The sequence below is a fragment of the Martes martes genome (genome assembly GCF_963455335.1).
Source record: "Martes martes genome assembly, chromosome: 1".
NCBI lineage: Eukaryota > Metazoa > Chordata > Mammalia > Carnivora > Mustelidae > Martes > Martes martes.
Genome location: NC_137888.1, coordinates 116,167,659 through 116,239,476, shown reverse-complemented (window position 1 = coordinate 116,239,476; position 71,818 = coordinate 116,167,659). Strand labels below are relative to the sequence as shown.

General features: G+C 40.8%; 2 protein-coding genes across 7 annotated transcripts; one reads left to right on the top strand and one right to left on the bottom strand.

Moving 5' to 3' along the window:
* Window positions 1-16,105: 16,105 nt before the first annotated feature.
* Window positions 16,106-30,911, bottom strand: WDR53 (WD repeat domain 53). 6 transcript variants are annotated; one of them, XM_080820519.1, is made up of 4 exons: window positions 30,866-30,895; window positions 23,537-24,032; window positions 16,570-16,744; window positions 16,107-16,449 (listed from the first exon to the last, which is right to left on the bottom strand). In XM_080820519.1, exons 2-4 carry the CDS (start codon window positions 24,014-24,016, stop codon window positions 16,151-16,153), a joined length of 954 nt encoding a protein of 317 aa, XP_080676645.1. In that variant the 5' UTR covers window positions 24,017-24,032; window positions 30,866-30,895; the 3' UTR covers window positions 16,107-16,150. The 6 variants fall into 6 exon arrangements, with proteins under 6 accessions (XP_080676643.1, XP_080676644.1, XP_080676647.1 ...); XM_080820520.1 differs by having other exon boundaries at window positions 16,124-16,449; window positions 23,537-23,818; window positions 30,866-30,905; XM_080820517.1 differs by having other exon boundaries at window positions 16,106-16,744; window positions 30,866-30,911.
* Window positions 30,912-31,198: 287 nt separating this feature from the next.
* On the top strand, window positions 31,199-46,713 carry FBXO45 (F-box protein 45). The gene is made up of 3 exons (XM_080820507.1): window positions 31,199-31,645; window positions 38,728-39,084; window positions 43,521-46,713. Exons 1-3 carry the CDS (start codon window positions 31,331-31,333, stop codon window positions 43,704-43,706), a joined length of 858 nt encoding a protein of 285 aa, XP_080676633.1. The 5' UTR covers window positions 31,199-31,330; the 3' UTR covers window positions 43,707-46,713.
* The last annotated feature ends 25,105 nt before the right edge of the window (window positions 46,714-71,818 follow it).

Sequence of the window (71,818 nt, the reverse complement as noted above, 5' to 3'; positions counted from 1 at the left end):
AGGTCATGATCCCAGGGTCCTGGGATGGAGCCCTGCATTGGGCTCTGTGCTTGGCAGAGAACCTGCTTCCCCTTCTCTCTCTGCCTGCCTCTCTGCCTGCTTGTGATCTCTCTCTGTCAAATAAAATCTTAAAAAAAAAAAAGAAAGAAACAGCTAAAAAAGACACACACACGGTTTGCCTACTTCAAGTCTACTGAATTTTTAAAAATTAATAAAGACATTTTATTTTTACTTTTTAAAGATTTATTTATTTATTTTAGAGAGAGAGTGGGGCGGGGAGGGGCAGAGAGCGAATAGAGTCCTGAAGCAGACTCCTTGCTGAATGTGGAGCCTGACATAGGGTTCTATACCATGACCCTGAGATCATGACCAGAGCCAGAATTGAGTCAGCTGTTTAACCAACTGAGCCACTCACCCACGTGCCCCAATTAATAAGACATTTTAAAAATTGAAGTAAATTTACATATACACAGAAAGCTGAATATCATGAGCTTGATGACTATGATGTGATATAATAAGAAATTTATATTGTTTTTTGTCCCAGTTCTGGGCACAGAGCTAATAAAACTCTTGGTTAACTTAAGTGATAAGAATCATATGAACATCTGTTATGTTTTTTGTCTCCAGCTCCCAAAACAGGTGAAAAACAGCTCCAGAGTGATAAAAGCGAAAGGAGTGCCTTCTGTTATTTATAAAAAGCCCCTTTCAACCACACCTGAGTTTATGGTAATAAGGGAATTTTTAAGCAAGCCCCCAAGGATAAGGGCTGGTTGCAAGTGAACCACCAGTGATTATAGAGTTGGAATTTTCAGCCCCACCCCTCAACCCCAGGGAAAAGGGCTGGAGTTTAAGTTAATCACTAATGGCCAACACTTTAGTCAGTCATGCCTGCTATAATGAAACCTCCAAAAAAAAAAAAAAAAAATCCTAACCAAAAGGGTTTGGAGAGCCTCTGGGTTGGTGAACAAGAACACATCCATAGGTTAGGAGAGTGAGTGGTGTACCCCAAACTCCACAGAGACAGAAGCTCCTATGCTCAGGACCCTTCTGGACCTCCCCTTATGTATCTCTCATCTGGCTCTTCGTTTATGTTCTTTAGTATATCCTTTGTAATAAATCAGTAATAATACTAAACTATTTCCCTGGGTTCTATGAGCCATTCTAACTAATTATCCAGTTTGAAGAGAGGGTAATGGGAACCTGACAACTTGGGACTTACGAGTGGTTTTTGAAGTGGGGACAGTCTTGAGGGACTAAGTCCTTACCTTGCAGGGTCTGTGCTAACTCTTGGGAGTTAATTTTAGAATTGCATTAAATTGTAGGACACCTCTCCAGGGTCTTCCAAGAACTGGAGAACTGCTTGATGTGGAAAATCCCACACATTTGGGGTCAGAAGTATTGAGTATAGAGAGGAAATGGTGCTTTTCCTTTCAGATTTATCACAGAGTGAACACCCTCATGTAACTTTGGCCCAAATCAAGACATAAAATATGGCCAACATTCCAGAATTGGCATGGTCTTCAGGGGCCCTCCCAATTATTGCTCTCCCTCTCTTCCCAAAACATAACTACTAATGTGGTTTTGGAATGTCGGTGAGGTTTGGTGGGGTGAGGTCGGGAGCCGATAACCAAGAAAGAATTCTCAAGACATCTTTGGTGCAAAATGGTGGATTTCTTAAAGCACAGGGACAGGATCCCTGGGCAGAAAGAGCTGCTGCATTGGGGTTATGAGGGATGACTGATTATATACTTGCAATTGGGGGAGGTAAGGGAGGTTTTCAAAAGAACTTTCATGTGCTAGAGAAGACCTACAAGAGGGCGCCTGGGTGGCTCAGTGGGTTGAGCCGCTGCCTTTGGCTCAGGTCATGATCTCAGGGTCCTGAGATCGAGTCCGGCATTGGGCTCTCTGCTCAGCAGGGAGCCTGCTTCCCTCTCTCTCTCTCTGCCTGCCTCTCTGTCTACTGTGATCTCTCTCTGTCAAATAAATAAATAAATAAATAAATAAATAAATAACTGACCTACAAGATACTGAAGATACTGGAGGCCTTGCCATTGTCAAGTTAAGGTTATTTTCCCCTCTAGTAAAGCATTGACATTAAGATAGTTGGGAGCTTCCTGATGGAACCTCACACACAGGAGTGGGGGTGGGGGTGGGGGGCGGTTTGCAGGGTGTCGGCTTATACTTTGTCCTCAGCTGGCCTTTTGCTCCCTAATCAACTACTATGTCTCAGTATATGTTAGTTTTGCCTATTTTTAACCTTTTTGTAAATGGAATCATGCAGTGTGTATTTTAATAGCTTTATTGAGATATAATTTGTATATCATATAATTGACCCATTTTAAATGTGCAATTCAAGAGTTTTTAGCATATTCACAGAGCTGTGCAACCATCACCATAATCAATGCTGAACATTGACATCACTACAAAAAGAAACCCTGTACCCATCAGCAGTCACTCCCCATTCCTTCCTAACCCCTCTATCCTCTGCCCCAGCACTAGGAACCATTTATCTACTTTTTGTCTCTATAGATTTTCTTGTTCTGGACATTTAATATAAGTAGGATCATACAATATACAGTTTTTTGGGACTGCCTCTTTTTCTTAGCATAATGTTTCCAAGATTCATCCACATTATAGCACATATCTGTATGTCGTTCCTTTTTATTGCTGAATAATATCCCATTATGCCATGCAGTGGACTGAATTATATCCCCCAGAATTCATATGTTGAAACCCATTGTGACTGTATTTGGAAATAGGGACTTTAAAGAGGTAATTAAGGTTATATGAGGTTGTAAGGGTAGAGACCTAATCCAATACGACTAGTGTACTTATAAGAAAACAAGATCAATGAATCTGAAGACAGGGCAATAAAGACTCTTTAAACTGAAGTACAGAGAAGTAAGGCTCAAAAATAATTAACAAAGCCTCAGTAGACTGTGAGACAATATCAAGAATTCTTATATATGTATATATTAGAATTCTGGAAAGAGAGGGAGGAGGTAGAAAAAAATACTTGATAAAAGAAATGTGTCCAAATACTACACATATAATTCCAAGAAGTTCAGAGTCGTCAAGCAGTGTATATATACGCTGCTGCTTGGGCTTCTTCTTCATATACATATATATATATATGGAAAAGCATGGCACAGATGACTAGTTGATAACACTGTATTGCATAACTGAAATTTGCTAAGAGGGTAGAAATTAAGTGTTAAATTAAGAAATTAATTAACTGGGAAAAAAAAGAAATATGTGTGGTAATGGATGTGATAATTAACTAGATGGGCAGAATCCTTTTACAATGTGTCTATCAAATCATCACATTGAGCACTTTAAATATCATATAATTTTGCCAATAAAGCTGGAAAGAAAAAGACATACTAAAGCACATCAAAATCAAACGGTTGAAAGATAGTGATGAAGAGAACATCTTAAAAGCACCAAAGGAAAAAAAAGATGCATTAAATACAGAGGAATAAAAATAAACGTTACTGATGATTTCCCATCAGAAACAATACAAGTACAATTAAACAAAACAAAAACACAGGGGAAAAAACTACCAACCTACAGTTCTCTATCCAAAAAAAATATCCTGCAAAATTGAAGGTGAAATAAAAAGAGTGCCCGGGTGGCTCAGTGGGTTAAAGCCTCTGCCTTCGGCTTGGGTCGTGATCTCAGGGTCCTGGGATCGAGCCCTGCGTTGGGCTCTCTGCTCAGCGGGGAGCCTGCTTCCCTTCCTCTCTCACTGCCTGCCTCTCTGCCTGTCAAATAAATAAATAAAATCTTAAAAAAAAAAAAAGACATTCATAAATAAGAAAGGTAAGATTGGAGTAGGGTGGGCCTTTAATCCAATATGACTAGTATTGTCTTAGTTCTTTCAGGCTGCTATAAAAAAAATATCAGAGGCCTGGTAGCTTATAAACACGGGAATTGGGACACCTGGGTGGCTCAGTCAGTTAAATATCTGCCTTCAGCTCAGGTCAGGATCCTGGGTCCCAGGATAGAGCCCTGCATTGGGCTCCTTTCTCAGTGGGGAGCCTGCTTCTCCCTCTATGTGTGCTCCCTCCATCTCTCATTCTCTCTCAAATAAATGAAATCTTTAAAAAAAAAAAAAAGGTAAATAAACACAGGAATTTATTTTTATTTCGTTAGTTAGTTTAAGATTTATTTATTTATTTATTTGACAGACAGAGATCACAAGTAGGCAGAGAGGCAGGCAGAGAGAGAGGGGGGAAGCCGACTTCCTGCTGAGCAGAGAGCCAGGATGTGGGGCTCAATCCCAGGACCCTGGGATCATGACCGGAGCCGAAGGCAGAGGCTTTAACCCACTGAGCCACACAGGCACCCCAGGAATTTATTTTTCACAGTTCTGGAGGCTGGAAAATCCAAGATCAAGGCACCAGCATGGTTGCCTTCTGGTGAGGGCCCTTTTCCTATCTCCTTGTTGTATCTTCACATGATGAAAGAGGCTAGGGATCTCTCTCGAGTCTCTTTTGTAAGGCACTAATCCTTTTCACTAGGCCTCCACCCTCATGACCTCAGCACATTACAAAGGCCCCACCTCTAAAAAACTTTGGGGTTAGCTTTCAACATATACATTTTAGGGGGGGTCACGCTCAGACCATAAGTGTCTTTATTAGAAGAGACAAGACCCAGAGAGACACACATACGGGTAGACGGTTGTGTCATGAGAAAGAGAGATTGTAATCCGAGAGGCTATCAACCATGGAATGCCAAGGTTTGCTGAACTAGGAAGATGTAAAGGATTCTCCCCTACAAGCTTGAGACTGATGATACCTGGTTTGCAGACTTCTAGTCTCCAGAAAATTCTGAAGACATATTCTTTTATGTCTTCAGCCACCCAGCTTATAGTACTTTGTTACAGCAGTGCTAAGAAACTAATATGCCATGTGTCCCTAGAGAAATGAAAATGTATATCCACAATATATTTGTATATGAATATTCATAGCAGCTGTATTTATAATAGCTTGAACTAGAAACAAGCTAAATTTCCATCAATAGGTGGATCAATTGACAAAATGTGGTATATTCATACAATATTACTCAGCATTAAAATTGAATATACCATGGATAAATACAACAAAATATACAAATTTCAAAGACATTATGCTAAGGACAAGAGGCTATGCTGTATGATTCTGTTGGAGTTTGAAAATAGGCAAAACTTACCTATTATGAGAGATACTGGTTCTGTGATAATTATTCGGACAAAAGGTTGTCTTCTATTTGAAATCTTTAATACTTCAAGGTCATGAAACCATTTTTCTTCTCTTTTTAAAAAATTTATTAGAAAGGGGGGCGCCTGGGTGGCTCAGTGGGTTACAGCTTCTGCCTTCGGCTCAGGTCATGATCCCAGGGGCCTGGGATCGAGCCCCGCATCGGGCTCTCTGCTCAGCAGGGAGCCTGCTTCCCTTCCTGCCTCTCTGCCTACCTGTGATCTCTCTCTGTCAAATAAATAAATAAAATCTTTAAAAAAAATTTATTAGAAAGGTTTATTACTTTTTAAATTTATTAAAAAGGTTTATTACTTTACTTATCACATTTAGATCTAAAGCACACCTAGAAATAATTTTTGGATTAGTGTAAAGAATCAATATTAACTTCTTCTCCATATGGATATACAATCGACCAAATCCCATTTATTGCAAAGACTGTCCTTTTCTCACTGGTCTGCAGTACATGTTTGTCACTAATCGAGTTTGCATGTTTATAAATATCTGTTTCTATTCTTTATTCTGCCCCATTGGTCTATGTATCTATTCTTGTGCCCATACCACACTCGTAGTTACTGTAGCTTTATAATAAGTGTATCATATAGTGTGAGTCCTCCACCTCTGTTCTTCAAGTTTAACTGTGCTATTATAGGCCATCTGCATTTTTTTTTAAAGATTCTATTTATTCATTTGACAGAGACAGAGAGAGCACAAGTAGGCAGAGCAGCAGGCAGAAGGAGAGGGAGAAGCAGGCTCTTAGAGGAGCAGGGAGCCCGATGTGGGACTCGATCCCAGGACCCCGGGATCATGACCCGAGCCAAAGGCAGCCACTTAACCAACTGAGCCACCCAGGTGCCCCCATCTGCATTTTTTAAAAGATTTATTTATTTATAAATTAATAGAGAGGGAGAGAGAATCCTCAAGCAGGCTCCACACTCAGCGGGGAACCTGACAGGGAGCTCCATACCAGGACTGGAGTCCTGGTAATCATGACCTGAGTCAAAATCAAGAGCTGGCTGCTTGAACAACTGAGCCACCAAGGCATCCCTAGACCATTTGCATTTTCATATAAAATTTACAACAAGCTGCCTAATTTTTATAACAGTACTAGCTGGGATTGACTAGAATTACACTGACATCTTTATAATACTTTATCTTCTAATTCATGAATATGATAAAACCCTCTTTTAGATTTTGTCTCAATCATGTTTTACACTTTTTATCTGTAGAGTTTTTGTATGTTTTTTGCTTTATTAGTATTTGACGTTTCCTGTTGCTATCATAAATGGTATTTTTAATTTTTCCTTTATTGTTGTTGTTATATAGGAATACTACCATTTTTTATATATTTATCTTTTTATTCAGCAACCTTACTAAACCATTTTTAATTTTTGCAATTCGTCTCTAGATTCTTTTGATTTTCTGAATACATAATCATGTCTGTAAATAACTGTCTACTTCTTTTTCTTATGGCTTCTATTTTTTTTTTCCTTGCCATATTGTACTATCTAGGACCTCCAGTAGAATGTCAAATACAAATAATGGTGGAGATATCCTTCTCATCTCTTGTTTCCAGTATCAGAGAGAAATGTGTCAATATTTGTCATGTGTCTAAATAATTCATGTATCAAAGAATAAATCACAATGAAAAATTAAAATGTTATATTGAAAAAACTAGAATGTTATATTAGAGCACTAATGAAAGCGTGGCACATAAAACTAGAAGGATGTAGGTAAAGCCATACTTAGAAGAAATTGTATGGCCTTAAATGCATATATGCCAAAGGGAGGGGGAGCTAAAAAATCAATGAGCTAAGTGTCCAACTCAAAGTGTTAGAAAATGGACAATTAAACCTGAAGATAGCAGAATGAAGGAAATAATAATAATTGGAGCAGCAATTAAACAGAAAACAAATAATAGTATTATCAAAGGCAAATATTGCTTCTTTGAAAAGGCTATTAAAATTTTGAAAACTCCTGACAAGGGACACCTGCGTGGCTCAGTTGGTTGAGCACATGCTGACTCTTGATCTCAGCTCAGGTCTTGATCTCAGGGTCATGAATTCAAGCCCTGCAGGTTTCATGCTGGGCATGGAGCCTACTTAAAAAACAGAAAAAAGACAAAAAGAAAAAAAAAACCCTTATGACAAGACTAATAAAAGAGGATATTATAACAAATTCATGACAGTAATTTGAAAATACATGAAATCCAGTTTGCTGTATGTATCAATAGTTTGTTCCTTCTTTTTTTAAATTTTTGTTGTTGTTGTTAGTTTTTTGTTTGTTTGTTTGTTCCTTTTTATTCTGAGTAGTATTCCACAGTATGGATATATCAGATTGTTTAACCATTTACCTCTTTAAGGAATCTAGGCTAATTCCAGTTTGGGGCTATCCATGAATAAAGCTGCTATAAACTTTCATGTACAGGTTTTTATGTGAACATATGTTTAAATGCCCAGGAGAGCAATTGCTGGGTCACATGGCTTGGGCTTATTTTTTGGTAGGAAAATGCCAAACTGTTTTCCAGGGTAGCTGTACCATTTTACATTCCCACCAGCGACAAATGAGAGATCTAATTTCTCCCACATTCTTACCAGCAGTTGGTGTTGTCACTGTTTTTTATTTTAGCCATCTGACAGGTGTGCAAATCAATTGAAAAATATATTTCATTCTAATTATTTATTATTTTTAAATGATTTTACTTTTATGTAATCTCTACATCCAATTTGGGGCTTGAATTCACAACCCTGAGATAGAGAGTCTCATGTTCCACCCACTGAGCCAGCAAGGTGTCCCCACACTATTTAGTATTTTTGAAGGGTGAGTTGATCTGCAACATACCTCTAATTGGTACTAAATTGGATTTTTGAGGAACAGGACTCAGGCATCTAGATATTTTCTATTTATTTTTTTATATATTTCTTTTTTTTTTTTAAGATTTTTATTTATTTATTTGATAGAGAGAGAGACAGCGAGAGAGGGAACACAACAAGCAGGGGGAGGGAGAGAGGGAGACGTGGGCTTTCCAGCAGAGCAGGGAACCTGATGTGGGGCTCCATCCCAGGATCCTGGGATCATGACCCAAGCCGAAGGCAGATGCTTAACGACCGCACCACCCAGGCGCCCCTCTAGGTATTTTTAAAATCTTCATTGGTGGATCTGATTTGCAGCTAAGATTATGAGGACATCCTAGTCTCAGAGGACAAGAGCTTTGAAGGAAAAGTCATCCTTTGAAGAAACAGCCATATCCAATGATGGGAATGTCATAGACAATGAAAATATATGGTAGGATAGTAGAGTTGAATGACATTTCCAAAACACAAACAAGGATTCTATAACCCTGGAAAATATTTTTGGAAAATATCTATTTAAACTTATGAAAACTCAAAAAATTGATTTCATTTAATTTTTTTCCTCCCCCATCTTCAAAATGGAGGTCTACTTAATTTTAGAGAGGTCTCCTTAGACAAAAATAATTTAAAATTTTGGTATTTAAATAATAAATGGTTACTTAGAGCATGAAGAATTCATTATTAGCAAGAAAGAAAAAAGAAAGTTGATAAGAAGATGTATAATTGTCCAACTCACTTAGAAAAAAATAGAAAAAAGTCCAGGTCGGGGCTAATCAAGTTATTTGACTAATCAGAGGCTATCAAAATCTGTGAAAACAAAGGAAGTTATGAATTATGTCTCTAGGGGGCGCTAAATCTCTACAGAGCAATGCAGGAAAGGAAAATGTTAAAAATTCTAAGAACCAAAAAACGTAATGCTTCGTGAATAACACGAATTAGAAAATTAGAGTATATTATTAAGAAAGGAGCAAGGCTAAGAGTAAGCGATTTAAGGGAAACAAAGAGAAAGAAATGTCTACCTCGTCTCCACTCTGGTTTAAGGAGTCCAGTAATCCTCCAAAATCACCCTGCCTCTCCAGTGCAGCCAGACTCCTGACTAATAACAGCTCTGTGCCATTTGGAGAGCTGATGGTAATGACACCAGAATGGCAAGGACCAGTCCGGGCAGATAAGGGAGGTCTAAGTAGTCAAACCTGCCCAGCTTCTTGTGCTCCCTACCTGGATTTAGGGCCCTAGGATCCACCCAGTCACTGAAACAAAAAACTTGGGCTTCATTCTTGACTCTAATACCTCCTACAGATAATGTGACTAGTTTTCCCATCTGGCTATTTTGGATTTTATTCTGAACAATCTATGCTTCTCCAAAATATCCTCTTCCACAGCAAACTACTGGTACCACACTTGCAATTTCCCCAGATTCCGCAGCAACATCAATTCATCCTAGTCAACCGTGGATGGAGATGCTAAAGGCCACTCTGGAAGATTTTCAGGACTCTTATCTACAAGTCCATGCATTCAAGCTTGAGTACTGTATGTTTTTAAAATAGAAAAAAAAATTAGGCTTCTAGGATTGATTAGTAATTACTTATTATGCTGAAATTATTTTTAGTATAATGTTGCTTAAATATGTCCAAATACATCATTAGTATCAACTTCTTTTAACTCTTATGTGACTATAAAATGAAAAGAAACATACATATTAAATACAAACCAAATTACAACTAATAAAATTAAATTGTCAACATTAATTTATTGTGATGGCTGATGCTGTTTTGCTGAAACTAAATTACCTCTCACATGAATTTGGCACTAATTGCTTTAGAGGAGGTTCTTTGCATTTGGCAAGTTGATACTACCTTGGGCAAAGCAATGACTCAGTTATAAGACATTTCTCTAATTGAATTACATGCATCACTTGGTTCATGCATTCTCACTTTACAAATTTTAGATTTACAGAATTTTGTAAAAAACAAAAAAACTACACCTGCCATTTATTTTAAAACATTTTTTCTTCCTCCTCCCTTTTTTCTTCCTTCCTTTCCTTTTTCTCTCTTCCTTCCTTTTTCTTTCCTTCCTCCCTCCATTTCTTTCTCCATCCTTCCTTCCTTCCTTCCCTCTCTCTCTTTTGTAATCTCTACACCCCATGTAGGGCTCGAACTCACAGCCCCAAGATCAACAGTTACATGTTCTTTCAACTGAGCCAGTCAGGTGCCCCTAAAACATTTTTAGATTTTATTAGTTTTTTTCAGCCAAAGATACTCTATGACATGATAAATTCTTCCTGTTAATTTCTGCTACTGCTATTATTGGAGAACCGATAATGGAACATTGGATGGGGGTGGTTATTGACACTTGTGTTTAGTGAACTCTACTGGCTCTGGAGGACTGGTGTCTGCTGAATAAAGTGTTTCTGTCGAACACATGCCCAGTTTAAACTCTTGTTTGTATTGATATTTCTAACGTCACAACTTAAAAATTAGAAAAAAAGAATGGAAAAAACATTAATGTAAATTGTGAAACCTAAGGGGTAAAAAATCCTAATTTTAAGTGAAAAAGTAGTAGTAATAAAGCAAGACACACAGTCATGGTGTGAGACCGCTTACACTTTCTATAAACAAGGGCATTGGGTGGTAATGGGCTTGAAAAGAGCCCTGAGACACTTGTCTTGAAAATACACTTGTATAGGGACACCTGGATGGCTCAGTTGGTTGGGCGGCTGCCTTTGGCTCGGGTCATGATCCCGGGGTCCTGGGATCGAGTCCCACATCGGGCTCCTTGCTCGGCAGGGAGCCTGCTTCTCCCTCTGCCTCTGCCTGCCTCTCTGTCTGCCTGTGCTCACTCTCTCTGACAAATAAATAAATAAATAATCTTTAAAAAAAAATACACTTGTATAGCATGCAGCCTTTCTTAAAAAAAAATCAATTTTGAATGTAATTTACATACAATAAAATTCAGTAATTATAAAAGTATGATTTGCTGAGTTTTGACAAATATTTACAGTCCTATGACCACCACCACGATCAAGATAAAGAGCATAAGACATTACCCTTATTACCACCAAAAGTTCTCTTGCACTTTTCTGCAATCAATCCTATCCCCTACCTCTGACCTCTGGTAACCTCTACTTTCTCCTTTGCCTTTCATGCAGCATTTTGTGTCCAGCTCCCATCATGCATCATGTTTTTGAAATTCATCCACGTTGTTGCAAGTATCAGTTTGTTGCTCTTACTGCTCAGCAGTGTTCTGCTGCATGCACAAACCACAATTTGTTCCAAGAGTCACCCAGTGATGGCTATTCGGTTTGTTTTCAACTGGCTATTATAAGTCAAGTAGCTATAAACCTTTCGGTAGAGATCTTTGTGTGGACACAAGTTTTTATTTCTCTTGGGTAAATATCTAGGAATGGAACTGCTGAGTCATATAGTAAGTATATGTTTGACTTTGTAAAAACTGCCAAACTTTTTTCCTAAGTGGCTGTTCCATTTTTCACTCTTAACAACAATGTAGGAAGAGTTCCAATTGGTTTGTATCTTCACCAACATTGTCTGTCTTTAAATTTTTGCCCTTTTAACAGATGTGTCTAGACATAACATTGTGGTATTAATTTGGTTTATCACTGGTAACTTTTCTCCATTTGTTTTTTTCTATATTCATTTAAAAATATTTTATTTATTTATTTGAGAGAGAGAGAGAAAGAGCATGAAAGGGGAGAAGGTCAGAGGGAGAAGCAGATTCCCCATGGAGCTGGGAGCCCGATGCGGACTCTATGCCGGGACTCCGGGATCGTGACCTGAGCCGAAGGCAGTCACTTAACCAACTGAGCCACCCAGGTGCTCTTATTCTCCATTTGTAATCCACTTTGGAGAGGTGTCTGTTCAAATATTTTCCTTATTTTTTTAGTTGATTGTTTTCTTGAGTTGTTAAAGTTTCTTTTATCATCTGTATGTAAATCCTTTAGCAGGTTTATGTTCTATAAATATTTTCTCCCAGTCCATAGCTTGCCTTTTCATTTTTTTAAAGATTTTATTTATTTGAGAGAGAAAGAGCAGAGTGGATGAGAGAAAGCATGAACAGAGGTGAGGGGAAGAGGGAGAGGGATACGCAGACTCCCTGCTGGGCAGGATCCTGATTCAGGGCTTGATCCCAGGACTCTGGGATCATGACCTGAGCTGAAGGCAGATGCTTAACCAACTGAGCCACCCAGATGCCCCAGCTGTTCTGAATGTTTATGGCTTCCCTCATTAAGACTCAAGTGAAGGGGCATTTCTGCTCTAGTAAACTAGGGAATTCTGCTCCCTATGCCCATAATAGTAAACTTCTCTTTTGCTTAGGCAGTCTGAGTGGGTATGTTATCAGCAACCAAAAGAAGTTTAGGGCTGATGTTTCAACCCTGGTTTAAGTACTTCTTACCTTGCTCCCATTAATTTATTCAGACTCAATAGCCAAAAAGATGCTGTACTTGGGTAAGTTTTCAAAAGATCCCTCTAAAACCTCCAGAGATTAGCCATGAGCATTAGTTCTTCCTGACATTTTAATATTAGAATCATTGGATAAGTATAATATTATAATGTTGGTATTTTCATTCCATTTAACAGGGACATGAAAGAACCTTAGAGGATTTCTAATTCAAGCTGTTCACTTTCATGGAAACTAAAGCCCAAACCGGAAAAAGCCTTGCCCAGTGTTGGAAGTAGAACCTTGTTTCTGTCAACACTCAGGCCAAGGTCCTTTGCCAGTGATTTTTTTTTTTTTTTTTTTAAGTAATCTCTGGGGGCACCTGGGTGGCTCAGTTGGTTAAGCCTCTGCCTTCCACTCAGGTCATAATCTCAGGGTCCTAGGATCGAGCCCCGCGTCAGGCTCTCTGCTCAGCAGGGAGCCTGCTTCCTCCTCTCTCTGCCTGCCTCTCTGCCTACTTCTGATCTCTGTCTGTCAAATAAATGAATGAAATCTTTTTTTTTTTTTAAGATTTTATTTATTATTTATTTGACAGACAGAGATCACAAGTAGGCAGAGAGGCAGGCAGAGAGACAGGAGGAAGCAGGCTCCCTGCTGAGCAGAGAGCCTGATGCCATGCGGGGCTTGATCCCAGGACCCTGGGATCATGACCTGAGCCGAAGGCAGAGGCTTTAACCCACTGAGCCACCCAGGCGTCCCAAATGAATGAAATCTTAAAAAAAAAAAAAAAAAGTAATCTCTGTTCCCAATGTGCAGATCAAACTCACAACCCCCAGATCAAGAGTTGCAAGCTCCACTAACTGTGCCAGCTGCCCCTACCAATGAATTTTTTTTTAGAGCCAAGATGGTATTGTCCTTTCTTTAAATTCCAAGTGAGATCACTCAACAATATTTATTGATTGCCCACTTAATTGGTCAGGACTCTTAGTTGCAAGTTAAAAAAAAAAAAGTCTCCAGGAATACATTTGTTTCAGGTACTGTTGTTTCAAGGCTCCAAATCACCGTATCTTTCTTCACCTCTAGGAAAGACTTTCCGTAGGTGGGGTACCTGTAGACTCACATCTTATCAGCTTAGCTACCCCAGCAGTACATGCTGGATTATCCTTGGACTTCTCTTATGTGAGCAAAAAAACTCCTTTTTATTCCCTTAAGCCAATTTGAATTTGGTTTCTGTCACTGAAAAGTATTCAGACTAAAATCACACTTACCAGAAAATTCTCTGCAAACAAGGATAATGATAACCAGATTCTCTTTAAAACATGGAATGTAAGAGTAGTTAGTATAAGGGCACCTGGGTGTCTCAGTTGGTTCTGACTCTTGATTTCGGCTCTGGTCATGATCTCAGGATCTCAGATCCAGCCCCATGCTGGGTTCAACAGTGGGTATGGAGCCTGCTTAAGAATCTCCTTGCCTTGGGGCGCCTGGGTGGTTCAGTGGGTTAAAGCCTCTGCCTTCGGCTCAGGTCATGATCCCGGGGTCCTGGGATCGAGCCCCGCATCAGGCTCTCTGCTCAGCAGGGAGCCTGCTTCCCTTCCCCTCTCTCTCTGCCTGCCTCTCTGCCTGCTTGTGATCTGGGTCTGTCAAATAAATAAATAAAATCTTAAAAAAAAAAAGAAAAAAAAGAAAAGAATCTCTCTTGCGGGGGTGCCTGGGTGGCTCTGTGGGTTAAGCCCCTGCCTTCGGCTCAGGTCATGATCCCAGGGTCCTGGGACTGAGCCCCAAGTCGGGCTCTCTGCTCAGCAGGGAGCCTGTTCCTCTTCGCTCTCTGCTTGCCTCTCTGCCTATCTGTGATCTCTGTCTATCAAATAAATAAATTTAAAAATCTTGAAAAGGAAAAAAAAAGAATCTCCCTTGCCCCACCCCACCCCCTGCTTGCCCTGAAGCTCTTCAAAAAAAAAAAAAAAAAAGAAAGAAAGAAAAAAGAGTAGGCAAGATAAGCAGAAAGAACATGTAAAGAAGACAGCCACCCAGGCCTGATATACTATCTTGGTTTCTATTCTTTTTTTTTTTTTTTAAGATTTTATTTATTTGAGAGAACGGGAGAAAGAGAGAGCACGAGTATGCATGCAGGGAGAGGGATAGTGGGCGAGGGAGAATTCGAAGCAGACTCTGCGCTAAGCCCAGAGTCTGATGCCAGGCTATGTCCCACAAACCAAGATCACGACCTGAGCTGAAACCAAGAGTCGGATGCTCAATGAACTGAGCCACCCAGGCGCCCCATATTCTTTACCTCTTTTATCTCTTCTCTACTTTTTATCTTTTTAAAAGATTTTTTTAGAATGATTTTCCTTTCCTATATCCATTTACTTGAGAGAGTGAGACAGAGAGCATGAAAGGGGAGAGGGTCAGAGGGAGAAGCAGACTGCCCACCAAGCAGGGAGCCCGACATGGGACTTGATCCCAGGACTCCAGGATCATGACCTGAGCCAAAGGCAGTTGCCCAACCAACTGAGCCACACAGGCACCCTACTTTTTTTTTTTTTTTTTTTAAAGATTTTATTTATTTATTTGGCAGACAGAGATCACAAGTAGACAGAGAGGCAGGCGGGGGTGGGGTGGGGGTGGGAAGCAGGCTCCCCGCTGAGCAGAGAGCCCGATGTGGGACTCGATCCCAGGACCCTGGGATCATGACCTGAGCCGAAGGCAGAGGCTTAACCCACTGAGCCACCCAGGCGCCCCGGCACCCTACTTTTTATCTTCTTAGAATTCTTATTCATGGAGTGCCTAGGTGGTTGAGTGGGTTAAAGCCTCTGCCTTCGGCTCAGGTCATGATCCCAGGGTCCTGGGATCCAGCCCTGCATCGGGCTCTCTGCTCAGCGGGGAGCCTGCTTCCCCTTCTCTCTCTGCCTGCCTCTCTGCCTGCTTGTGATCTCTCTCTCTCTTTGTTAAATAAATAAATAAAATCTAAAAAAAAAAAAAAAAAGAATTTCTTATTCGTAACTTCAGCCTACTCTTGGTTCTATCAGCATCACAGCTTGGATTACTGCATAATATCCTAAACTGATTTGATTCTGAAGTCCTTTTCTTAGAAACAACACCAAGTAATTGTCAGCAAAGCCTTCTGGGCTTTACACGGAACAAGCAAGAACAGGTTTCCTCTTCCACCTTGGTAAGGCTCCTCATGACATCCTAGGATCTGAAATAACCAGTTATAACTAATGTGGTGACTACACTTGGAATAGATCACATGTGGGCTTCCCTGAGGCAGGAGGCTTGACAAGACAACCAAGATCCTTTCTAGGTAAGTAATCATGCCTGCAATTTTCCTGGTTCTTTGTTACTTAATATCTTTAAGTCTCAATTACTATGGCAATAAAATGAGAGAAATCATCCACATCATGGATTTGGAAGAAGAAATGAAACATGTAAAATGGCTGGTATAATATGGCCATTACACAGTGAATATTCTCCTTCCTCACATTTTAATATGTCACTTACTATATAAAGTATTACCCAATTATCTTTCATTCAGATGCCTTATAATTTATATGATGGAACAGTACTATTCCACATATGACAAACATTAAGAATGACAAAAATGAACCATCACGATTTTTTTTTAAACTACAAAAAATTGCTGCAGTTTTTCAAATGATTTTATTGGATTTAAAATTCCTTTAAGGGATATACAGATATACAACTAGTTTGATCAGCTACTAATATATTTTGGTACCCCTTTATTCTTGTACTTAAGAGCCAGTTCACTTTTTCTCCATGTTCAATACTTAGCTTTGGTAAAATTTTGCCATGTTCTTCTTCATCTGCTGGAGCATGAGTGTTTCCACCCTGCTTCGTATAAGATGCTCTCTTAGTTTTCTTCCTGTGAGTAGGTTTCGTAGGACTCTTCTGTTTTTTTTCAACTTCACTGCTTACATCCCACAACATTATCTTCCCATCATTCCCTCCTGTAAGCAGCAAATAGGATTCTGGCAGAAAGCAGACCTGGGATACTCCCAAAGAATGGCCCTTAAATCCCAATTCTTGTTCACACTTAACTCCCATCACCCTAAAGATTCGAACCTTACCATCTTCTGCACCACAGCTAAAAATATTACCACATGATGCCACAGACACGGAGTGGGCTAAAGCAGGGTTTAAAAGCTGACCAGGCGATTGTGGGCTTTCCATCTCTTCTGTTTCATCTTCCTGCAAATTTGTAATCCAAAGTGGCCGTGCTTTCTGAAGGTTCCACAGCATTACCTTTAAATAAGAGGGAGTTATGCAAACAGAGGTTTAGCCGTTTTGCTCACTTACCATGCTTATTCTACTTCTAATAAAGTCATCAAAGTAGTCTCATAATTACTACAACACAGGTCCAGCAATATTAAATTTTTAAAAGTTCACATAGCACTATAATATGCCAGGGGAATGCTACCCTGGTGCCAAAACCAGGATGCCAGTGGGCAGTAAGGTAGAATTTAGAAAACAAGATCCTAAATAACTTGTGATTAACAACCCCATTAAAGTGCAATTCACATTCTTAAGCAATTGCCAGTTTAAGTCATTGTACCCTTATCTCTGCAAGTAAAATGGAAGAGTATGAAATGTACTTAATTTTTAAAAATACTTTATTTATTTGACAGAGAGAGAAAGCACAAGCAGGGGGAGCGGCAGAGGGAGAGGGAGAAGTAGACTCCCCTCTGAGCAGGGAAAATGATGTGGGGCTTGATCCTGGGCCGTGGGATGACTTGAGCTGAAGCAGACGCTTAACCGACTGTGCCATCTAGGCACCCTGAAGTCATTAATAAATAATGAGATTTATTAATTTTAGCCTATGCCAGTTGCAAGTCAAAAAGCCTGTCAGTTAAATACATGAAATCTGGAACGCTTTCTCTTTCCTTTCACACTACCTAAATTACCCATTTTAGGGGCTATTAATTTTAGCCTATGCCAGTGGCAAGTCAAAAAGCCTGTCAGTTAAATACATGAAATCTGAAACGCTTTCTCTTTCCTTTCACACTACCTAAATTACCCACTTTAGGGGCTTACCTCAAGTCCCTATCCCTCTAGGATGGCTTTTCTAACTATTCCAGCTTACTTCTCTCTTTCCCATATTTAATTTTTATGCTATTAACCAACACATACTACTAGCTTGTCAGTTTCTTGAGATTTAATTCTCCTTTTTTAAAAATTTTAAGTAGACTTCATGCCCAGTATGGGGCAGGAACCCATTACCCCAAGATCAAGAGTCACATATTCCACTGCTAAGCCAGCCAGGAGCCCTGAGATTTAATTCATCTTTGCTAATATCTAGCACAATGCCTGGAAAAGAGCAGAAGTTCCATACCTGTCTTTTGGTTAATCTGACATCCTGATATATGCAGGTTTTTTGTTGTTTCATACTATGATTTTGGACCTACTAAATTGATTTAAATGAAAGGCTAACTAAAACACATATAAAGCAAAACAAAGAGCTTTGTGAATTGATTTTACTCTATAATCTAGTGATTCATTTTATTCCCACAGCAACTAATCTGAAAAGGAAAATATTCTTCATATTTCAGAGAACAGACAGCCTTATTTTATCATCTAATATCTTTTAAAAATATTTTATTTGTCTTTACTTGAAAGAAAAAGTGCACGTGCAAGTGGGGAGAGGGAAAAAGGGAGAAAGAGAAAAAAAGAGAGAATCTCAAGCAGACTCCCCACCGAGTGCAGAGCCCAACGTTGGGTTCCATCCTACGACCCTGAGGTCATGACCTGAGCCGAAACCAAGACTCAGATGCTTAATAACTGTCTGAGCCACCCAGGTGCCCCATATTTTACCAACTAGTATTAGCCCATAATTATGGGCCACAATTTAAATGGACACTAGAATAAGCATGACCATGTTCAGTCAAAAGCATAGATCTGAACTGACAAGATTACTATTCCTGGGATGCCTGGGTGGCTCAATCAGTTAAGTGACTGCCTTGGTTCAGGTCATGATCCCAGTGTCCTGGGATTAAGTCCCAAGTCAGGCTCCCTACTCAGCGGGGCGTCTGCTTCTTCCTCTGCCTCTGCAGCTCCCCCTACTTGTGTTCTCTCTCTTTCTGACAAATAAATACTTTTTTTTTATAAAGATTTTTATTTATTTATTTGACAGAGAGAGATCACAAGTAGGCAGAGAGGCAGGCAGAGAGAGAGAGGAAGAGAGAGGAGGAAGCAGGCTTCCTGCTGAGCAGAGAGCCCGATGTGGGGCTCGATCCCAGGACCCTGAGATCATGACCTGAGCCGAAAGCAGAGGCTTTAACCCACTGAGCCACCCAGGCGCCCCAAATAAATACTTTTTAAAAAAGAAAAGATTACTACTGCTGATGACACTAACAATTTGGTTTTCTTTTGACGGTAACTTCCCTCAACTTAGCCTTCCAAAAGAAGTGACATCCAGTAACACTTATATTGTTTCTATCAAGGAAAGCACTGAACCCTTCTGGATTAGATTTATAACATTATACTAAATAGCCAGCAGTTGCTATTTGACTGAAGACAAAATACTAAAAAAATCAAAGTAAATTAAAGTAAAATAAAGAAATATCAGAAACTATAACAAAGATGAACAAGTACTAAAATGTAAGGTGGAGGGGTGCCTGGGTGGCTCAGTCGTTAAGCGTCTGCCTCTGGCTCAGGTCATGAACCCAGGGTCCTGGGATTGAGCTCTGCACTGGGCTTCCTGCTTGGTGGGTGGCCTGCTTATGTCCCCTTTTCTTGCTGGGTCTCTCTCTGTCAAATAAATAAATAAAATCTTTAAAAATGTAATGTGAAACAATCTCTATAAAAAAGTCTAAACACAAGGAAGACAGACATTTCAGAATCTGCTAGCTTAAATGTCTTGGCAGGTATCCCCAAGTCTTTCTTGCACAGTCCTGCGTGATGCCTGGATTACATTTTCTGTCCTTGTAAGACATCTAAGCAAGAACTATACCCAGCGTGTTTTCAGCAGCTTACACATTTTTTTGTATTTACTGAAATCATCTAATTGTAGTAACAGTCATCTCAGATTCTACCAATCCAAGAATCATTTCCAAATACTGAAGATTCCAGACTGTTCCTGCCTGGACATTCTCTATACCACCACTTTACTCTTCCTAACTGCTGAAGATTCTAAGGTGTTTCACAATTTCTCAACCACTGATTCCAGCGGTGTCACCCTAAAAAAGGAAAGCAAGAGATACTGAAAGAAAAGAATTCAAAAGTTTGGGGTTTATGATCCTACAAAATGTCAGAGGAGAAAGTGGACAACTGGCAAATGTTCAGAAGTGAAAGCAATCACATCAATATGACTCCACTCATGAATTGCTCCTCCTACAAAAACATTTCTTTCCACATGGAAGAATTACCTTCAAGGAAAAAAAGCCTCTTTTACCAGCCTGATCCTTAAGTGCTGGTACTAGTGATCTTTCAAACTTCAGAAAGAACACTAACCTTTGAATCACTTATTTTCAGATGTGGAAAGGAAGGGCAAAAAAATCAATGTTTATGCCACAGAAATATATGATGGTCTTAAATTTCCAAAGGTCTTTACAAGAGAAAACTATATTTGAGTGGTGGCTTCCCATGTATTTATTTAACGTTATTCTTATATTTTACACATTTTATATTTTATAGCTATTTAATAAATATTAAGCAGTCTCAAAATTTTTTAAATTTTTTTAAAAGATTTTATTTATTTATTTGACAGAGAGAGATCACAAGTAGTCAGAGAGGCAGGCAGAGAGAGAGGAGGAAGCAGGCTCCCCGTTGAGCAGAGAGTCCGATGCGGGACTCGATCCCAGGACCCTGAGATCATGACCTGAGCCGAAGGCAAAGGCTTAAACCCACTGAGCCACCCAGGTGCCCCTCAAAAAAAATTTTTTTTTAAGATTTTATTTATTTAATTGACAGGGAGAAAGACAGCGAGAGAGGGAATACAAGCAGGGGAGTGCGAGAGGGAGAAGCAGGCTCCCTACCCCCGAGCAGGGAGCCAGACTCAGGGCTCAATCCCAGCACCCTGGAATCACGACCTGAGCCAAAGGCAGCCGCCTAACTGACTGACCCACCCAGGCGCCCCTCAAATGTCTTAATAAACCACTTTAAGGTCCCTGCCCTCTAAGTGTGCTTGCCTAATTATTTAAACCTATCTAGATTGAAAGATATAATTTTTATAATTTCTATAGTAACAAAGATAGTTACAATGAATGCATCTACTATGCGTGGCAATAATTCAATTCCTTCCTTGAGATAAAATATTTGTTCAGGGGCGCCTGGGTGGCTCAGTGGGTTGAAGCCTCTGCCTTTGGCTCGGGCCATGGTCTTGGGGTCCTGGGATCAAGCCTCACATCGGGCTTTCTGCTCAGCAGGGAGCCTGCTTCCTCCTCTCTCCCTGCCTGCCTCTCTGACTACTTGTAATCGCTGCCTGTCAAATAAATAAATAAAATCTTAAAAAAAAAAAAATTTGTTCAGAGAGAAAGCGCTCCCAAAATTAACCTGGTTAAGAATTCCCTTCCGGGGCGCCTGGGTGGCTCAGTGGGTTAAAGCCTCTGCTTTCAGCTCGGGTCATGATCCCAGGGTCCTGGGATAGATCCCGGCATCGGGATCTCTGCTCAGCGGGGAGCTTGCTTCCCTTCCTCTCTCTCTCTGCCTGCCTCTCTGCCTGCTTGTGATCTCTGTCTGTCAAATAAATAAATAAAATCTTAAAAAAAAATTCCCTTCCACTACTGTATCTATATTTTTTTCTTTTTTAAAAAGATTTATTTGTTTATTTGACAGATCACAAGTAGGCAGAGAGGAAGGCAGAGAGAGAGAGGGGTAAACAGGCTCCCTGCTGAGCAGAGAGCCTGATGTGGGGCTCGATCCCAGGACTCTGGGATCATGACCTGAGCTGAAGGCAGAGGCTTTAACCCACTGAGCCACCCAGGTGGCCCTGTATCTACATTCGTGGACCCTTCCATAAGCTGGCAATTCTTAAAGTTTAGAATAATACTGGATAGCCAGGTTTTAAGAAGTAAACTGTGGAATATATTACAGTTTCAACTTCAGTTAAGGAAAGTAATTTCCTAAAAGCATAGTTGAGCTGTCTTACCACTGTTGGTATAGCACAACCCAATGCAGAAATTAATCTACAGTGACATTTTAGTAAGTCTTGGGAGTCAAATCAAAAAAGCAATCTAAATCTCCTTCTCACAAAATACTTACATCCTATACTGTCCTCTAGCAGCTGCCTGCCACTATAACTTCTCTCCTAGAACTGGAGGCAAAATGATAAATTCTGGATGCCCATTTCTTATCTAATCTGAAAAGTATATAGGTTATTTTTGCACACTGAATTGTTTACTGCCATGCCTAGTAAGTTAATGAACCGGTGACTGACAACTGGTATTAAGCTGAAGAATGAAAGAATGAGGGGCTCCTGGATGGCCCAGTGGGTTAAAGCCTGCCTTTGGCTCAGGTCAGGATCCCAGGGTCCTGGGATCACGTTTTAGGTAAGACAATTCTTTACTGTTTAGGGACTGTCCCAGTGCTTTAAGACACTCCCTGATTCTGCCTACTAAATACCAGTAGCTTGGGGGAGGGTAATGGCAGTCATTTGAAAATAACAACAACCAGCCTCATTTTCTTCTAACTTATGAGCGGGTGCAGAGGGTAGAGAAGGGAATAGTAAATATTGTTAGCCAAAAAGATAGACAAATCTTTGATGCTATTAATGGAATCACAGAGTCTTGAAAGATAACTGTACACAGTTAAGGATGTAGATTAGATGCCTACAACAGTGCAGAGCACACAGGTCATTAATCAACAATGGTTCTTTTTCTAGAACTCACCTGTTCCCAAACCAAGAACTTTTTCTACTACATTACACATGATATCTTGCTTGATACCGCCGATATCACAGAAAAAACATACAGGCTTTGGAGCTAGAGAGAATGAAGATTGGAATCTCAATTCAGGCAGCTATGTGGACACTTATTTTAAACCTCAGTCTCATTTCTAAAAAAGAAATAGTAACTATTAGGGTGTGATTAGAGTGAAGACTAATATATGTAAAGCTGGCAAGTACTAAGTGCTCACCAAAGAGAAGCCATGATTATTCTCACTCCAGTGATACAAGATTTACTTTTAAGAAGAAGTACATCTGCTATGAGAAAGTTCAAGCTATCGGGGGGCAGGGGGAGCTTTCTTTTATTAAACCAAAATCTGGGGGCACCTGGGTGGTTCAGTCGGTTAAATGTCTGCTTTTGGCTTGGGTCATGAACCCAGGGTCCTGGAATCAAGCTTGGCAGGGATCTGCTTCTTCCTTTCCTCCCTGCTCGTGCTCTCTCTCTCTCAAATAAATAAAATCTTAAAAAACAAACCAACCAACCCGAAATCTGCTTCTATAGGATTTCTATTTAGACTAGCACATTCTACTTTTCCCTCTCATGAAAACCAAGAATTAAACACTTCCATTTCCCCCACAAAATGGAGTTTCTACATACAGCTACTCTGCTGATGGCTTTCCTCTGAATTTGGCCTAATTTGTGATGTTCCTTTCAAAACTCATTGAATACAATGCTCTGATCTTGGTCACCAATACACAATACTTCAACAGATGTACCACAGAATTTTAAAGTAAAAACAAAGTAAAAACACAAAAATCCTTAAAAAAAAAAAAAAAAAGTTTGTAGAGAGTGGTTGACAAAATCTGCCTTCAGCATGCTCTTTTCTTTAAAAAGATATTTATAATCAAAGGGAACCTGGGTGGCTCAGTTGGTTAAAAAGATATTTATAATCAAATTATTTGAATTCCCAGAGTTTATGACTCTTAGGTATAGAGAAAGGAAAGCCAAAGGATAAATGATTCCTTTGTGAATGAAACCTACTAGGCTTTGTCAAGTTAGCATTAAACATGCAATAGAGGTAAGGCTAATGATCCATACATAGAAAAGACATGTCAGTAGAGAATAGAAAAAGCAAAGATATACTTAGCCTGATCAGTAATTTGATCATTCCTTAACCCATTTAGAAATTATCCAAGTACTCTCTGCAAAGCATTACCTGCATATCCAGTCCACATGATACCAGGCTCTGAGGCCTTTGAGGCCGAAAAGCTACAGAGGAACAGATATTGGAATGTCTCTTCAGTGATCTGCTAACTTTCTTATTTTCCAAGTCTAGGATTTTAATTGCTCCGGAGTCATCAGCAGAAGCCAGCAGGTTTTCAGTGTCATTCAATGAGAGGCAATTGATTTCTTCTTCATTCACATGAAAATGGTCCACGGAACCTTTGAGGGACCGGACATCCAGTAAGCTAATGGTTTCTCCATGTGAGGCATAGAGCTTGGTGGGGCAGGAGGGAGAGAATAAGACACTGGTAACATCATCAGCTCCTTGGAAGTGTGTATGTCCTAAAGGAGTCCCATCTTCACCCCAAGCCATGAGATCACCACCCTCTGCTCCAGAAGCCACTAGCCCTTCTTGACTTGCATTCAGGCAGAGAATAGGAGAAGAATGTCCACCAGTCCATTTGACAGCCATTATGGCCCAGGAGACCCTGAGAAGAGGGGGAAAAACTACAATCTCTTATTTAAGATCCTGATGGTAGCAGACAAATGCATTATTGCATTTATATATTTTTTAAAAGACATCTTAAAAAAAACTTAATTAAAAAAAAAGACATTTGAAGATCAAGTCTACAAAAGCCTAGCTGGGACACAGGATCGTGGGGCGCCTGGCTGGCACATGCATAAATAGGCTTTCTTTGTAATCAGGGTCCCAGGCAAACCCAGTCTTCCAGTATTTGATGTGAGGCCCACACAAGAATAAACATTATAGGGGAAGCTGGGTAGCTCAGTTGGTTAAGTGTATGCCTTCCACTCAGGTCATGATCCTGGGGTCCTGGGATTAAGCCCCATGTTGGGTTCCCTGCCCAGCGGGGCCTGCTTCTCCCTTTCCCTCTGCCCTCTACCACCCAATTCATTCTCTACCCTCCTGAAATAAATAAATCTTAAAATAAATAAATAAATACACATTCTATATTTAAACTAGGAAAATACTTTTTAAAAGAGAGCTACTTGGGGTGCCTGGATGGCTCAGTGGGTTAAGCCTCTGCCTTCGTCTCAGGTCATGATCTCAGGGTCCTGGGATCGAGCCCCACATCAGGCTCTCTGCTCAGCAGGGAGCCTGCTTCCCCCTCTCTCTGCCTGCCTCTCTGCCTACTTATGATCTCTGTCTGCCAAATAAATAAATAAAATCTTAAAAAAAAAAGAGAGAGCTGCTCAATCATTAGGTTATATCTTTTATCTGAATGTTTTAGAGAATAGATTCTCTGGGTTTAAAAAGATCTACTACCTATTATTAGCTGGGTGACTTTGGGCAAATTACTGAACTTCTCTGTGATTCATTTTCCTTCTCTATAAAATTGGGGTGGTAATAATAATAGCACCATTTTATAGGATCATAGAAAAGTAAATAAAATATGTAAAGCACATATAATAGTGCTTGGTACATGAGTGCTCAACAAATATTACCCTTATCACTTTTTTTTAAAGTAATCTCTACACCCAACGTGGGGCTTGAACCCACAACCAGAGATCAAGAGTGGCAATGTCCCTCAACTGAGCCAGTCAGACGCCCCTCACTTTTCCCAGTTTTATTAGGCTGGTCAAAGTGGCATCTTAGATCTACACCAATGGTGCTCAAAGTATGGCCTCCAGACTGAGCATCACCTAGGAACTTAGAAATTGCCCAATACCACCCTAGACCAACTGAACCAGAAATGCTGGGGTTGGGGCCCAGCCATGTGTTTTAACAAGCCCTCCAGGTGATGCTGAGGTATGCTAAAATTTGAGAATACTACACCAATTGTCATCCAGGGAAATGGTTAAAAAAAGACCCTTGGGTTTTAGCACCAGAGACTAATTCAGTACATTACTTAACTTTATTCTCAAGACAACCCTTCTGTTTAGTATTATTCCATTTTAAAGATAATAAAACATGAGTTTCAGAAGTGTTAAATAATTTGATCAAAGTCATCTGGCTCTTAAGATTTGTCCATGGGACCCGATATAAAGGGGTCCCAAATTTTTCTTTTATTTATTAAAGATTTTATTTATTTATTTGACAGAGAGAGAGAGAGAGCAGGAGAGCACAGCAGGGGAGTGGCAGAGGGAGAAGCAGGGTCCCCACTGAGCAGGGAGCCTGATGTGGGGCTTGATCCCAGGACCCTGGGATCATGACCTGAGCCAAAGGCAGTTGCTTAACCAACTGAGCCTCCCAGGTGTCCCTGGCTCCCAAATTTTTGAATGATGAAGACCGTTTTCTAACAATTCCACTGACAATAGTTGGTTTTTTTTGGTTAAGATTTTATTTATTTATTTGACAGACAGAGGTCACAGGTAGGCAGAGAGGTAGGCAGAGAGGCAGGCAGAGAGAGAGGAGGAAGCAGGCTCCCTGCCAAGCAGAGAGCCCGATGTGGGGCTAGATCCCAAGACCCTGGGATCATGACCTGAGCCGAAGGCAGAAGCTTTAACCCACTAAGTCACCCAGGAACCCCTTGACAATAGTTTTTAACTTTAGTATTCTCTAAAAGTACAGAAAATAACCAAAAGTCACAAATAATTCATTACTGCTTTTATTTTTTTTATTTTTAAAGATTTAGTGAGTGGTGTGCTCATACAAGCAGCGGGGAGGGGAAAGCAGAGAGGGAGGGAGAAGCAGGCTCCCTGATGAGCAAGGAGCTTGATGCCCTGCTCCCTGGCTTGCTGACCTGGATGGAAGGCAGACTCTTAAAGGACTGAGCCACCAAGGGACCCCTCATTATGGCTTTTAAATGTACTCATGTATTTTTACTATTTTTTATTAAAGTTTATTTATTTATTTATCTCTACACCCAACATGGGGCTCAAATTCATAACCCTGAGATCAAGAGTCAAAGAGTCACATGCTCTACTGAATAAGCCAGTCAGGCACCCCACACTCACGTATTTTTAATTTTCTTATCACCTGCTTGCACTTAACAGTCAAGTCATTTTGCTTATGTCAAAATTTAGACTCCTGATACATTAGGCATCCCAGATTTATACAATGAAATTGCCACATAAGTGTACCCTGCCTCAACTGCCTGTTGGGTAAATCAAAAAAGGAAATAAGGGCAATTTATGTAACTCTAAATGTTCAGACAAAGAGAAGCAAACAAATCTACCTGAACAAATTTAATGTTTAATTTCACAAGCCGGGCGCCTGGGTGGCTCAGTGGGTTGGGCCTCTGCCTTCGGCTCAGGTCATGATTTCAGGGTCTTGGGATCGAGCCCCACATTGGGCTCTCTGCTCAGCGGGGAGCCTGTTCCCCCTCTCTCTCTCTGCCTGCCTCTCTGTCTACTTGTGATCTCTCCCTCTGTCAAATAAATAAATAGAATCTTTAAAAAAAAAAGATAAACAAAAATAATTTCACAAGCCAAGGGAGAATTTCTCTGAGAAATTGCCATAGCTGCTTTCATATTTTCAGATATGACACCTGAATTCAATCCAATTGTACCGATAAATTTCCTAATATTGTTTTGAAAAATAATTTAAAATACTGGCAATCTGCCTAAAGTTTCTATTCCTGACACAAAGCTTATTTCCTCCCATTTTAGGCACTCACACATACACAAAATAACTAGACTGCTAAAAAACCTTTCAGTAATCAAAGTAACAGAGGGGTGGGGGGAGTAACAGAAACATGGTCACAAAATCATATATAGCAATTTTCATAAAGAGGACGAAATGGGAAAGATAAAAAGATACTTTATTTCAGCAGAAGCACTGAATTAGAATACAGAGGAAACTAATTAGAGACCAAAGCAAGTAATTTTTAAAGGAGAGGTTTGGAGAGGAAATGACTCAGAGAGAGGTAAAGACAGGGAACTCTGGTGGTTTGATTTTTGCTGACAAGTAATGAAACAGTAGTTAAATAATTTTCTACCATAAAATAATTTTCTACCGGGGCGCCTGGGTGGCTCAGTGGGTTAAGCCGCTGCCTTCGGCTCAGGTCATGATCTCAGGGTCCTGGGATCGAGTCCCGCATCGGGCTCTCTGCTCGGCAGGGAGCCTGCTTCCCTCTCTCTCCGCCTGCCTCTCTGTCTACTTGTGATCTCTGTCTGTCAAATAAATAAATAAAATCTTTAAAAAAAAAAAAAAATAAAAAAAAAAATAAAAAAAAAAAAATAATTTTCTACCAAAAAAATAGTTAAATAATTTTCTACCATAAAAAATTTTTGCCAAATGTTCAAGATAAGCCAAGAAAAAAGAACATGTAGCACAATTTAAAATGAAAGGTATTAATATTTAGGCTTAGGGACTGTCATCTGTGGTGACTACTGATTTGTCATATAATATAGACAATAAACTACCTTAAAATATGAAATTTGTAGTAACCATTGAAAAGGCCACTTCAACTACAAATAATTTTGTTTAGGGGTACCTGGGTGGCTCAATTGATTAAGAGGCTGCCTTCGGCTCAGGTCATGATCCCAGTGTCCTGGGAAGGAGCCCCAAATCAGGTTCCCTGCTCAGGGGGAAGCCTGTTTCTCTCTCTCCCACTCCCCCTGCTTGTGTTCCCTCTCTCACTGTGTCTCGCTCTGTCAAATGGATAAATAAAATATTAAAAAACAAAAATAATTTTGTTTAACTCTTTTCTTTAGAGATCTGATCACGTATTTCCGACATTAGTTTTAGTTTTTCTACAGTGAAATAACTTTAAAGTCCGGAAGTCTGCCCTCTACAGCTTTAGGATTTTATGTGCATAGAGGTATTGGATCCCTGCTGGGATTTTAGGTTTTATCTAAGACAAGAATGAAATAGGGCTTCTAGTACTTCTATTTCTCCATCACATTTTCTACCCACAGGGGACCTAAGTAAATGCTGACTATCAGACAAAGTATATTTCTTCCAAATATAATTTTCTAAAGGAAACGATTAACTCAATTTTAAAGACACATTTGGTTAAGCTCACCCCAAGTGTGAGAAATTAGGCAATAAATGGATTTTGTACTTAAAGGAATTATTATAGATAAGAACACTGTTCCCGTAAATTCTTCCATAATGGAAGCAGTAATATCTACCTATTAATCTCACAAGAACAAGATCAGCTCTACCTTAACCTCTTAAACAAATTAAACTCCTAATCTCTACATCACATGGATAATATTTACTGATCACTAACCTAGTTAGAAAAATAAAAATAGAAACCTATTAGCTTAAGCAGACTATTAATCACTGAGTCAACCAGAGCCCCTCAAATCACGTTTCGTCCACAAAATTGTTATTACTTAAAACACACCCAAAGACCACCATCAAAAAGTATTAACAATAGACTGCTGTGGTAGAAGGCAGTGGGAAAAAAAATGTAATTAAATCTGAGTTAAATAAAAACAATCTTTCAGAAATGAGTTGTCAAGCCACTGTTTCTTGTTCTTCTCTTATTGGGACTGGAAAGGCTACCAGAAATAGGTAGTGCCACTATTTCCATATTCAGGTATCAGGTCAACAAGTTTCTCTTCTCATAGGTAACGTCTAACGCACAGCAATTAATCATGTCCTGCTGTGAATGACTCTAATTAGATAATAGATTCCTTCAATACCTAATGAGATCATGGAGTGGGCAGGGAAAGGTGGGGTTATCTTGAAAGCAGTTTTAGAAAGGGTAGAGGACAAAGATGGAAGTTCTGAACAGTCAGAGGGCAAGAGGGCACTAAAAATTGGGGAGGGGCAAGGTCAGGAGGGCAATTTGTAGAAAGAAAAGGACTTAGTCATAAAGAAAATCTTTTCCAGGGCATCTGAGTGGCTCAGTCAGTTAGGCATCTGACTCTTGATCTCAGCTCAGGTCTTCATCTCCAGGTGGTGAGTTCAAGCCTTCATGGGGATCCACACTGAGGGTGGAGCTTACTTAGAAAAAAAAATTTTTTTAGGGGCGCCTGGGTGCTCAGTGGATTAAGCCTCTGCCTTCTGCTCAGGTCATGATCTCAGGGTCCTGATCTCAGGGTCCTGGAATCGAGCCCCGCATCGGGCTCTCTGCTCAGCAAGGAAGCCTGCTTCCCCACCTACCTACCTATATGTGATCTCTGTCTGTCAAATACATAAATAAAATCTTTAAATGTATTTAAAAAAATTTTTTTAAAGAAATCTAAGTGCCTTCCCAGACAAAATTTGGACCTCCTTCCTTGGATGTCTTTCAGTTCAAATTTGAAAAATGAATAATGAATAAAACTTCCTAGCCTAACAATACCATTCAAATAATATCAAATAATATCACTATCACTATAGTAAATATAAGTAAACTTTTCTTCACGTTTAGAGTTAAGTTGGTCCTGATGTGGAGAAGCTGGATAGCGACCAAAATGATTGAAGGCCTGTGGCATCAGCACTAGTAAGGAAAAAATCTGGGATACTAAGCTGGGAGAAAACAAAACAAAACAAACAAACATCCGGGATGAAGGGACCAGCAAATAATAATCAAACACCATTTACCACAGAGTAGAGAAGGCAGTTGCTGTTCTTTTGTTTTTAATGGTGAACTAGAAATGTATTATACACGGCAGGGGAACTACTTAAAAGATTTCTTACTACATAAAGGCAAGACAGTGGAGTTCACTACTAAGGGAAACTGTGAACTCTATTATAGTAATAACCTCAGAGTTGTTTTGAGAGTTATATAAAACCCGAGTAAAGGACCCTACCACAGTGCCTTGTTCACATGATAGCTATTATTTTCCCTCACTAAACATTCTTTAAAACCTGTCAGAAAACTTCTGGTCACTTAGGAAAATGCAGTATGACCAAATGCGTAAATTCTTTCTCTTCCAAGATGTCATCTATAATCACTGCCTCCACATCATTCTCCCTTTTGGAATGTCTAATTATATAAAAACACGCTGCCTTGATTCGCCTACTAATCGGGTTAATAGGAAAGACTGGGAAAGGCTGCATTTTGTCCAAAAGAATGGAGCACTTAATTAGCAATTACCCGGCACTTTGAGGCTATCCAAACATTTGGGCGGGGGGTGGGGGGAGATTCAAATGACGACCTTACTTGCTGAATATACGCTAGGACACATGTTCTGATTAAGCACACTACCAATAAAGAACAAAAGTGTCTGACCAGGAGAAGACGACCTCAGCTGCTAAAAGTAAAGAAAGAAGATCCAATTCAAGCCGAAGGTGGAAAGCTAGGAACTGGCTAGCAAAGCGAGGGAAGTTTCATGCGTTTGGTTGGAGCCTGAGGCAGGGATCTGACACAGGGAAACCTCACAGGGAAAGGGGCCCAGGAAGGCAGACGCGAGACCACTAGATCAAAAAGAGGAAAAGGCACCGGAGGACAGCCGCAAAACCGCAGCGCCAGCCTCATACCTGTGCTTCCCGCTTCCCTCCTCGGCGCCTCGCGATGACTTCACCCGTGAGCGCCCAATCCTACATGGGATTGGGCGCGGGGCGCCTCAGCCAAACAGTCACATCCGGGGCCGAGAGGAACCGCGAGCGAGCTGGGCGTGCGCCCTTGCTTCGTGCCCTCAACCAGTATGGCGGAGCCACGGGCGCGCCGCGGGGAGGCCGTGCGAGTCGGGCGGTTCCGACGCCCGCGCTGAGCCTGGGAGGAGGGGCGGGGGACGCCCGTGCAGCCGGTGCGTCTGCCCTTAGTGAGGCGGGGCGCGCGGCGGACGCCCCCGGGCAGGGGCGGGAGTGGTGGAGGGCCGGCGGTTGGCTGTGAAAGGGGCGGTGAGCGAGGTTCTCTGGTCTCAAGGCGAGGCTTGGCCTCCCCAGCAGAGACGGGGGTAAGCGGCGGCGGCAGCGGCGGCCCTTGGGCCGGCTGGTGAGGCGATGGCGGCGCCAGCCCCGGGGCCTGGGGGAGCCTCCGGCGGGGCTGGCTGTAGCGGCGGCGGCGGCGCGGTCGGCGGTTCGGGATCAGGGTCTGCGGGGGCAGGGGGCCGGCTGCCTAGCCGGGTCCTGGAATTGGTGTTCTCCTACCTGGAGCTGTCCGAGCTGCGGAGCTGCGCCCTGGTGTGCAAGCACTGGTACCGCTGCCTGCACGGTGATGAGAACAGCGAGGTGTGGCGGAGCCTTTGCGCCCGCAGCCTGGCAGAAGAGGCTCTACGCACGGACATCCTCTGCAACCTGCCCAGCTACAAGGCCAAGGTGAGGGAGCCCCGGGCCACGCCGCTGCCCCCAGTCCCGCTTCTCTGCGCCGCTCTCAGTCTCAGTGCTTCTCATCTAAGCTCTGACTCAGACGCCTCGCCTCACCATCCCGCCTTTGCACGGCTGCAGTCAATACCTTACCTCACCTCCCCCCTCCATAAAGATCCTCTTCTCTTTGAAGTTCTGCTCCTTAACCTACCCCCACTTCCGTGATGTACTTTTTAAAGGACCAGATAGTTTGCAATTCCTGGTTCCCATCACTCATTCCACTTTCCACAGTCTTCTCCCCAAAAGGCAGACCACCCCCCGCTCCATTTTTGTAGCTTTCAGTACTCTTACCTTGTTTTTTATTAGGTCATCTCGGCTGTCTTAACACCGGCTTAGTTTCTCAGATCTTTGCTTTCTCCCCACATTCACCTCACCTTTTCCAGGCTCTGATTTTTAACTGTTTTCCCCCAAGTTCTCTAATTCCCTCCATTATGTTTCAGGCTTATGAGTGTGGTCCTAGACATTCTACTGTGGTCGTAGACATTCTACGTGGTCGTAGGCATTCTACTAAGTTTCAAGATACAGGCTTTAACAGAACATCCTTTTCTCCCCCATGGGCACCACTTAACTGTCCTAATGCTGCCTTGTCTCACTATTTGGCTACTTCTCTGCCAACTTTTTCATAGTTCCACCTTGATGGTATGCCTTTTCTGTTCCATTTGTCATCTAATGTGCTGATACCGGTTTTGCTGCCTTTTTGCCTCCTAGATTCTTGGGCATATTCCTGTCTTGTTCATATACAAGTGAAAATTTCAAGTAACAGGTTATGGGAGGGCTGAGAAGATTCTTCAGGCAATAAAAACAAAATCCTGGAGCTTGTATTCAGTTAGATAGATAACAGCTGTTCAGTACAACAGTCACTGGGAGCATATATGAGAGAGGATGAAGCCTGCCCTAGAATGTGGTAAACATAAAAAAATACATTAATAACTAAAAAGGGTAGATACCACTTTTCAAACTAGACTGCCAAGGAGGGGAGTCAGTAAGAAGTAAATTTTTTTCTTTGTGAAATAGATGGAAAATTTATTCTTAGGTAATAAAGGAAATTTTAGTTTAATACAATAAAGAATATTGCCATTATGTATGTCAACTATCAAATTTTTATTAAGTAAAATAACATGTTAATTTACTAGGACAGTATTTGTACATGGGGGTGCTTAGTGGATACTAGTTGTAATTTATGTAGTAGAGTGCAGAACATGGCAGTTTTGTCCTGCTTTGCCTGAAAACCGATAGGCATCATACATTTTATTTAGCTTTTATTTTTTTATAAACCTTATTGTTTTTACTTATTTTCAGTAAGACCTTTTTGTAATTGGTCTGTAACGTATCTATTTACACGAGTCCAGATTCCTATTATAGTATGTGTTAGGTAATGTGTTCATGTGAGCCAACATGCAAAAGAAGCAAAATAATAGCAAAATGTCTTCTTTTGCCCCTGTCTGCCAGCCACCCAGTTTAGTTTCTTTTCTTGTACAAACCTATGTTACCTGTTTTTTGTATCCTTCCAGAGATATTTTAGGTTTCTTAGGTTTTTAAACACTTTATATGTCTTTCTACCGCACTCATGGTAGGTATTGTAAACTAGTACTAATCATATGTTCATTCAGATGTTGCAGAACTTTTCTTACATGTCTTGAGAATAGAGATTAATTCAAAAGAAGTCAGATAGCCTAGTAAGGAAGTCCTCAGTCAAGGAGAGAAGAAAAATGTATAGAAATAACACATGATAGAAATTGCTCCTGTTAGAGTTATTATAAATACAGTATATACTAGAAATATATATATTCACACACACTAGAATTTCAGTGAAAGGAAAGATGTACAAGTTGAGTGGAGGCTTGGAGAAGTTTTGAGGTTAGGATTATATTTGAGCTGAATTTTAAAGATAGGATTTGAACATTTTACTAAGAAGAAATACCCTGAGCAAATGCAAGACAAGAGGAAAGCAAAGGATTTGTAGAGTGTATGTTTTTATTTAAAAAAAGTGAGTGCCAGGCACTGTGCTCAGTTTTGCAAATGCAGTGGAATAAAAACAGACCCAAAACTTGTATGGATGCCTTACTTTTTGGAGCTTATAGTTTAGTGGGGTGTGGGAGATAGATAATTAATAAAATAATCACACAGTTATAAAATTGCATCTGTGGTAGATACTATGAAGGAGAAGTACATAGTACTCTGAATGTCAGTAATGGAGGATTTGACCAAGGTAGGGAGGTCAAGGAAGGCTTTCTCTGAGGATACAATGCATGAAGTAAAACCTGAACAGTAAGGCCAAGGGGAGAGAAAAGAGCCTTCCAGGAGGAAACTTGATGAGCATGACGGGTAGAAAACACATCAGTGTGGCTGGATCATGGAGAGCAAAGGTGAGACAGGTTTGAGAGAAAATGAAAGAGGTGGGTTGAGGCCAAACTATAGGGAAGCCATTTTGAATTGTAAGCAAGAGGAGGTTAGGAGTGTGGAGATTGTTGTGATTTTTTTTTTTTTTTTTGCATTTTTAAAAGGTTATTTCTGACTTCGGTATAGAGAACAGATTGGAGGAGGACCTTAGAAATATGGGTAGATCAGTTAGGAAGTGGGTAGTGTAGGAGATGGGGAGAAATGTAGGAAAGATTTAGAAAGTAAAATCTACAGGACTTGGCAATAGATTTGAAATAGGGGTGGGGGAGAGGGAGGTACTAAGAATGACTCCTAGATATCTTGCTTATATAATTATGGGAATCACCTGGGCTAGATTTAGGAGGAATAGCCTGAGTTCAATTTTGGTAGAGTAGAATTTACAGTGTTTTTGAGACATCTGAGAGATTTCAGATAGGCAGCTGTTAGAGTTTGGAGCTTCGAGGAAAGCTAGAGATATAAAAGGGTTTAGGGAGATTGAATTGAAGGAGTGGGGAGTATAATTATAAAGGTAAGTTGAGACTAGATATACTATGGATGTTCTTGGCATATCAGCTTCATTGTATAGTTTGGGCTTTATTCTCCCATTTTAAACCATAGAAGTTTGCACAGAGGAGTGACAAGAGCTGTGGTTTAGAAAAACTAGGCCGTAAGTTGAATTGGACAGAGCAGGGGTTAGTACCTATGCCAGAGGTCCTTAAGACCTGAACAAATACGCAGAGGAGAGAAGAGGATGTCTGGGAGACCTATCACAGAGAACAAATGCACGTAAGTGGACAGTTGACTGGGAGTGAATGAGATGAAGAAGAAGAAAGATAAAGTCATAGGATTTCCAGGGAGCATGTCCAGCTAAGAGGAGGATGGGAACAGGTATAGGATAGCATAAAACTCAAAAGTATTTGGAATTTCCAGTCTATTTAAGATTTGTCTTCTTTTTAAAAGTTCATATTTTGGGCTGCCTGGGTGGCTCAGTGGGTTAAAGCTTCTGCCTTCAGCTCAGGTCATGATCCCAGGGTCTTGGGATCTAGGCCCACATCGGGCTCTTGGCTTGGCAGGGAGCCTGCTTACCCCTCTCTCTCTGCCTGTCTCTCTGCCTACTTGTGATCTCTTTCTCTCTGTCAAATAAATAAATAAAAATCTTTTTTAAAAAAAGTTCATATTTTGTATGTCATCAAGGAACAACAATTATTTAAGTCATACTTAGCAGCTAACTATAATATATTCTCTAATTTTTAGACCTAGATCCTAAAGTAGGTCTTAAAGTTGTTTGTTATAATGTAAAATTTAGGTTGTGCATTAGACTGTGAGACAGGAACTATGTATTGTTTTTTATTTATTAATTTGTGTATTTATTTTTTCATTTCATCTGAATTTTTCAGATGAAAAATTATCTTAACTATAAAGATATAAATAAAAGAAAAATTATCCAAAAATATTGAAAAGATAAGGACACAACACAGTAACAATGTCAATATCAATGAAGTATAAGGAAATTAATAATTCCTTAATGTAAACAAAATTGTTAAAATTTCCAATTGTTTCAGAAATGTCAAATGCTATATTTTTAATTTTAAGTTTATTTAATCAAGATCTATATAAGGTTCTCATGGCAAACAGTTGATATATCTCTTAAGGCTATTTTATTTTATTCATTCATTCATTCATTTATAAAAGATTTTATTTATTTGAGAGAGAATGAGAGAGAGAGAGCATGACAGTGGGGAGGGTCAGAGGGAGAAGCAGACTCCTGGTCAATCAGGAAGCCTGATGCGGGACTTAATCCTGGGACTCCAGAATCATGACCTGAGCCAAAGGCAGTTGTCTTAAAGGCTATTTTAGCCAACAAATTCAGCCTCCTTCTCTCCTAACTCCCATTCCTGCAACTTATCTGTTGAAGAAATCAGGTTGTCTACTCTGCTTCCCTCAGTCTGGACTTTGCAGATTTCATTCCCATAGTGTTCCTTAACATGCCCTTCTGTTCTAGGCTGAGAGAAGTTGGATCAATTTAGTAAGATTAGTGTTGTTTTCCTGTTGTTTTTCGATATATTTTTTACTAGAATCAAGTAGTTGGGTTGGATTACAGACTTTTTGTTTGTTTTAGAAATTTTTTTTAAAAGATTTTATTTATTCATTTGACAAAGAGAGATCACAAGTAGGCAGAGAGACGGGCAGAGAGAGAGAGGAGGAAGCAGGCTCCCTGCCAAGGAGAGAGCCCGATGCAGGACTCAATCCCAGGACCCTGAGATCATGACCTGAGCCGAAGGCAGAGGCTTAACCCACTGAGCTACCTAGGCGCCCTGTTTGTTTGTTTTTAAGATTTTATTTGTCAGAGAGAGAGAGAGCATGCACAAGCAGGGGAGAGGCAGGCTCCCCACTGAGGAAGGACCCTGATGTGGGACTTGATCCCAGGAGGCAGGGGTCATGACCTGAGCCGAAGGCAGACACTTAACCTCCTAAGCCACCCAGACATCCTGGGTTGGATACAGACTTAAATGTTGTATGGTGCCAACTATGATGGATAAGAACTTAGAAGAGAGAAATTGGGGATTGGGTGGTTCCAGTTAGACTACCTTCATAGAGGTGGCAAGACTAGATCTCGTCTTAGAGAATATAGGATGTGTTCGAGAAGGAAAGCAGGTATATTACAGACAGGGAGAATGATGTGAAGTTAGAAGGGGAAGTAGGAAGAACCATACCTGAAGGGCTTTGAAAGCCAGGAAGAAAAATTCACAGTTGATATGGTAGTTAGTATGGAACCATCTGTGGTTATTGAACTGGGATGAAATGTAATAAAGGTGCTCTTTTAGAAAACTAGGTCTGGAAAGAATTTAGGAAGAGAGTTAAGGACTGAGTTCTGGAGAGCTTTAGGGGGCAGAAGTAGGGTGGTCACCAGAAAAGAGTACAGTGAAGAAAGATCAGTCCAGAGTAGTAGGAAGAAGTCAGAAATCTGAAGAAGTGGCTATCAACAATGTCTCTGTGACAAAGAGAAGAAGCATAGAGAAAAAGCAATTAGTGTTTATAAGAGTTGGGGAATAGACATAGGTAAGTATTAGTTAAAAATTTTATAATGAAGATTTTATAAAGTTTTTATTTTAGTTGTTAAACCCTCTTGAGTTTTTTAATACTTAGTATTTTGGGGACATTTTACTCCCCCATTTAATCTTATGTTCTGATTCTTTTTATGTGCTTAAAAGTAGGAACAGACAGGAAAAAATTTAGAAATATTTCAGTATTACAGCCTCCTAAATCAAGCAGGGGTTTTGTTTGTTTGTTTGTTTGTTTGTTTGTTTTTTGTCTCTGGTCTGCAGTGCAACAGTGAAGCAGTGAGGTACTGGCTCACAGTAACTGAACACTGGATGAAGGGACTTATCTTTGGGGTTCTTGCTCTAACTAGCTGTTGAGTTTTAGGTCTGTGTCCTCATCCCTGTGTTGCACTAGGTCTTTTTGAGGCCCCTCCAAATGCTGAAATCTTTGATTCTGGAGTTGGTGGCTTAGGTTAACTAAAGCAATAGGCCCCAACCTTTGGCTGCTTTGAAGTAGTTTGAATAAAGAGAATTTTCAGCAAACATACAAAGCAAACACTTTATTTTTTTCTCCCTTCCCCAAATCAAAAACTTTAAATTACTAAAGCATGGGAAGTGTTTACTATTTGTACAATGTAGAAATTTTTGTACTGGGTTTTGGAAGCTTAAAAAACTGGTTAGTGGAGGTCAACTAATCTGTCCTATCAATGGCAGCTATTCATAATGACTATTTCCTTATAAATTCTAGTGTTTGAAATTAGGTGCTATTTATGGGGTTACTTGATTTGGTAAAATGAGAGTGGTACTGTCTCAATATGTGAGTAATAACTGGCAAGGAAGCTGAGGATCTAACATAGTTTGTGGTTATTAAAATTTTTCATCAACTTTAGAGCTGCTATGACTAAGTTCTCTGTTAAAATATTTTTTTTCTCTGTTAAAATATTTTTATGACAGTATTGCCAACATGAAAATTATACATCCCTTAACTTTTTGATGTAAAATACTAAATATAAACATGACTAGAGAAAATAGTTTAAAGAACCTCCCAAACCTGTCACCAAGCTTTACCAGTGATTAATTAATGGACAGTCTATTTTCATGTTTACCCCACCCACTTTCCTTTGCCAGTCCTAGATATTTCAAAGCAATTGTGAGATATTGTCATCCATAAGCATTTCAGTATTATCTTTAAAATATAAGGATTCTTGTGTATATCTTTTGATATTTTAAGAAATTGATTTGGAGAAATTATACTACAGTTCAGAATTTCGATCAATAATGAGACAATGTGACTTTAAAAAATATATATATATGTGTATACATATATCACTTTATTGTTTAAAAACATGGAGCCTAAAGTTTGGTACTTTTATTTTTTTAAGATAGAGAGCACACAGGAGTAGGGGGGGGTGGGAAGGGCAGAGAGTGAGGGAGAGAGAATCTAAGTAGTCTCCACCCCTAGCATGGAGCCCAACCCAGGGGTCAATCTCACGACCCTGAGATCAAAAGTTGGAGGCCTACTGAGCCACCCAGGTGCCCCTAAAGTTTGGGTACTTTTTAATGTTTAAGAAAAATCAAATTTCTGTTTCTTTGGTCTGTTTTTCATGTTTTCAGGTACGTGCTTTCCAACATGCCTTCAGCACTAATGACTGCTCCAGGAATGTCTACATTAAGAAAAATGGCTTTACTTTACATCGAAACCCCATTGCCCAGAGTACTGATGGTGCAAGGACCAAGATTGGTTTCAGTGAGGGCCGCCATGCATGGGAAGTGTGGTGGGAAGGCCCTCTGGGCACTGTGGCAGTGATTGGAATTGCCACGAAACGGGCCCCCATGCAGTGCCAAGGTTATGTGGCATTACTGGGTAGTGATGACCAGAGCTGGGGCTGGAATCTGGTGGACAATAATCTACTACATAATGGAGAAGTCAATGGCAGTTTTCCACAATGCAACAATGCACCAAAATATCAGGTGAGAAACTGGGTATTTTCTCAGTTGTGGGCCTTTGTCAAATCATGCCTTGATTTGTTTTAAATTTACAAAGTTTTATATAGTAGCTTTGTATGTCTTTTTGATAACTTAAAAATAGTGTAATTGGCCTTTCTTTGCTACTCTAATAATCTTTTAGTATTTCCATATTTGTTTCCTGATACATATTTGACCTTGAGCAATCTGTCTTTGCTCTAAATTGGGAGTTGGCAAACTTTTTTCTGTACAGGGTGGGTAGTAAATAGTTCAGGAATTGTGGTCCATTTGGTCTCTGTCACAGCTGTTCAATTTTGTTTTTATAGTACAAAAACAGCCATAGATGATATGTAAATGAGTGAGCATAACTGTGTTCCAGTAAAACCTTATTTATGGGCTGCAGGCAGATTTGGCCTAACAACCATAGTTTCCCAACTTGTGTTCTATCTAGATTGTCATCTTTCATATATCATGGCACATCCAAATCTACTTTTTCTAGACTTCTTACTCCCACAGATGCACCATGCACATGCACACACATACCCTCTGCTATTCATTAATTTGTGGATTCAAAGCCTCTTGAGGTGTCAATGATTTCTATAAGACAGGCAAATTCAGGCAAACTACTGCCTTTTTTTATTCTTTTCTTTTCTTTTTTTAAGATTTTATTTATTTGTTTGACAGACAAAGATCACAAGTAGGCAGAGAGGCAGACAATGAGAGAGGAGGAAGCAGGCTCCCTGCCAAGCAGAGAGCCCGATGTGGGGCTCGATCCCAGGACTCTGGGATCATGACCTGAGCCAAAGGCAGAGGCTTAACGCCACCCAGGTGCCCCTATTCTTTTCATCCTAGCCTTATGCCATACTCACTTGATTCTGGGGTCATAATTATATTCTTATTTGTAAAAAGCCATATGATTACCATAGAGCCAGCTGAGTTTAAAACACAATAATCTGATCAGAAATTGGAAGTTTTAAGGATTTATAGACTTAAAGACAAGGAATATTATTAGAGTCATTTCATAATGATAAAAGAGTTAATCATATAGGGAGATACAACAACTGTGTGAACATATATGCACCTAATAACAGAACTCCAAAACACATGAAGCAAAAACTTACAGAACTGAAAGAAGGAATAGGTAAATTAGCAAGTATAGTTGGAGATTTCATTACTTTTCGTTTTTAAGTCTATTTTGTCTGATGTTAATATAGCAACTTCAGCTTTCTTATGCTTATTGCAAGGTATCTCTTTTTCTTTATTCTTTTACTTTCAATCTGTCTTTGTGTTTAAAATGGGTCTCCTAGAGGGCATATAATTGGATGTTTTTAATCTAGCCCAATCTCATAATCTCTGTCTTTTGATTTGAATGTTTAACCCATTTACATTTAATGTTGTTGTTGGGCTGCTTGATGTTGTCATTGTCTTTCTATCACTGAAGCTGTGTTCTTGTTTAAAAAAATCTTTTTTCTCTTTGTTTTTTGGATTAGATAATTTCTGTTACTCCATCTTCAAGTTCATAGATTCATTCTCCTTACCGTATTGATTTTTCTACTAAGCCAGTCTAGTGAATTTTGGTTATTTTACTCTAGAGCTCTAAAATTTTTGTTTGGTTCTTTTTTGTAGTTTCCATTTCTCTACTGAGAATCTCTGTCCATTTATCAGTTTAGATTTTGCTTTAATTCTTTGCACATATTTATAATAACTACTTTGAATTCTTTGTCTGCCAAATCATTTTCTTTTTTTTTTTTTTAAAGGTTTTATTTATTTATTTGACAGAGAAATCACAAGTAGGCAGAGAGGCAGGCAGAGAGAAAGGAAGAAGCAGGCTCCCCGCCAAGCAGAGAGCCCAATGCGGGGCTTGATCCCAGGACCCTGAGATCATGACCTGAGCCAAAGGCAGAGGCTTAACCCACTGAGCCACCCAGGCGCCCCGCCAAATCAGTTTCTATTGACTGCTTTTTTTCCTCAGAGTATGGATTGTACTTTTCTGTTTCTTTTCCTATTCAGTCAGTTTTATTTTTTTATTTTTGAAATTTTAAAAAATTTTATTTTATTTTATTTTTTTAAATTTTTATTTATTTGTCAGAGAGAGAGCAGAAGCACAGAGAGCTGCAGGCAGAGCAGGCAGAGGGAGAAGCAGGCCCCCTGCTGAATAAGGAGCTGGATGTGGGACTTAATCCCAGGATGCTGGGAACATGACCTGAGCCAAAGGCAGATGCTTAACCAACTAAGCCCCCCAGGTGTCCCATCCAGTCAATTATTTAAATTGAGAATTGGAAATTATAGATAATATGTAGTAGTAATACTGGAATTTTTTTTTTAAGATTTTATTTATTTATTTGACAGACAGAGATCACAAGTAGGCAGAGAGGCAGGCAAAGAGGGAGGAGGAAGCAGGCTCCCCGCTGAGCAGAGAGCCCGATGCAGGACTAGATCCTAGGACCCTGGGATCATGACCCGAGCCAAAGGCAGAGGCTTTAACCCACTGAGCCACCCAGGTGCCCCTGGAATGTTTTGTTTTTAGAATTCACTTATTTTTCCGAAAAATATAGATGTTCTAGTAGGCAGTTAAGTTGCCTGGAGTCTTCAGACTAAACTCCGTCTCCACCATGGTGTATAGCAGCTAGGTCTTTGTTCAGGTTTGTTTATTTGTTTGTTTGTTTGTTTGTTTTGGTTGGGGGATGGGGGGGTTGACTTCTAGCCCTTACTTTTCCAGCCTGATTCTGTGGGGATTTCCTCTGTGTCTATGTAAGACAATGATCACACAATGATTTGGGCAGTTTATTCTTGGATTTGGGGCTCATCTTCTTTGTGGTTCCGTTTGCTTATGGAGTTCCTCCTCTAAGTTTCCAGGTGCTCTGCCATCTCCCAAGTTTTGCCCTCTGACACCTAAAGCTTAGTGAGACCTCTGCTTTCTGCTCCCTGTGTTGTGTGTGTGCTGTACACTTAATCAATCAATGGTGAAGCAGACTTGCAAATCTCACCAGGAATGGTTCTGTCATCTTAGTTTCCATCTTATGTAAAATAGGGACAAATATTAGGGTAGATGGGAGAATTAAATGAGATAATACAAATAAACTACAAAATGAATACCCAGCAAAATATTCACTTTTCATTTTTATTGTTTGTTTTGTTGGTGGCAATAGTGATGATGGTGATTAGGATGTTTTTAGGTCCATAAAATGGGGTACAAGTTAATCTATGAGTTGGGCAAGAGAAGAAAGAAGCAGATGTTTACAGTTGTTTAAATACAACAAGGAAAAGTAACAGCAACAGTAGGAATTAACATAATTGGGAAATACTAAATTCTGATTTTTGATTGCAAATGTTAGGACTTTCTGCCTCCAAGTGTATAGGTGAAACAACCTTTTGTAAATACAAATTGTAAAAATAAAATAACCTTATTTGTCTGCTTTCCCACTTTTCCACGTGGGAAAAAAGCTGGGTATATATTGCTTCTGCTTTAGTTTAACAATTAGTGCTGCTGTTTTTATAACAGGTATTTCAGAGCAGTGGCCCATAAAATGACTAATAAGCTTATTATGCATCTTCAGAATCTATAGTCAGATTTGGCTCCTCATGATTATATAAGTTCTACAGTATATTTAGAACTGCTTGTAAACTTTAGATATTGTGTGTTTTTTATTATGGTAACTTTTTACTGTGATGAAATATACACAGCATTATTTATTGTTTTAACTATTGTAAGTGTACAATACAATGGCATTAATGCAATGTGTGTATCCTTCACCACTATCTGTACCTCAGACTTTTTTGTCTTCCCCAACACAAACTCTGTGCTCATTAAACAATAACTTTCCATCTGTGTCCCTTCCTCTAGCCTCTGGCAACCTGTATTCCATTTTCTGACTCTACAACTTGAATATTGCAGGTGCTTCATATAAATGGAATCATACAATATTTATCTTTCTGTGTTTGGCTTAGTTCATCACTTATCATAATGTTTTCAAGGATCATCCATGTTGTAGCATGTATCAAAATTATATTTCTTTTTTATGGCTGAATAATATTCTGTTGTACTATACTAGAATAATTTGAAAAGTTTATTTAGATAACTTTTTTTGTGTTTGTGTGAATTGTATCAAGTTACAGATTTTAGTAGTAAACTTCCTAAGAAAAACCTTTAAATGAAGAGTAAATAAAATCTGGGAACTGTTCAGGGGGAGCATTTAAATTTTTGGTATTAAATGTAGATCCCATCTTAAAAAATACTTATCAAAATAAGCATTTGTGATGAAGTTGATATATCTTGTTTCTTCTAGATGTTTCTCCCTGACCAGAAAACTTCTCTGATCATTTTTCCAGATAATTTTTAAGATATATATTCTTAATACTTTCAACTTGTTGATTTATATGTTATTCTAGCTATGCTCTTGTGGTGAGTTTCCTTCTAACCTTCTTTTGTTGTTTGTTTACAGATAGGAGAAAGAATTCGCGTCATCTTAGACATGGAAGATAAGACTTTAGCTTTTGAACGTGGTTATGAGTTCCTGGGGGTTGCCTTTAGAGGACTTCCAAAAGTCTGCTTATATCCAGCAGTTTCTGCTGTATATGGCAACACAGAAGTGACTTTGGTTTATCTTGGAAAACCTTTGGATGGATGACAGTGGCTTTCTTGGGATGAAAGACAGAATGGAGGAGATATCTACTTGTGGAAAGTAGAATCATGAAGTGACAGTGTCATACATGCATGCCCAAGAAACATCCTGAAAAACACATGAAATTGTTAACTGGAGAAGCAACTCTATGGCAGAGATTATCTTAGTGTTTCCTCTTTGTACTGGGCCAGAAAAATCCTCAGGGTTGCAGTTGGTTGAGTGGGCAGTAGACATATGCATGTTGCAACAGATTTTGTCTCTAAGTTAGCAATGTGTCATTACCAACTTTTAAGGTGAGATTTTAGAGATGCTATAAAAGGGATAAGATAAGGAAATAGCAAGATTTTTAAGTAGTGTGTTTGTGAAGAAAGACTGATCCTGTTTTACAACTGCCTGTTTTTTCTCCAGACCCTTTTTTCCAGCCAGCTTGACTATTAGAAAAGTATGAAACTGGTTGGGTTTTATTTAATATTTTTAATATATTGAGAAGCATGGTCTGCCTGGACTGCACTTCTCTAACAGTGAGATGTAAAATTGTGCAGCTATTTTAAAAGTTGTATATATAATAAGTGTGTAAAAAAAACTAAAAAAAGAGGACAAAGGGGTTGCTTTGTTCTAGTTCAATTTCTTAAAAACCACTACATGGTACAAAATTACAATAACATTTAGGGAAAATTAGGTAACTACAAAGAAGAGGATTTTAAGAGGAGATGTGTTGTATTGGCTCATTTTTACATTAATTTGGTTTATAGTTTCCATAGCTGTTACAGTCTAGTATTTTTTCTTTTAACAATCAAAATTATTGTATAGACCCCTCGATCTCCTGGTTTAAGATTGAGGGAAGGCAAATCTATTTCTAATCATATATATGTCAGTAGTAATAATAATAATGTGCATCTTATAGTGTCAGTTTTATTTTTTGGCCCTTTGAGAAAGTATCTCATAATAATACAGAACATTGCCATTTGCTCTTTTAGGCCTCAAATATGAAAGCTGTTAGTCACAGACCTTCAGAAAAGAATTAATGGTCCTTTTATTTTGTAACTTTATAATGCTGTAGATACTACAATTTTTTTTTTTAATTTTATATTGTTTACATCATGGCAACAAATCTAAGCCTCAAACTCTTCATTGGGGTTATCAAGAAATGTTTACTCACCCATCTGAAACAGTGCCAGCCTGAACCCAGGTTAAGAATGTTCTTAATCTCATTATAGATAATTGCCCCCATGGGACTTGAAATAAAATACCTTGTGCTGAAAACTTCAGGTTGGCAATATTTTGAAGATTTCCTTGTAGAAGAGCTTGACATTAATCCTATTCTTAGTTTTTGACTAATAAATCCGATTTCACTAATATTCTTGAATTAACAATCTAACATACACGAGCTGAGATTTTCTTTTGTTGTAAGAGAAACAAACATCTTTCTGTATGAAAGTATAAATGTTTCAGATACATCTTTGTGATAAGACTTGGCTAAGGCAGGTGGTTCTTTGCCTTTCAGCTTACTGCTGTATGTAATTTTGTTTTAAATCTAATCAAATTAGAGACAATAGCAGCTGGTTGGGGTTTTTGGCTTGCTCCTCGAGAGTTAAGATTATCAATACTTTTATGAAACGGGATTTCAGTGATGAGCAAAGATTTATTTTTGCCAACCAACAGGTTCACAAATTTTTATTGCGTATTTGGTATGTTGCTTAAAGGTGAACTCTGTTAATGATCTTTGCAATATACACGTCAGGAAGAAACCTCCTGGAAACCATATTTAATAGTACTTAGTGAAATTATATGTTGAAAGTGTTAGAGAATATAGCTGCCACAGAAATTGATTTTTCTTGGTGTAGGACAACTCAATTTGGTAAAGTTTAAAAATTGAAGAAAACAGGTTTAGGATGAAGGTTGATAAATGATAAAACAATAAAGTCCCTTATGTACTTGGTTTTTTTTCAGGGTGTGATATAGCCAATTCCAAGAGCTTTTGCTGAGAGTTTTGTTTATAACTTCCATTTTGTCTTATTAGTGTAATATTCATTTAATACTCATTTGTAACAAAGTTTTGAAGGTGCTGAATGGAAAACAGAAACACACATGGTGATTGCACACTGAACCTAGAATCAAATAATTGTGTCAATATTGAACAACAAGCCATTCTTATCTCAAAGACTTAAATTCTCTAATATGCTGTTTGCAAATTTTATAAAATGAAGGTTCATATTTAGAATGAGTATCAGGGGAATGAAGAGCCTTCATTTATAACCTGATAAATTATTTTATTACTGGAGACCAATAGTAGTTGTACAGAGAATATTAAACTGTTAACGATGTTTAAGGAAAAGGAATCTCTTTCATTGGTGCTGAGAGAGCATTCAGGTAGAAGACAGTTGCACCTGAAGGTTAAGTATAAATCATCTAGACCAGTGGTTCTCAAACTTAGCTGTACTTTGGAGTCATGTGCATTTTGAAAAATACTGTTGTTTGGGTCCCATACCCTAAAATTCTGATGTTGGTCTGGGATATGACGTGATCATAAGGATTTTTTTAAACTTCCTAGGTGATTTCAGTATGCTGCTAAGTTTGAGTTTTAAGTTCACCTTAAGTCTTCTCATCTGCAAAATTAAAAAAAAAAAATCTTTGCTCCCTCCCTTCACTACCTCACAAGCATATTGAAGGTAAAGGAGAAAATAATAGGAAAATACTTGTATGATGGATAAAATGTGCTATTGAAAGGCAAAGTAGTATTGGTTGTATTTTAGCTAGAACTATGATCAGGAAAGAAAACTGTAATTGAGTTTATCTTGTTGACTTGGGAAACTGGGAGCATTCTCTTTGGTTCTTAACTTCAGCAAAGCATGCAGATGTGTAAACAAACAATACTATTATTCATACTATGGTCTTCTGTCATACTTGAGATAGTCTGTTTTAATTATCTGGTTCTACATAGGAAAGAAAAATTGAGGCTGAAAGTCTGTAATGGCCAATGGCTCATAATTCATTAAAACTTTTCATACAAGGAGTTCTGTGGTTAATATATTATTTCATAGTTAACCATTATTTTTTTCATTATCTGACTTGAATATTAAAAGCCATTTATTTCATCTTCATTCTTATGTAAGCTTAGGTATAGATTTTATAAAGCACTTAAAGCAAGTAGGTTTTGCCCAGTTGAATACTTAAAGTCATGGCTCAGTGATGAGGCATCTTCTGCTTTTTAGATATGATTTGACCTGGGAAAGAGAGTTGCAAAAATAACAGCCCTAAACCATATAATAGGCATTACAATAAACTTTTGATTTAAGTCCCCAAACTGCTGTTTATATAGACTATAATACTAATATTTTTTCACCTTTTTAAAAAAATGAACAGTTTTGAAGAACTAGAAATGTAAAGAGTTTTAAAGATTACTTTCTGGAAATCAACACCATCATCATTAGGACCCCTCTGATACCCTCCTGGAAGGAACAGTCCATAACCAATCCAAATACTACCCTCATAAAGCATCCCTAATTTCTCCAGCTGGATGTGATCTTTTCTTCCTTGAAATTTCCCTATTTTTATATTTATACTTAACTCATGCTATATTACTTTATACCTTGTATAAGTTTATTTATTTTTATTATTTGTTGGTGTCTTATCTCCTCTAAACATCTTAGGACAGGATCTCTGACAGACTCATATTTATGCCCCCATCATTAGAGCCCAATAGGCAGGTGCTCACATACTTGCTGAAGGAACAGAGAAAGAATTACGTAGGCCGACTAAAGCTGCTCTGAGGTTACAGACTATAACAAAAGGTAGATAGGAAGAAATTCTGTATCCTGTTGAAGGGAAGCACAAAGGAAAGGGATATAAATCTGAAGCTAATAAGGAAGAAATGATGACTGTGAATGCATTTTAGCCATTCCCCTTTATTCTTAAATACTGATAAACTGATTTAGTTTTTGGTGTAGATTTCATATTTGTTTAGAATTAAAATTAGAATTCTGTATTTTAATTTTTTGAAATTCTGTTGTTTTGCTTTAGTTTCTTAATAAAAAGTTAAAACATTAACCACCTGTGATTGCTTACATTTAAAACAACTTTTATATCTATTGGTTGGAAAGGAAAATGGGGGTAGCTTTGTAGGCAGTTTGGTGATGGAATTTACGTATAAGATGCATGTCTTTTAATAATGGAATCCACATTTCCCATGTTTAGAATAGAAGGTGAACAGGGAATAGTAATTCATTAGGATCCTGTTCTCCTATCACCTCCACCCTAGGTATGGTAATGTTTGATAATGTTGTTTGCCAAGAGTTACAAGAGGCAAGCGTGGCTGAAGAAATTGGTCCTATGATCCAAAAGCTTAAAAGACAATTAGTTGATCATGTTGCTAAAAGTTGCTTGACACATCAACCTTTTTTAATAGGTTCAAATTTTACAAAGGATTTTAATTTCCTTAAAGTAGAATTTCTGCACTTATCTTTTTGTAAGGGAGAGCTTTACTAGTCTGTTGTCCTAATTTCCTTTTTGGAACCTCCCCCTGAACCATTTGCATTTTATTTAATGTAGTCATTAAAATATTATTGAGGGCATATTCTATCCTCTTCAGTATATGGTTCTTTAAAAGAGCCCCTCAGGGGCACCTGGGTGGCTCAGTGGGTTAAAGCCTCTGCCTTCGGCTCAGGTCGTGATCCCAGGGTCCTGGGATCGAGCCCCGCATTGGGCTCTCTGCTCGGTGGGGAGCCTGCTTCCTCCTCCCTCTCTGCTTGCCTCTCTGCCTATCTGTGATCTGTGTCTGTCAAATAAATAAATCAAATCTTTAAAAAAAAAAAAAAGAGCCCCTCAGAATTGGAGATTGTCATTAAGTAGCTTGTGAATACAGGATTTCATGATGAGTGACTTAGGAAATAAGACTCATTTAAGGAGTTCTCCGTAGATTAACAGTCCTTAATGTCTGTTTTGTTTTAGACAAGAAAACATGCAAGAAAGAGTTTAGGAAAATTGAATCCTGTCTATCTGTTGTATGATATTTAGTAAATTATATTGTATTTTTAAAAGATTATATTTCCGCTGCCTTTTTTCCTTTTAAACAAATTAGGGATAAGATTGAGTAGTGGGAATAAGTTTTGAGGTCCTATATTCCTTGAGAAAGACTTCTTGAAGTCATTTATTAAAATGCTAATATCTAAAGTTAGGTTAATTAGAGGCATATTGTAATGGAAGTAGGCCATGTATCTTTATTTTAGTGTAGCTACCCTGTTCACATTTTTCAAACAGTGTTTAAAAGGTCTTTTCATCTGATGGTTGAGGGGTGCCTGGGTGGCTCAGTGGATTGGGCATCTGACTCTTGGTTTCAGCTCAGGTCATGATCTCAGGGTCATGAGACCAAGCCCCACATCATGCTCTGCACTCAGTGGGGAATCTGCTTGTGGATTCTCTCCCTCTGCCTCTGCCCCTCCCTCTGCTCGTGCTCTCCCTCTCTCTCTCAAAACAAAAAACAAGAAAAAAAAAACCTTTACCAAAAAAAAAAGTTGTTCACAATTTAGTGAGAAAGCATGTAGAAATAGACTACCATGAAAGAGTAGAAAAATTGTTTTCATGGAATTATGTATTAGGAGTAGTGTGGCATGGGAGAGAGGGAGTATTTGACTTAATCTGGAATGAGATTTATTTATTTATTTATAAAGAGTTTATATATATATTTTTTAATTTTTTTATTTTTTAAAGATTTTATTTATTTATTTGACAGACAGAGATCACAAGTAGGCAGAGAGGCAAGCAGAGAGGAGGGGGGAGAAGCAGGCTCCATGCTGAGCAGTGAGCCTGATGTGGGGCTCGATCCCAGGACCCTGAGACCATGACCTGAGCCGAAGGCAGAGGCTTAACCCACTGAGCCACCCAGGCGCCCCTATATATTTATTTATTTGACAGAGGGAGACACAGAAAGAGGGAACACAAGCAGGGGGAGTAGGAAAGGGAGAAGCAGGCTTCCCACTGAGCAGAGCGCCCAATGTGGGGCTCAATCCCAGGACCCTGGGATCACAACCAGAGCCTAAGGCAGAAACTTAACAACTGAGCTACCCAGGTGTCCCCGGAGTGATATTTAAACAGTCTTAGAAGACAAATTCGAGTTAGTAAGGGTAGATCCACTGTTGTAGGCCCACGGAAGAGCATGTACATGAGACAGAGGTGTAAGTGGACCCAGTATGTATGGGGACAGTGCAGGGGTGGTGGGAGAGGGTATGAAATGGGACAACTGGGGCCAGATCGTAATTGCCATGCCAAGGAGTTTGGGTTTCATCTTATTTTTCATGGGGAAATCCGTTCAAAGGTTTTCAAGTGGGGGTACAGCATGATCTGTGGTCTTAGACGGTTGCTCTAGCTGCAAAAGGCAGTGATAGAAAAATGGGAGATGAGTCAGGAGGCCTAGGCAGTCAATGACCAGGATCCAAAAGTGACTGTAAAGATGTAAAGGAAGGATGTATTTAAGAGATCAAAGATAAATTGACGTCATTGTGTGTAGAGGGTGAGGTACTCTTTTTATTTCTTTAAGATTTTATTTATTTATTTGACACAGAGAGAGATCACAAGTAGGCAGAGAGAGGAAGGGAAGCAGGCTCCCCGCCCAGCAGAGAGCCCGATGCGGGCTCAATCCCAGGACCCTGAGATCATGACCTGAGCCGAAGGCAGAGGCTTAACCCACTGAGCCACCCAGGTGCCCCATGAGGTACTCTTTTTAGCGTGGGTATTTGGTGGAATCATGGCACTCTGTTAAGATAAGGAATTGAGAAGGAGGAATAGATCGGAGGAGAAGTAGATGAGTTCAATTTTGAACACGTTGAATCTGAGGTGGAAATGCTCAAAAAGCAGTGGGAACTATGAAGTCTGAAGTTAAGGAAAGAGGCAGCCAACAGGCCACTGACAGTGAGCGGGAGCTGCTCACATGTTGCTTTCCTCACTTTCCTAGCCCCACAGGCCCCCACAACCCCGGGGTGGGGGGGAGCAGAGTGAAAAGACATGGACAAGATAACCCAACTGCTGCTCCAAGTGGTGACTCTATCAGGTAAACGCTGATGGGTTGTTTTCTGTTTTAGCTCTTGGGTGCCCTACATCTCTGAGTAACAATCCTAGTCCTTCATAAATTTTAATGCCCCTTTTAAATTTATAAATGTCCTATCATTTTGGTTTTTAGGCGATAACACTGGTGCAGTAGGCTGGAGTCAGAGGTTCTAAATGCTGGTGGCGCTGCTGGCCATGACATGATGCCCAAGCTGACTTCTTTCCTTCTGGGGCCATTTCTTCATCTGCTCAACTCAGGAGGTTTTCCCAGCTCAATAGTGTTCATTTTAGGATGCCCACTAGAGTCACCTGGAAGGCTTTTAATTTTAAAGACTAAAATTAAAAATTTTTAAATCTAAAAAATTTTAATCTAAAAAATCTAAAAAATATTTCATTTATTTATTTGTCAGAGACAGAGCACAAGCAGGGGGAATGACAGGCAGAGGAGAAGCAGGCTCCCCACTGAGCAAGGAGCCGGTGGGGGGTTCGATCCCAGTACCCTGGGATCATGACCAGAGCTGAAGGCAGACGTTTACCCGACTGAGCCACCTAGGTGTCCTAATTTGATAATTTTTGACGTCTGTATGCACCCATCATGATCAAGAGACTGTATACTTGGGAAGATGTTATAAGATAGGATCCCCAGGCAAATGAGATTAGATAGCGTGGGGGATGCACTCAGGCTTCGGTGTCCGTTTGTTTTGTTGTGTTTTAAGTTCCCAGGTAATTCTCCCTTGAACTAAGAGATCACGATTCAGGACTGATTTTTGAGAAGCCTAAGAGGAGAGGCAAAATCTGTTTTATGACCAGGAAAATCCATACAGAAAAACAAAAACAAAAAACAACTAACCATACGCTGAGAGTAAGTTTCTGGCAAAGCCAGAACTAGTACTGAAGGCAGCTCTTCTGTTGGTCCTTCTGTGTCCCTTAGTGAGTGCATTTATGCAGTCACTTAAAAGAGGTCAGTGTTGGGGCGCCTGGGTGGCTCAGTGGGTTAAAGCTTCTGCCTTCGGCTCAGGTCATGGGGATTGAGCCCCGTATCAGGCTCTCTGCTCATCAGGGAGCCTGCTTCCCTTCCTCTCTCTCTGCCTGCCTCTCTGCCTACTTGTGATCTCTGTCTGTCAAATAAATAAATAAAATCTTAAAAAAAAAAAAAAGAGGTCAGTGTCCTTGGGGTACCTAGGTGGCGTAGTCGGTTGGGCTTTTGACTCTTGGTTTTGGCTTGGGTCATGGTCTAGGGGTGGAGAGGTGTTGGGCTCCATGCTGGACATGGGGTCTACTTAAGATTCTCTTTCTGTCTCCCTCTGTCCCTCCTGCCTGTGCTCACACACATACACACACACACACACACTCTCTCTCTCTCTTTAAAATAAATAAATCTTAAAAAAGAGAGAGAGAGAGGTCAGTGTCCTTATCGGGATTTCTTCAGGGACAGTGTAGTTGGTATTCTTACTAAAGCAGAGTAGCAAAGAAATTTGAGTGTTAAACCAAAGCTGAGGGGTGCCTGGGTGGCTCAGTGGGTTGAGCCTCTGCCTTCGGCTCAGGTTATGATCTCAGGGTTCCGGGATCGAGCAGGGAGCCTGCTACCCCCGCCCCGGCCTGTCTCTCTGCCTGCTTGTGATCTGTAAAATGGATACATAAAATCTTTAAAAAATAAAAAAATAATAAATAAATAAACCAAAGCTGAAAAGCTGCACCTGAGGTTTGTCACATCTCAGAATCAAACTTTTTATCACTTTGAAAAAAAGGGGTTATAATCACTAAAAACTGCAGCAGGAAAATACACAAAAACAAAGGGAAGAATATTTAATCACAGAGCAGAGGTAAATACCGTCAATATTTTCGTACATAGCCATTTTTTGTTTTGCATATATGCTTCTAAATTTTTCTATCAGAACTGAAGTCATCCTCTACCCCTCCTTGTAACCAGCTTGTTTCATAATATCATTTTCCTGTGTCATTAATTACATCAACTACTAAAATTGCAACAGGAAAGAAATAATAAAACCTTGTTTTATGGGTGGCATGGTGGCTTCCCCAAAATTCATATGTTGAAGTCCTAACTCCCAGGGCCTCCAAATATGACCTTATTTGGAAATAGAGTCATTGCAGGTATAGTTAGTTGAGGCCATACTGGAGAAAGCTGGGCCTCTAATCCAGTGTGACTGGTGTCCTTATAAAAAGAGGATATGGGGCACCTGGGTGGCTCAGTGGGTTAAAGCCTCTGCCTTTGGCTCAGGTCATGATCCCAGGGTCTTGGGATCGAGCCCCACATCGGGCTCTCTGCTGGGCGGGGAGCCTGCTTCCCTTCCTCTCCCTTCCTCTCCCTTCCTCTCTCTGCCTACTTGTGATCTCTCTGTCAAATAAATAAATAAAATCTAAAAAAAAAAAAAAAAAAGGATATTTGGGCATAGGCATGCACAGGGGAGGACACCATGTGAAGAGGAAGGCAGAAACTGGTATGATGCAGTAGGAGCCAAGAAATGCCAAAGATTGTCAGCCAAGCCCCATATGCTAGGAAGGAGGCCGGGAACAGATTCCTCCCTCACGGCTCTCAGAAGGAACCACTTCTGCCCACACTTTGGTCTCGGACTTCTCCAGAACAGTGAGATGATACTGTTGTTGAAGCCACACCGTGTGTGGTATTTTCCTGTAGCAGCCCTAGGAAACTAGCACGCCTGGTAAGTTTTCTCTTTACTGATCCTGCTATCTCTCTGTGGAGACAACTTCGATGCTGTGTTTGCTGGTTTTCTGGAACAAGGGCCAGGAAACAGTTTAGGGCATGAGAGATCTGTTGGGAGGTCTTTTGTCAGGTTGCATCGGTAATGTTCGGAAAGCGTGTAGTGCAGTGAGTAAGTCGGTACTGCTTGGATTCAAACCCAATACTACCACTGACTAGTTCTATTACTTTGAGGAGGATATTTGATTTCTCTGTGCCTCAGTTTCCTTATCTGTAAAATGTGTAGAAGAGTACTACCTCCTTTAAAGTGTTGTGAGGATGAAAGGAAAGGCACATTGAGGGGTGCCTGGGTGGCTCAATGGGTTAAAGCCTCTGCCTTCGGCTCAGGTCATGATCCCGGGGTCCTGGGATCGAGCCCCACGTCGGGCTCTCTGCTCAGCGGGGAGCCTGCATCCTCACTTCTCTCTCTCTGCCTGCCTCTCTGCCTACTTGTGATCTGTCTGTCAAATAAATAAATAAAATCTTTAAAAAATAATAAAAATAATAAAAATAAAAAAAGAAAGGCACATTGAACAGCTTAGAATAGTGCCAGGAACATAGTAAACATTCAGTACATTTCTCAAAATTGTTATTATTTTTTAAAGATTTTATTTATTTATTTAACAGAGAGAGAGAGATCACAAGTAGGCAGAGAGAGAGGGGGAAGCAGGCTCCCCGCTGAACAGAGAGCCCAATACGGGGCTTGATCCCAGGACCCTGGGATCATGACCTGAGCTGAAGGCAGAGGCTTAACGCACTGAGCCACCCAGGCGTCCCCATTTCTCAATATTATTACTGAGCTGGTCTACAGTACGCAAATATCATTAGGAACCAAACATAAAAGAAAAGCAATCTTTTTTGTAGGTTGTGTGTATGTGTGAAAAAAAACTTTTAACTCATTTGGTCTTAAAATTGGGACTAAGAAACACTTAAAAATATTTGAAGCAACAGAAACGTGAAGTAGTTTAAGCAAAAGGAGTTCATTATAGAAATTTAGAGCAGAAATTCACCTCTTCCTTGTCTCACCCCTGAGACATCACTCTTTCCCTAAACTTTCTCTTCTGTACAGTCCACATTGTGGAAAAATAGTTGCTAGTACATCTCCTCCTTTTAAGAGATCAACCCATGATCAGATTGGACTCATAGTCCTAATACCAAATTCTGAAGCCTGGGCCGCCACTTCCCACTGCTGGTCCCCTCAGCTGGAGTCAAGGGGAGGGGGTTCACACAGCACCTGGGAAGCTGCCGGGATCCCCGCTCTGAGCCCCTGTGGCTGGCGGAGGTGGGGGTAGCCGGTGGGGGGCAGTCGCAAAGCAGAGAGGCCAGGTGCTGCACGGACACTGACAGACATGCTGTAATTTCAAAGTTTGGCCAGGTAAAGAGTAGCGTTCTTAAGGAATCCAAGAACATGAAAAGACAAAGGAAGCTGAAAGGGAGGGAGAGGACTTGCTTCTTAGCACCACACTCAGCTCTGAGAAGCAACAGACACTACCCAAACAGCAGGGGCTGCGTCTTGGCAGGAGCTGGTCGGCTACGCCAAGGGCAAAAATAAAAAGCTCAAGTCTTTTGGATCTTGGAAAAAGAGTCTGTGCTTCTTGCCTCAAGCTTCTGTTCCCTGTTTAAGAGAGAGAGTCAAGGAGGGTGAGGTTGGTAATTCAAAGGAAAGCCAGTTCAGTGATCTGCCCCCGAGTTTAATTTTAGTTGCTTCTGGGGTGCTGCATAAAGGGAGGGTCAGTCTGGAGGGGAGTTTGGTGATGTGGTAAACTGAGGAAAGATTTTAGGGAAAGGACAGCATCCTAGTCTGATGGGGCTGTAATAACAAAATACCATGAACAGACAGGGTAGCTTATGAATGACAGAAATGTATTTCTCACAGTTGTGGAGACTGGAAGTCCGAGATCAGGGCACCAGGAGGGCTGGCCTGTGGTGAGGGCCCCTCTTCCAATGGCTGACTTCAGACTTGTACCCAAGCAAGGCAGAGAGCATAGCGATGATGTGTGCTCTCTCCTGACTCTGAAGGTCACTAACCCCCTCACTAAGGCCCCACCCTTGCAACGCCATCTAATCCTACTTACCTCCAGAAGGATCCACCTCCTGATACTGTCACATGGGGGAGGGGGTTAGGGTCACAACCTATGAATTTTGGTCGAAATTGCTCCATCCATAACAGACAGCAGGGGAATTTTTGTTCAAAGCCTCTACTGCTTCAACCAAACGAAATCGCTCCTGGTTCTCATTGGGTGGAGCTACAGGGTTTTGTTGTTGTTGTTGTTGTTGTTAATTTTGTTTGAGTAAGAGAGCACGTGTGCACATGTGAGAGAGAGAGAGAGAGCACAAGCGGGGAGAGGGGCAGAGGGAGAAGCAGACTCCTTCCTAACAGGGAGACCGATGCAGGGACTTGATCCTGGGACTTGGATCATGACCTGAGCCAAAGGCAGACACTTAACCAACTGAGCCCCCCAGGAGCACCGGGCTGCAGGTTGTGATGGAGAAAAGGAGCTCTTGTAGGAAGATAGAGCCAGGCATCTGCCCAGAGGGGGCTCAAGAGGACCTGCTGTAACCTCGGGACCGGTCCTACCTGCCCAAACCTGGATGTGTCCCCACATGGCCCAAGCTGTTGTGGCCTGCCCTCTTTTGGGACCCCATGAGGAGTTTGGGGCTCTTCCCACAGGGGTCCCTCCCAGGAGGAAACACAGGACCAGCTAAGTAACAAGAGCACCTCCAGGCCCTGCCCATGGGGCCTCTCTCTCTCAGAGCCTTATCGGTAGCCTCTGGCGGAAAATTATGACTGAGGCTTTCTTATCTTTATCCATCAGATCATGACTAACAGTAAGAACAAAATTTAAGAGGCTTTAGTGTAGATAATGAATCAAGAGCTCACCATCCTCACTTGGACCGTTCATTTGTGTCCCTGCATCTGCTGAGCACCTCCGCCACAGCCCATAGCCCGGAGGACCCCGTCCTTGGGTCCTTGGAGATGTGGTCCTAGGTTGGAGCACCTGCGGTGGTCTTTACCTGCACAACCTCATGTATTTATCACAACATCTTGATGGCTTTCATTTTTAAAAATATTTTATTTATTTATTTGACACAGAGAGAGAGAAAGAGCATAAGCAGGGGGAGCAGCTCACAGAGGGAGAGGGGGAAGTAGGCTCCTGCTGAGCAAGAAGCCTGACGCAGGGCTCGATCCCAGGACCCTAGGATCATGACCCCGGCTGAAGGCAGATGCCTAAAGACTGAGCCACCCAGGCACCCCGTGATGGCTTTTCTTTTCCATAGGCAAGAAAAATGGATGTTTTCAGCAGATAAGTGACCTGTTCAAGTCACCCAGCTGTAAGTGTCTGAATTCAGATTTGAACCCAGATCTCTAACTCAGAAGCTTAGTCACTATCCATTCAAGGGGGGATAAGACATGTCCACAGATCACCAGGTGGGCGCTCCTCAAGAGGCAGATGTGAGCAGTGGCAGTGGCTGACTTGCCTGGAGAGACTGGAGACACAGGCAGATGTTTTATTTTTCAGGCTTGGGACACATAATTCCCTGTCCCGAAGGCTAAGTCAGGGTCTAGATGAGCTCCTCTCTGCTTCCCTCCCCACCTCTGCGAACTAATCCCTCTTAGTCTGCCTATTAATTATAACCACCAATAACTACACAATCCCTGGCCCATGTGTGGCTTGCCAGAGAAAACACAGGATGCCCAGTGAAATTTGAATTTCAGATAAATGAATCATTTTTTGGTTTAAGTATGCCCCTCCAATGTTGCCTGAGATAATAATTATATTGAAGAATTATTCAGCACAATGGGGCGCCTGGGTGGCTCAGTGGGTTAAGCCTCTGCCTTCGGCTCAGGTCGTGATCTCAGGGTCCTAGGATCGAGCCCCAAATCGGGCTCTCTGCTCAGCGGGGAGCCTGCTTCCCCCTCTCTCTCTGCCTGCCTCTCTGCCTACTTGTGATCTCTTGCTCTCTGTTAAATAAATGAATAAATACATAAATAAATAAATAATCTTTAAAAGAAAAGAATTATTCGGCACTTATCTGAAATTCAAATTCCTCCGGGTGTCCTCCATTTTTATTTGCTAAATCTGGAAACTCTAAAAGCCAGCCAGAGGCCTCTTGTCTTGTCTCAGCTGTCAGCAGCCTTGGGAACCCGTGGCTTTTCCATGTAGCATCCTGATAGCGGGTTGGCTGGGCCTCTGCTCCCCACCCAACTCCTCTGCTGCTGTCTGTAGCCTGGTATGACACTGGGGGCCACTGTCATGGCAGGGAAAAGGTCTCATCATTTTTTTTTCTGACTTTGCTTCCTCGGCACCACAGGCTGAGCCTGAAGGTAGAAACTGGCAGAAGTTCATCTCAAAGGAAATGGCCCAAGAGGACAAAATGTTGAAACAGCAGAAATTTGCAACCTAAACTCAAAGCACGGGCAGGTAAAAACCTCTTTCACTTTGCACACTGGAAAGAAGCGGACGTTTTTGGTTATTTGATTGTTCCCTCGGTTAGAGTTCTTGGTGTCTCTCCTCTCCTCTCCTCTGTTCAGATACATACTAAGGACCTACCATGGGCACCACATTATCAGGCAAGCAGAGACAAATAAAACTTTGCCCTTGGGCATCTCGTGGCCCTGCAAGGAAGCCAAGACCCGTCTAAAAACCTGTAACAAACATGTGGCAGAAAATGATATCGCCTGAGAAAAGTGCAGCGCGAATGCTATGGGACTTCAGAGGAAGAAGAGGGCATTTGGGGGGAAGCGAGTGGTTCAATCCGGGCAACCTCACGGAGGAGGTGTCATCTGAGCAAAGGACATTTATCAAAGGATAAATACTGTTTAAACGTCTTTCAATTTGCTAAACATTAAATCATTGAACACTGATTAATATTGGTTCATCAATTTGTCAAATGATCAGCTCACTAAAACCTTGTTTCTTTTAAGTATTTGTTGAATCTATGGCAATTTGGGTTTTTTTCACCAAGACTTCCAAATAATGAGTTCATTCCTTTTTTTTTTTTTTTTTTAAATCTCTGGTGATATTCATGACCCAAATGTCAGAAATAGTATAAGGTTTATTTCTCTTTTCCATCCAATTTAAAATCTATTTTCCCGGGGCACTTGGGTGGCTCAGTCGGTTAAGTGTCTGCCTTCAGCTCAGGTCATGATCCCAGCATCCTGTGATTGAGCCCCACGTTGGGGTCCTTGCTCAGGGGGGAAGCCTGCTTCTTCCTCTCTTTCTGCCTGAAGCTCCCCCTGCTTGTGTATGCTCTATCTTTCTCTGTCAAATAAATAAATAAAATATTTTAAAAAAATCAATTTCTCTGCCTCCCTGGGCTTCTGTGACTGCACTGACTTGATTCCCATTTATACCCCCTGCTCCTGACACATGCTTGAAGTTTTCTCTGTTTTGTGACTATTCCTTTGTAATTTTGACATCTTTGAAATAAACAGAAGAGTAAAGAGAATAACAACAGATACCCTTGTGCCCGCCATGCAGCATTAATAAATCTTAATATTTTTGCCATATTTGCTCCAAATAATTTTTTCCCAGACAGAGAAAGCTATAGATACAGTTGAAGCTCCTATACGCCCTGGCCTGTGATTTGATTCCTTTCCTTTCCCTTCCCCTCCAGATTCTGACAGTTGTCATTCCCATGTTTGTTTTTTTACTTTCTACATATGCATGATTACATAAAGAGTGTTTATAGTTTTGCATATTTACCATCTATGAGCATATAACACCGCTTATGTCCTTTTATAATGTTATGTCCTGTGGCTTAACCAAACTTGATCGTAGAACTGTTAATTCATTGTAAATTACTGTATAGTATTCCATTTACAAATATACTCCAGTATATTTATTCTTCTGTTGATGACCATTTGAGTTATTTCCTACTTTTTATTATTACAAACAAAACTGGGATGTATTCTGTACAAATGCTATCCTCTCTCTAGAATGTTTCGCTAGAAATGGCACTCTTGGGTTATAGGTTATAACCCAGCTTTACCTTTGATGGACATTGCCTAATTGTTTATCAATTATTTAGACCAATTACTCTTCAGAGCAATACTTCTGTTTATCAAGCCAGGAGCAAGGGCAAAACCCACAGATAATACCCAATATAAGCACGTTTCAACCTGCAAGAGTAAGGGGATGTATGTGGAACCTCAGATTCTGACCACTTCATGGGCAAGTGCACTCAGGCCAGGCACAGTTGGACATAACATGCCCTGTGTGCCAGAGGAAGACTCTAGAAAGATTCCAGAAAGACTCTAGCAGAATTCCTGTTGCCACACATGTTTATAAAGGAGTGTGGAGGAATCAGGATTGTCTGACCAAGCTGGCTTTGTGATTAAGGGGTCAGCCTTTCTGGCATGAGAAATGTGTTAGAAACAGCCCAATAACTCAGAGAATTTATACACCAGATGCTTTGCAGTGCTCCTTGAAGAGTCAATTTATTGCTAGGCCATCTGAGAGAGGCTCACCATGGTTATTCAGGTGAAAAGCTGGTTTATCTCTCTGCATTTCACCTTGGCCCTGCGAGCTTATTAAATACAGGCTTTCTAACCCAGGGCGTGTATTCGTTGACAACATTGTGATGAGTTTGCATCATAGACTGTGAAAGGTGTTTTTATAAAAGGTATTTTAAGGCTTTTTGCTCTTTCTGTAGTACAGAGGGAGAGTGTTTAAACAAATTTAATATAGGTCTTTAATCTACCTAAAACTTATTTTTATTATGGAGAAAGTCAAAGTTTCCTTATTTAGAACAAAGTGATTGGACACCTGGGTGGCTCGGTTGTTAAGCATCTGCCTTCGGCTCAGGACATGATCCCAGAGTCCTGGGACTGAGCACCGCATCAAGCCCTGCATCAGGCTCCCTGCTTGTCAGGAAGCCTGCTTCTGCCTCTCCTCCTCCCCCTGCTTGCGTTCCCTCTCTTGCTGTGTTGCTCTCAGTCAAACAAATAAATAAAATCTTAAAAAAAAAATAAAACGATGTGATTAATACGTAATGCTGCTTATTGAATGGTTCATATGCTTTCCGCTATTGACTTGCAATGCCCCTTCTGTGCTTGCCAATTTTTCCATATATGTTATCTGTTCTATTTCTTTGTCTCTTGTATTTCTTTGGTCTATTTATCTACGCATAGGCTAAATCATCTACTCTTAGTTATTCTTACTTTATAATGTGGGGCTCAATGAGGGGCTTAATCCCAGGATTCCAGGATCATGACCTAAGCTGAAGGCAGATGCCTAATGACTGAGCTACCCAGGCGCCCCTCTTGTGATCATTTTTAAAAAAGCAGTTCCCTCAAACTTGTAATTTTTAAAAATTGTTTTGATTATTCTTAGCCCTTTTGCTCTTCCATATGAATGTTAGACCTAGCTTGCCAAGTTACCTGAAAGTTTTGTTATGATTTGTATTAAAAGTAGAAAATATAGAGACACCTGGGTGGTTCAGTCGATTAAGTGTTGGACTCTTGATCTCAACTCAGGTCTGGATCTCTGGGTCAGTTCAAGCCCTGCATTGTGTTCCATGCTGAGTATGGAGCCTACTTAAAATAAATAAATAAATGAATAAATAGGAGCACCTGGGTGGCTCAGTCAGTTAAGCATCTGCCTTCCGCTCAGGTCATAATCTCAGGGTCCAGGAATCTAGCCTGTGTTGGACTCCCTGCTCAGTGGAGAGTCTACTTCTCCCTCTCCCTCTGCCTGCCACTCCCCCACTCGTGCTCTCTCTCTCTCTGTCAAATAAGTAAATAAAATATTTTAAAAATAAATAATAAATAAATATAGAAAATATACACCAATATACATATTGAATTAATAGCTTTGGGAAGAACTGTTATCTTTATGATAAAGTCTATTTTCATCCATGATCATGGTATATCTTACCATCTTTTATATATTTCAATATTATCTTTGAGGGTACAATAATTAAATTAGGTTGCCCACTTAGGTTTGGAACAAACTGAGGAAAAAAACAGTAGAACCCAGGAGGGTACCCAGGAGTAGTACACAGAATATTACATTTATTGCTGATAGAGACCAGGTTGGAAGATATGACTTTAGGTTAGATAACCAAGTGCTTAGTAGATCAAGCCAACAAATATTTATAGGCACTCAAAAGATGTATGCAAATAATCTAATAGATATATTTATATATAGGACACTGTCAGCAGTTTGCTCCCCAAGAAGAAAAACAGAACTGAGCCTGGCATGCCCAGATTATTATTCCTAAATGTGCTATTTAATGTCACTGTGTCCTCCAAGGAGCAGAATGAGTAACGGGGCAGGGTGATGGAGCACCCCACCAGTACAGATCCTTTCAAATGGATAAAAATCTTCCAAGTAGGAAAGAAGTATTCTTCCTTAGAGGTATCTAAGGTGTCTGATTTCTTTAAATTAAAATAGAATTTGTTTCACATTACATTTTCTCATTGGTTATTAACAGCACATAAGAATTCTACCGGTTTATCTATGGTGACCCCTTTTTAAGCAACATTAGAACAATCTTATGGGATATGCACTGTTAGTATTCCTATTCTAGATAGGGAAAACTGAGTCAATGAAGAGTTTAAGTAGCTTGCTCAAGGTCAGAAACCTAGAAAGTAGGAGAGACTGGCTCTGGTCTAGGCAGTCTGATTCCAGAATCATCACACTAAAGCCCCAAACTTCTTTCACACTAATGCATGGTCATCGTACGGATGACCCATCACTTATTTACCCTATTATTACCTATAATCACTTATTACCCCATTGATGGTCATTTATGTTATTCTCTGTGTTCCCTTATTACAGATATGCTGTAATAAATAATCTTGTACATGGGATAGATTTTTGGCATAACAAGATGTCCTAGGTTCATCTTGCACCTTTCCTGTTCCAGACCAGGAGTCAATTGTTTTAGCAAGAAGCCCTGGTTTCTTTTAGTAGGCAATGGTATTTAGAAAATGAAATCTGGGCATTTGACAATTATCTTTTCGTGAGGCTCTCTTAATGCTTTAAGTGTCTAGAAAATGTCTTCATTTTGCCTTATTTTTAAAAAAAAATTTTATGTATTTAGGGGCGCCTGGGTGGCTCAGTGGGTTAAGCCTCTGCCTTCGACTCAAGTCATGATCTCAGGGTCCTGGGATCGAGCCCTGCATCAGGCTCTCTGCTCAGCAGGGAACCTGCTTCCCCTGCCCCCCGCCTGCCTGTCTGCCTACTTGTGATCTCTGTCTATCAAATAAATACATAAAATCTTTTTTTTTTAAATGTTATGTATTTATTTGAGAGAGAGCAAGTGAGAGAGAGAGCACAAACAAGGGGAGGGGCAGAGGGAGAGAGAGACACAGACTCCCCACTGAGCAGGGAGACCAACATGAGGCTCCATCCCAGGACCCCAGGACCCTGGGATCATGTCCTGAGCCAAAGGCAGACACTGAAACAATTGAGCCACACAGGTGCCCTGCCCTCACTCTTGAATAGGTTTGACTAGTGAAACAAATTCTAAGTTAACCATTCCTTTTCCTTAGCACTTTGAAAATATTACCCTATTATCTTCTGTCATGAATAGTTGATAATAAGAAGTCTGCTGTCAGTCTTATCACCTCTCTGTAGTTAATCTTTTTTTCCTCTGATAGCTATTAAGATCTTTTCTTTATACTTATTATTTCACCATTCCACCTCAGTGTGCCCAGATGTAAATTTGTTTTTATTTATCTTGCTTAGAAGTCAGCATGTGCTTAAAAAAAAAAAAAAAGAGGCTAGTTGGCACACAATATTACGTTAGTTTAAGTGCAAAACATGGTGATTGGATGGGTTTATACATTATGCAATTTCACCACCAGTGTAGCTTGCTCAGTGGGGAGCCTGCCTCTCCCTCTCCCACTCCTCCTGCTTGTGTTCTCTCACTCTCTCTGACAAATAAATAAATAAAATCTTTTTTAAAAAAAAAGAAGAAGAAGAAGCACCATCTGTGGAAGGAAGAACCATGGGAGGAAAGGCTGAAAAGGTAGGTCCATGTCCGTCTGGGTGGGGGAGGGGATCTCTCCTTATCCTGCCTTCTTTTAACAGGCCTATATGCTTATTATAAGCCCAGACCTTTCAGACAGTTTCTGCATTAGTGTGTTTCTGTATTTAAAATACTGTGTTTTACTGCCTACTCCTTGGAGTACTTTAAATGCCCCCGATGTGGAAAGAGGCCACCCTCGGAAGGCATCCCTTTTCTCGGAGTCCAGCAGGGTTCTCCCAGCAGGGGGCAGCAGTGGTACACTTCAGGTGCTAGTGGGAGGGTGAGGTGCTGTGAGGGGCCCTGAGGGGAGGAGCTTGTAGGAGAAAACCCATAGAGTGGAAAAAGTTAACTAGTTTCTCAGTTCCACTTCAGAGCCAAACACACACCCTGTAGTGGGTTAAGCCACAAACACCGTGTTTTCTGTAAAGCTGATGGCGTTTTTCTTCTAGAAGGAGGAGGATGCTCTCAATAGTTCTGAGGACCTCACTTTTTGTTCTTTGTTTTTCCTTATTCTTTATCTTCTGCTTTTGCCCATGAAAGTTCTAGTTCCTCCAGCTTTCTTTCCTGTTCTTTCATTTCCTCCATTTTCCCACTGCCATGATTATTAACCAATCTACAGAATCTCCTTATTGACACCCAGTCACTGTGGGAGCAGAAGGCACTGAGAAGGAGGGCAAAGCGGGGTGTTCCTCTAGCTCTTCACCTTGCCCCCAGAAGGATCACATTTCTCTTCAAGACTTTGGTCGCCTCTGACAATCTATCTCTTACACACCTTCCATCACTTGCTGGATTCCCTGCCGAGACAGGAGGAGAGTGTGGGCACCCACTTACAGTCGGGACCGTAGCTTGGTCTGCTCCAACATGCCATGTAGGGAAGGCATCCTGGGGAACCGAACATGTGGGGTTGGGGACCAAAGCACATTGGTGAGGGATAGTTTGGCGGGGACTCCAAAAGAATGTGACCCTAGTACCTTCTCACTGCTTTGCCCCCCAAATCCACTGTGCCAATGCCTTCTACAGTCTCTCTACCCCGGCATGTTCCAGTAGAGGCAGTGTGGGGAGGAGAAAGGACATGGGAGTTTATCACCTCAGGCCTGGTAGGGCTTGGCCTAAAACCACATGCTGAGTTTCCTGCTGCGTGGTTTTGGCCAATCACTTACCTTCAAGCCTTCATTCTCTCCTCTGCCCGTGGAAGTTAACAGTGCTCTCCGTGACCACCTCACAGAACTGAGATAGCCACCTAAGATAATGATATGGTAAGGTTTTACTAACAATAGAAGTCTTCCAAAACATCATTTGTCATGACTATTTCTTCCACAAGAGTTCTTTGACTCCTGTTTTATGGGCACAGAATGAGGTATTGGGACAAATTGGATTCTTGAAGGTTCCAGGGTTATCGAGAAGCAATACAGGACAGAACAGAGTGGGACTATTTCTAGGGACTTGGCTTCTAACCTTCTGTGAGAGGAGGGTTTCTTCACCCCACCCCAACCTTTAGCCAAGAGAGGCTAATAAGGATATATCTCCCTCTAGAATTCTGGTCTGGACAAGACCACCACAGAGTCATTAGTCTCCGACCATTTCCCTGCCCCTCACCTAAGCCTGCATCTAAACTACACCAGATGGATAAGAAAGAATGTGGCAGATAGTCTGTTAGGTGTTTCCAGTGAAATTCCATATTCTCTCCTGGTAACTCAGAACTAAGTATGTTTTACGATGAGTCTATATATTTTATTTTTGCCCTTTGGCTGCAGTTGAGGGTTCTGAATGCTCTGAGGGAAGGAAAGCCTCTATTCATCGTCATATCCCATCTAAGCCCAGCACAAAATGGTCCTGGGGCCCTCTTTGTTGACCTAATCTGTATTGTTCTGTCCTCAACAGAGATAGAAAATCCTTTTTTTTTTTTTTTTAAGATTTTACTTTTTTATTTGAGAAAGAGAGAGAGCGAGTGAGCGAGTGGATGTGCACAAGTGGGAGGGAGGGGCAGAAGCAAACTCCCTGCTGAGCAGGGACCCTTCTATGGAACTTGATCCCAGGACCCTGGGATCAGCACCTGAGCCGGAGGCAGATGCTTGACCGACTGAGTCACCCAAGTAGTCCCCATTCTCGAAATACAGTATTTGCCAAGTTCAAAACAAACCTTGCAGCAATGATTTGGCTTGCATCTTCTCTCCTAACTCTCCCTCCTTGGGGGACCGAGCGGGATGGGAGTAGGAACTGGAGAGACTGAACTCCAGTTTCTGCTCAAGGACGGGCCCCATTGATGGCTTAACTTGGGGCTCCCCTCCCTTTCCTTATCAAATGAAATCAGCCACTGAAGGAAACTGGCTTCTCCAGATGGTGAGAGACAGGAAGCAGCACTATGAGGCAGGGTCCAGGAGGGAAGCCGGAGAAATAGCTCAAGGCCCAGCTCTGGCCCCTCCTTTCCTACAGCTCTGTCTTGTTCCGATGCCTCTGGCCTCACACAGCCTTTCCCTGGATCCTGGCCTATGAGGCTGAAAGGGTGTAGAAGTCAAGGCCAACGCTCTCAAGTCTTCCAGCCTGTGCCTGATACTTCCAGAGGTGGGAGTTTGGCTGCTTCCCCAAGAAATCAGCTTCGTTTTGCTTTTTCTCCAGCTGAAATCTGCTTTTCTCAGTCCTTGCCATCTCTACACGGGACAGCCCTTCAGATGTCTTGGTCCTCAGGCTGACTGCTCACACCCCGGGAAGATCCTGCTAAGAGCATGAGTTTCTCAGAAACTTGCAAACCCAAAGGGAGTCAGGACAGGAACCTAAGTGGGAAGGAAATGCTGAGAACAATGTCCTTAGTGAGCTCTTTCCTGGCCCGGGAGCCTGGGGTTTACCCCGATGTTTACTACAACCTTGACATATTCCCTTTTCCTCCTCCTGTGTCCCTAGTGTCTTCTGGGAATATTTTTTCCCCATTCAGCTCACTTTATTAATTTTTGTTAACATATTTAAAAGTATATTTAAAGACATCATGCCATTTTGCTCCTAAATACTTACGTATATATCTTTACAACATAAGAATATTTTCCAGGGACGGTTGGGTGGCTCAGTCAGTTAAGCGTCTGCCTTTGGCTCAGGTCATGATCCCAGGACCGAGATCTGGCTCCCTGCTCTGTGGGGAGTCTGCTTCTCCTTCTCCCTCTCTCTCTGCCCCACCCCTGCATGCTGTCTCTCTCAAATAAATAAATAAATAAAATCTTTAGGGAAAAAAAGAATATTTTCCAGCAGAGCTGAAATCAAAATATAATACCTAGCAAAATTAATTACAATTAATACTTAATCTATATTTAAAATAAGACCGATGCTGGGGCCACTTCATCTTGCCCTGCTCTTGGGAGGCTATACAGCCCTGAGCCAACCTACTTGGCCAGTCATTGCTTCTTTCCTCAGCAGACTATCCCTTCATGACCCAGACTGATGTCCCTGAGACTTTGGGTCCCTCAGCTGGGTGCTCCCAGTCACATGGCCCAGGGGCCAAAGTTTCTGCCAAGCTGACCACCACGCCATATAGTTGTGCTGGGTTACTGCAAAGGGAAGGAGGAAATGCTAAACCTCCTCTTTTACTGGGAGGCTGTGTCTGGCTGGAGTGGCATTCCTTCTAACTCACACAAAGACATTGTTTTATTTTTATTTTATTTTTACTTTTTTCTAAGATTTTATTTATTTACTTGGCAGAGAGACACAGTGAAAGAGGGAAAACAAGCAGGGGGAGTGGGAGAGGGAGAGGGAGAAGCAGGCGCTCTGTTGGGCAGGGAGCCCGATGCAGTGCTCGATCTGAGGACCCTGGGATCATGACCTCAGCCAAAGGCAGAGGCTTTAACCCACTGAGCCACCTGGGTGCCTGACCACATCTTCTTTATCCATTCAGCTGTCAGTGGACATCTGGTGTCTTTCTATAGTTTGGACATTCCTGCTATAAACACTGGAATGCAGATGCCCCTTCAAATCACTATTTTTGTATCCTTTGGATAAATACCTAGCGGCACAATTGCTGGGTCAATAGGGTAGTTCTATTTTTAGCTTCATGGGGAAACTCCACACTGTTTTCCAGAGTGGCTGCACCAGCTTGCATTCCCACCAACAGTGCAAGAGGGTTCCTCTGTCTCCCCATCCTCACCAACATCTGTTGTTTCCTGACTTGTTCATTTTAGCCATTCTGACTGGTGTGAGGTGGTATCTCATTGTGCTTTTGATTTGTGTCTCCCTGATGCTGAGTGATATTGAACATTTTTCCATGTGTTTTTTGGTCCTTTGTGTGTTTTCTTTGGAGAAATGTCTGTTCATGTCTTCTGTTCATTTCTCTTTTTTTTAATATTTTATTTATTTATTTGACAGAGATCACAAGTAGTCAGAGAGGCAGGCAGAGAGAGAGAGGGGGGAAGCAGGCTCCCTGCTGAGCAGATAGCCCAATGCAGGGCTCGATCCCAGGACCCTAAGATCCTGATCTGAGTCGAAGGCAAAGGCTTAACCCACTGAGCCACCCAGGTGCCCCTTCTGCTTATTTCTTGACTGGATTTTTTGTTTTTTTGAGTGTTGAGTTTGATTAGTTCTTTATAGATTTTGGATACTAGCTCTTTATCTGATACGTCATTTGTGATATCTTCTCCCATTCTGTAGGTTGCCTTTTAGTTTTGTTGAGTGTTTTCTCTGTTGCATACATTTATATTCTTACATTATGCTTGCAGGATTACCCTCCACCTGTTTCTCTCCCTCCTTCTTTCTGACTCACTGCTAGCAATACCCTCGTGAATTCACCAAAAAATATAAACCACCTTTAATCTTTTATCCCATTCATAATGACTATCACTGACAGACACACTCAATAGAAAACAAAACCAATAATTGCTTATAATGAAAATTTTTTTTAAAGATTTTATTTATTTGACAGAGAGAAATACAGTGAGAGAGGGAACACAAGCAAGGGGAGTGGGAGAGGGAGAAGCAGCCTTCCGGGGGAGCAGGGATCCTGATGTGGGGCTTGATCCCAGGACCCTAGGATCATGACCTGATCCAAATGGAGATGCTTAAGGACTGAGCCACCCAAGAACCCCCCAAATTTTTTAACTAAACAATTGAAAATAAATTTTTTAACAAAATTTAGGCCTGCAAACTTTGAGGCAGAAAAATTGGACTTCGTAGGGGCGCCTGGCTGGCTCAGTCAGAAGAGCATGTAACTCTTGATCTTGGTGTTGTGAGCTCAAGCCCCACATTGGGTGTAGAGGTTGCTAAAAATAAATAAATAAACTTAAAAAGAAAAGAAAAATTATACCCATAATGGCCATTTAAACAACTCCTAAGAGTTGTTAAGACAGTTTCAGTTGCAAGGAACAGAAAGCTCAACTAAACTTAGCTAAAAAAAAGGGGGGGGAGCAGAGAGGGGACTTAATGGCTTCTACAACTGTAAAGCCCATAAATAACTCCTTCAAATGTAGTTTGTCAGCTTAGTTTCCATGCAGGCCTCCAGGTCCTGACCTACTCTGTGTGCTGGCTTAGCCCTCTGCTGAGGTTTCCTCATGGCAACAAAATGGCTGCAGTGCTTCTAGGCTTTACATCTTCATACCACATTAGGCAAGGAAGAGAAGGGAAGTGCTTCCCTAGAAGCCCCTACGAAAGGCTTTTTTAAACCTCATTGGCCTGAATTAAGTCATGTCTTATCTCCTGCCGTAATAGCATCCCATTGCTTCAGCCAGGGGTGGTGTAGCTTCCCTCAGAGGTCCCAGATTGCCTGGTGGAGATGTGGACAAAAGTTGGGGTAGTCACCAGGAATAAGGAAATAGATGGGGGGGGGCAGGGATGCAATCACAATGTCACCTAAAATGATAGGAACTTCAGTAAAATTTGAGACCAATCTGACACAGATAAAGGAACCAAGCCATGAGACAAAATTTAAAAACTGAAATGAAGAAGCATTGATCCTGGTGCAAAATCTTGCAGTTGACTAAAATTAAAACAGATAAAATGGAAATGTCTCAGTGTCATCGAAAGATGATCAAAGCATTAAAGTGACTTAGTGTTTGTTCCAGAGAACACATTCCTGATGGAAATTAATCAATGTTGGCATAATTCATTTAAAGTGTTTGCATTGCAAACTTCCCTGGGGACGAGATGGCAAGGATCAAAATGTGTAGTCCTCTACGCTGACTCCTAGTGACCACTGCCCCTTTGAGGTGCCCATGAACCTTCTCATTAATAATTCATTTTGGTTCTAGGAATCGGAATAAATACAATGGCTTGTGGTGTGTGGAACTGAATTTTTTCACTGTTTTGAACATTGTGGTGAGTGCCTGCCTCCACAGTTGGACGACGCTTCCAGGGTAATTCATTCGCAAATCCCCCCACATTCTGGAAGATCATTTCTTCTGGTTCGATTCCTGGAATTCGTGTAGAGACACTGGGGTTGTCTCTTGTCGCCTTTTCTCCCACCTTGAATTAACTTTTCCTCTGGGTGTTTCTGTTCTAAGAACATTCCCGCTGACAGAGAAAACAGAAGCAAAACACAAATTGGGGAGTTCTGCTTTCTCTTTGTCACCCACCAACATGACAGCATTGACCACAAACAGTGTATCCCTTTTTTGCTTTGAATATGACTTTACAGAGCACTTAATGGGCCTCTATTCATGTGAGGCTTTCACTTTCTCAAAAGTGTGTTGGGTATCCGTTCCATGTTCTGTGTTCACCAGTGGGCATGCCCCTCTCTGTTCATCTTAGGCTGCCTTTCTCTTATAGTCAAACATATATGTACCTATATGGCTTCTTTAAGCTCCTTTCCCTTTTTTCACTGACTTGGGATCTGAGGGGTAATGTGACTATTCTTAAGAAGCTACTGAACTGTGGGTGCCTGGGTGGCTCTATCATTAAGCATCTGCCTTTGGCTTGGGTCATGATCCCAGGGTCCTGAGATCGAGCCCTGCATGGGGCTACCTGCTCAGCAGGAAGCCTGCATCTCCTACCCCCTCTGCTTGTGTTCCCTCTCTCGCTGTGTCTCTCTGTCAAATAAGTAAATAAATAATCTTAAAAAAAAAGAAAAGAAATTATCTTTCTAAAGTCTCAAGCCCTGTATTTTCTTTCAGTTATTAAAATCGAGGGACCACATCTCCCAGTGCGCTGTCATTTTTCTCACCGTCGCCAACTTCAAGAAGACACAGTTGCCTTCTCGAAAGGTTCTGTCACTTCCACTCTGCCAACCAATTCCTCCTTTTGGCCAAATTTAGGCTCAGAGTGGCAGTTCCCCTTAGTACTTCCTCTGCTCTCTGGAAGATGAAATTGTCAGCAGGCAATAATAATAGCTAAGGTCTATTGAACACTTGCTGTGTGAAAGGCGCCTTTCCTATGGGGAAGCCGAGGTCCAAAGGACACAGATGTCTGCTCAAGTTCATCCTGCTGCTGGCTGCTGAAGATGAGCATTCGAGCCAGAGTCTGACTCTGAAGCTCAAGTTCTGTCTCTGGTTAAAAGAGCTTGTCACACTGTCTGGTTCTAGCTGGACAGACATCCAGCGGGCCTGAGGATGGAAAGATCTCCCCCCTCCAGCTTCATCTCCCCACTTTGGGGCCATTTTTCTGATGTGTGGAGGCTGGTGATCTGATTTCTGGATCTCTTCGCTCCTTCCACGTTCAGCCTTTGATCCCCATGACCTACAGCCCGACACCATTTCCATTCCTAACCTCCCAGGACGCCTTCATCCCCTCCTGGGACAAGTGGTGCATGGAGGTTTTTCCTAAATACCTTTGCCTTCTCCTGCCGATGAACCATCTCGCCCTCCTCACAGACACGGCTGGCAGAACAAAAACAGGGCACACTTCTGGGGACCACTTGAGGTTAGCGATGGATTCCAAGTAGAATGGCTATTCCTTGTGGCTCCTCCTTGAAAGAAAGAGTTCTGCTCTTTTTGTTTGTTTGTTTTTCTTTTTCTTCTAAAGTTATGTGAGTTTGGAGAGTGCTATACCTTTTGGGTTTCTTAAGTAACACTGTTTCAATTAAGCTCTTGCCCAAGCCTGCTTCCTTTTCCAGTCACCGGCAGTATATCTGACTTTACCCCACGTTATAAAAAACCCAATCATTACCATCTGTATGATTGAAGATGTATGATCCTAAGGTTGAAAGAAGGATCATTTCGTTAAAATGATCTTAAATTCAGTATTGCCAAATTTAACCTATAAATCACTATAAACTTAGAAAATACCATTTTCTTGTCAATAATTTCAATTATAACAGCTGTGATTATAATTACATAGAATTCTAATTTCAGAATAGTTTAAATAGTTTAATTATAACCCAAACTGCAATATTTCTACCACATAATCAGAAGCTTATTCTCTCAGTTCTTAAGTTTGAGCTGAGATGATTTCACCTGAAAAAATTATTCTTTCTTAA

Coding starts and splice junctions, on each gene's coding strand:
- FBXO45 (XM_080820507.1), top strand. CDS start 31,331: ATGGCGGCGCCAGCCCCGGGGCCTGGGGGAGCCTCCGGCGGGGCTGGC. Junction 31,646..38,727: donor TGCCCAGCTACAAGGCCAAG/GTGAGGGAGCCC, acceptor TCATGTTTTCAG/GTACGTGCTTTCCAACATGC. Junction 39,085..43,520: donor ACAATGCACCAAAATATCAG/GTGAGAAACTGG, acceptor GTTTGTTTACAG/ATAGGAGAAAGAATTCGCGT.
- WDR53 (XM_080820517.1), bottom strand. CDS start 24,016: ATGGCTGTCAAATGGACTGGTGGACATTCTTCTCCTATTCTCTGCCTG. Junction 16,745..23,536: donor CATGTGGACTGGATATGCAG/GTAATGCTTTGC, acceptor TCTTATTTAAAG/GTAATGCTGTGGAACCTTCA.